Here is a 72089-nt window from a genome sequence, read left to right as displayed (position 1 = left end):
CTAGGCTTACTGATTGCACATAATGAACATACTTTAATAAAACGAGACACACTTTCAAGCATATGAGGCCAATAACAATACCTCTGTAGATGTGCCACCGTCTTACTTACACCGAAATGACCAACAATAAGAGAAGTATGAGCCTCTCTTATGATATTAACTCTTTCTCCCCGCGGATTACAAAACTTTCCAAGATGGTACAACAAGTTATCATGCAAATGATAATCTAATTCCTCTACTTGGTTACCTTGACTCAAGCTTGCATAAACATCTTGAAAGTCATTATCTGATGCATATTGCTCAATATAACTTTCATGTAAAACAAAATTATGCTTGAGTGAAGTAGTTGTACTAACAAGAGGCCTAGAAAGCATATCAACAACTTTATTGTAGATACCTTTCTTATACCTGATTACCAAGTGGAATTGTTGAAGAAAACCCATCCATCAGAAGTACCTTGATTGCTACAACTTTGAATGTGATTGCAGGTATTGCAGTGGTTGATGATCAATGTGAGTGACTATTTCCTTACCCATCAAGTAGTGTTTCCATTTTTTCACACTTTGCACCAATGCATACAATTCCTTGTCATATGTAGGATAGTTAATCACCACACCATTAAAAGTTTCTAAATTAAAACAGATAGGCTTACCATGTTGCATGAGGACTGCACCCATAGCGTAGTCACTAGCATTAGTCTGAATCTTAAACGATTGTCTCAAGTCTGGAAGTGAAAGTACTGGAGCTATACTGATCTTTACCTTCAATGCATCAAAGGTCTTTAAATGTTTGCCTCCCCACTTAAAAACCTTTTTTCACGTTTGTCAGCACATGTAAAGGAGTTGTTATAAGAGAAGAATTAGCAATGAATTTCCTCCAATATTGGGCTTCTCCCAAAAAAATTCTTATCTTTGTAACTGTCTTGGGCCTTGGCCAATTCACAATGACATCAACCTTGGAGGGATCTATTTTCAACTCACCTCCTCCAACAATATGACCCAAGTAAACTAGAGAAGTTTTTCCAAACTCGCACTTTGACATCTTAAGATACAATTGTTCTTTCTATAAGACATCAAGTACTTTTCTTACATTCATGACATGTTCATCACGATATTTACTGAAAATTAAGATGTCATCTAAGTAGACTATGACAAACTCATCAAGAAATGGCCTCAATACATCATTCATCACATGCATGAATGTAGCGGGAGCATTACATAAACCAAACAGCATAACTAGCCATTCAAACAAACCCTGTTTTGTTTTGAATGCTATCTTCCAAATGTCTCCTTCAGCTATTCAAATTTGATGGTAGCCACTTCTTAAGTACAACTTAGTAAAATACTTTGCATATTTCAATTGATCAAGTAAATCATCTATTCTGGGTAATGGGTAACGATTCTTTACCGTAATTTTGTTCAATGCACGAAAGTCCACACACATGCGCCATGTTCCATCCTTCTTTGGCACCAAGACAATAGGTGAACCACATGGTGAGGAAGATGGTTTGATGATCCCTTTGTTCAACAACTCTTGAATTTGATTCTTAATTTCTGCGCTTTCCATCACTGACATCCTGTACATGCCAATGTTAGGAAGAGGACAATCTTGCTGCAACTGTATCTCATGTTGGATTCCTCTCTTGGGAGGTAATCCCTTTGGTTCCTGAAACATCTCGTCATATTGGTTAACTACGTCAACCAATTCAGATTTCAAATTCGAATCACAACCTTTAAAAGCTTCATTATCAACATCATCCTTGGGTTTGATCATTAGAAGCACAAAATTCTTGCTCGAATTCACTAGTCTTTTCATCTTCCCTGCATTAACAAGCGAAAGATTTATTTTCTTGCTATGAGCTCTCACAATATATTCTACTCCACCTTTGAATAAATGATATTTGTTTTCATGTCTATGGAAGATAACTTTTCTGTCATAAAGGTATGGGCTGCCCAAAACTATGCCACAAATATCTAACGACACAACGTCAAGCTCCACTTCATCTATGAAATTTGCAGTAATGGAAAATTTCAGTTTACACTTTCTTGTAACCTGCAATTGCGCATTGTCACACACCCATCCAAGTGGATATGGTTTATGATGTGGAACGGTTTCCAAATTTAAACTTTTGACAATGTTTTCAGAGATAAGATTGGCTTGAGAGCCACTATCGAACAATGTATCAATCTTGTTGTGTTTTGATATCACCCTTATGTGAAAAAATTATATTCTCCTCTTTTTGTTTGGAGTTTCATTTTGTGAGTTTGAAGAACTAGTGCTAGCAATGGATTATTTTCCTTTTAACCCCATGGTTGTGATTTTAGTTTCATCACCCGAATCGGATCCCAAATCCTGTTGAGTGGTTGCAGTTGTCTTTTGTTTTCCCTTGTTGTTGTTTTTCTTTGGTCTCATTTCAGGATGAAGCTTCCAACAATGAGCTTCATCGTGACCCTCTCTGGAACAATGTTTGCATGTAATTTTCTCTCCTTCTTTTTTGATAGATGCATTTTTCTTTGCCTTCCCTTTGAAAGCGTTTTCCTTTCCTTTACTCTTAAATGACTTTTTACTACCTTCTTCTGGAGTGTTTTTCCCTCTTGCCTCAAGATGAGTGGCTTGCACACACACATCATATAGATTATTGGGATTAAACATTAAGATAGTATTCCTAAGTGTCAGACCAACAGTAACTCCTCGAATCAATTCATTTATATTCATTCAGGTTGGTCTTTATTATATACACGAGGGAGAGACTGTTCACTTCATCTCCCGGTGACTATTCATATTTCTTATTATTTATTTACATCAGTTACATTTATTCACCCAATCCCGATGATTAGGTGTCAACATTCCCCCCCTTAATCTGAAGGGATGTTGGTGAGTCCAAGCATCATTCTGAATCATTCAAGCTTTTCTCTTCCAAGCTCTTTGGTGAAGATGTTTGCAAGTTGCTCATTAGTGGAACAATGGCGGAGATGGATTGTTTTGGCCTCAACATGATGTTGAATTAGATGATATTTAGTATTGATGTGCTTCGTTCGATCATGGGACTTTGGGTTCTTGGCCAACTTTATTGCCGAGATATTGTCAGTCATGAGTGGAGTCGATTGTACTTGTTTTACCTGCAAATCTTCAAGAATTTTCCTGAGCCACACAATTTCTTTTGTTGTCTTAGCTGCTGCCACATATTCTGCTTCTGTTGGAATATGCTAGAACTGATTGTTTGCGTGATCTCCAGGAGACAGCTCCTGATCCAAGACTCATAGCATAACTTGAAGTAGATACCCCAGTTTCTTTGTCTCCATCGAAGTCTGAATCAGGGTATCCAATCAAGCTGAAGTCGTCCACCTGTGTATACTTGATTCCAAAGTCTTGAGTTCCCTTCAAGTACCTTAGAACTCTTTTTGCAGCGGACCAATGTCCCTCACAAGGCTTTTGCATAAACTTGGAGAGGATTCCAACAACAAACGAAATGTTTGGTCTGGTAGTAGTTAGGTAGTTGAGACTTCCTACAAGATGTCTATACTTTGTTGCATCCTCAAATTCTTTTCCTTCAATGGATGTGAGCTTTAAGTTTTGTTCCATTGGAGTAGTAAGAGGATTGCATTCTGTCATGCCAAACCTGTTCAACAAATCTCCAATGTACTTCTTTTGAGAAAGAAATATGGACTTCAGATGTTGAGTTACTTCAATACCAAGATAGTAATGAACATAGCCCAAATCAGTCATTTCAAAACCTTTCCTCAATTCCTTCTTTATGGATGCAATGTAGCTTTCATTGTTCCCTGTCATCAAAAGATCATCTACATATACCACAAGATATACAACTGTTTTTCCAACTTTCTTGACAAATAAAGTTGCATCATCAAGATCATAATGTTTGAAATTGAGTTTCAGAAGATGCTCAGTTAGTTTTTCATACCAGGCTTGCGATGCTTGTTTGAGGCCATACAAGGATTTCACAAGTTTGCATACTTTATGTTCATGTCCTTTCACAGTAAATCCTTCAGGCTGGGACACAAAAAAATTCTCTTTTAGATCTCCATTCAAGAAAGCAATTTTTACATCCATTTGATGGACTTTCCAACCGTTCTGAGCTGCTAGGGAAAAGAGTGTCTGGATGGTAGCCCATTTTGCTATGGGGGCAAAAGTCTCCTCGTAATCAACCCCTTCCTTCTGTGCAAAGCCTTTTGCCACAAGCCTAGCTTTGTGCTTGTCAAATGAGCCATCAGCTTTATACTTGTTCTTGTAGACCCACTTGCTGCCAATTGGTTTGGTTCCTAATGGAGGATCAACCAGCATCTAAGTGCCATTCTTTATCAGGGCATCACACTCCTTTTGCGTCGCTTCTTTCCATTCATCATGAGAAGCAACTTCTTTGAAGGAAGTTGGTTCGAAATCTGTAGATAAATTCAATTCACAATAATAAGAAACATCCATATCAACAGGTGAATCAGAGTCATCTACATCACCTCCATTTTGCCGGTTTCAATTTCTAGTTCTTGTCTTTCTAACCTCATCAGGATGAACACTTTCAAGTGTCTTTGTAAGCCACTTTGGGGGACCTTCCTCAAATGGTCCAGGCTGCTCCATTGATTGAGTTGGGACTGAATCAAGATTGAGTCTCCCAATTTTATCAATCACATCACTTAAAGTATCATCCGTTGTTGGAGTTTCATGTGGGGGAGAGAGTTCTTCAGAAGAAGATTCCACATGTTGATCTAGTATAGGAATCCCCCCTTCAAGATGTGGAATCTAATTATCAAATTCTTGAAATGATTTTGCATTTGTGAATCTATCCAAGCGATCAAGTTGCCACTCAACAACATTGTCAGTTTTGGATGATTCAAGAAAGATTACATCTCTAGATACAACAAACTTTTTATTGACTTCATCATAGAGACGGTATGCTTTGGAGGTGTTTGAATACCCCAGAAAGATACACTTACGACTTCTTGCACCAAGTTTGTTTCTATGTACCTTTGGTCTCAAGGCATAACAGGTGGAACTAAAGACCCTGAGATGCTTTACCGAAGGAACGTGCCCATACCACATTTCATAAGGAGTCTTGTTTTTGATAGAATTAGATGGACATCTATTCCTTATATATACAACACATAGAACTGCATCAGCCTAAAACATCAATTTTACATTTTTGAAAAACATCATGGAGCGCACCATATTTAAGATTGTCCTATTCATTCTTTCAGCTACACCATTATGTTGGGGATTATAAGGCACAATTGTTTGATGTTTGATCCCATGTTGGCGAAGATAGTTTTCAAATTCATTTGAAGTATATTCTTTTCCATTATCAATGCGAATAGAGCCAATATGAGATTGTGCATCATTTTCAATCCATGTATGAAAGTTATTGAATGTTTGAAAAGCATCCGATTCGTTCTTCAATAAATAAACCCAACACATTATGGTGTAGTCATCAATAAATGTCATCATATGTTTATTTCCATTTGTAGAAGGAACAGGCATTGGACCACATAAATCTGAATGAATGAGTTCAAGTTTTCTATGTGCTCTTGAATGTGAATCATGAAAAGACTGTTTGCTATGCTTTCTTAGAATACAAGCATCACATTGCTTAAGTTTCCTAGGAATTGTAGGCAAACCAATAACATCATTTTTCTTCAACAAGCGGAGGCTGTCATAGTTCAAATGTCCAAATCTAGCATGCCATAATAAACTTGATGGAAGTGTACCTTCTTCATAATGAGAGTTGTATGAGAAATGTTGTGCACGAGCAGAGGCACCTTGCAGCTTGAGAAGCCTTTCTTCTTCTATCCCCCTCATGACAAGTGAGTGGTCAGATGATTTTCTCACCTCAAGCTTGCCATCAAACATATGAATGGAGTGACCTTACTGGCGGATGTGGACCAAGGACAACAAGTTTCTCTTCAGCTGTGGGAGATATAGAACATGATGTAGAAGAAAGTTTGGAAGACCAGGCAATTTGAGCCTGATTGTGCCAAACCCTGATGGCTTGAGTTTTGATTGGTCTGGAAAGTATACTGCTCCATCAACATTATCAGTAAATTCATCAAAAAAATATTTTCTATGAGTCATGTGGCAAGTTGCTCCTGAATCAATCAACCAATCATTTTTCCAAGAAGCAAGTGAAGCATTAAATAAGTCTTCATTTACTCCAATATTACATTGTGCCACAACATAATGAGCGAATTAAGGTGATTTACCTTTGTATGTGTCATTAGTTTTACCTTTGGGTTGGTTTCTTTGCTGCTCAATTTTGTCCCAAGGTAACTTGCATGTAGAGGCATCATGTGATCCATTTCTTTTGCAGCTAATGCAGTGCAAATCTGACTTTTCTCCTTGAGAGTGTCTGCCCCCCTGCCTCTGAAATATCTTCCTCTCCCTCTTCGACCACCTCTTCCTCTAGAAGGATCTTGGGCAAGATTCTTTTCTTTATGAGCAAGGCACACAGCCTCTTCAAAAGATTCAGGGGTTGTCTTCTTTCCAGAAGCTTTCTCTCTTTCAGGAAATTTTTTCACATGAGAGTAAAAGGTAATATCTTTGAGATTTCCATTTGCTTGCAATGACTCAAGATAATTGGAGTAAGTAGGATAAAGTGCCTTGAGAAAAGCGATAAGAGGAATATCCAATTCAACCTTAGTGGCTTTGATATCATGCATTATAGATTTTACTTCGGATGCAAGAGAAAGAGGATCATTATTTTGTAATTCAAGAGTGAAGAGTTTAATCATGAGTTGAACAACTTCAAGTGCAGAATGTGAGTCATAGAGTTCTTTCAGCTTTTGTAAGGCTTTGAAAGCAGTTGAAAATGGCGAAATATGGTGACTCACCTCTTCACTTATAGATGCTGCAATTAATGCATAGGCTTTGCTGTTCTTATTTTCCCAAATGGTGAACTCTTTGTCTGAGGTAGGTTGTTCTGGCTCTTTGTCTCCGTCTCCAACACACACTCCTTTCCACAACTCATTGAAAATGAGGGTGTGTTTTATCATCCGGGACCACTCAGGATAGTTCTCCTTGCCAGTGAGAACTATTCCCACAATAGATATGATTGAATGCATTGTAAAATCTGTGTGCTGTAAAAAATACTTCTGCTGGGAAGAAATGCACTTCTGGTGGTAATTTTGCAAAAAAAATTACAATTCAAAGGGGCATTGGTATGACAGTACTATATTGAAACATAGTACTATAATGAAAAATGTAGAGTATTCAAACTAGGCCCACTGCACCAAGATTCATTCAGCTACAAGTCACAATCCAAGTCAATGACTAAGTGCCAAGCATCAAGCTCCAAACCATTACTCTGTTCTTTTTCTAATGAATCTTATAAAACTGAATAGAACATTCTTAAAAACACTTCAAGATAAGGAGTGCACAGTCGAAGCTTTACAGCCTTCTCAAACACGAGATGAACAAACGTTTTACCAAGTTAGATAACACAACCTTATGATTCCCGGGAATGAAATAAACCTAGAATGACTAATAAAATAAGGAAAAAAAACTTGAGAAAAATTGTTTCTTTCCAATATATTATCATGCTCAACGCTTCTTTTTTTTAGACACCAATGGTCTTTCCCTTGCGCCCAGTGGTCTTTGTGTGCTGTCCATGCACACGAAGCATCCAAAACCGGAGCAGGCTTCCGATATGCCTAACCTTCATGGTTTAGGGCAATCTCGGGCAATACCATGTGAGCCTTTGTGCCTTCGAAACCCATCATGCATTTGGAGGAGGGCTGTCGTATGGTCCGAGGAGCAGTGCAACGTGGTAGGATTTTAATGCAACGTATGGAGTGAGCAGAGTGGAAGTCTGCGGATATCTTATATTTCACAGTTACAATTCTGTTGTGGGTAACCCGGGAGTGGTATGGCCACATAGCGTATATAATAGGTAGTGACAGGCCTTTGTAATATGACAACGTGCAAGTCGTATGGAGTATGGGAGGTGCTGGACAGTGTGGGAGTGATGGTATGGGAGCATATACTTTCATAACAATGCATTCATAACAATAAGAAAAGGTGTATTAAACAGTGTGAGGGAGGTGTTATGAATGATACTAGTGTGAGGGAGGTGTTATGAAAACAACATTGAAACAATATGGCTCAGAGCCACAATGGCACCACAACAGTTGAGTCTTTTCCCGTAGTGGCGTTCCCTCATTAGCCTTCGATTTTGCTTCTGCAAGTTTTGGACTTAGTGGAGTTTTGATTTGGGAGTGCTACTATCCGAATCGGAGGTGTCAATATTAGATGCTGGAATAGGCACCACAGTACACTCAAAGGTGTCAGTTCTGCAATATGAGCAGAACATAGGTAGAATAGGAGTCACAGGGGAAGGAATGCTAAAAATAGAGTTGGCTCTGATACCATGTCAGACCAGGCAGTAACTCCTCGAATCAATTCATTTATATTCATTCAGGTTGGTCTTTATTATATACATGAGGGAGAGACTGTTCACTTCATCTCCCTGTGACTATTCATATTTCTTATTATTTATTTACATCAGTTACACTTATTCACCCAATCCTGATGATTAGGTGTCAACACTAAGGTAACTGTGGAAACCCCCTATGTATGCCAGTTCATGATGGCTTTCTACATATAAGCTAGAGGGTAGAATTGTCTTTTGATTGCAACAATGAAATCATTCCAATAAATTGGGATCTTACCATGTTTTTTAATCTCCTCTTGGGTCTTTGATTCCCACCATACTAGGGCTGCACTCTTCATTCTCAAGGAAGCTAACTGAATCTTAATGTCATCCTCTTGAAGGTTTTGAATCCTACAATAGACCTTCAACTGACGAATCCAATTATCAAGCTTCTCTACATTCACTTCACCATTATACATGGGCAGCTCAAATTCAACATCAAGTTTTAAAAAAGGTGATTTACCAGTTCCTTTTGAAGTATGATGATATGAGTAAGGGTTGTGTTAGTGGAAGAGGGTGAAGATGCTTGTGAAGAAGAATATGGTGTAGAGGGTGTACGTTTGTCTCCATTTCCATTACCTCCTTTTCCATTACCTCCTCCTGAAGAGCCTTCTCCTTTGGGAGGTTTGGAACTTTCCCCTTGCAACTTGGTATTCCTCTCTTCATAGAGGACCTTTACCATCTCTGTCAGATCAAATAAATCCTTTCTAAGATCTTCTCATCTTCTGCCATGTTTGTAGGTTCTCCTTCATGAGACATGATCTCTGGAGTCTCAACTGCAACTCGAGGCTGAATTGGTGTTGGAGATTGTGGAAACCTTGCTCTCCTTCCCCTTGACCCAACTTCAGGGCTTCCAACCAGCTTCCCTTCTCCTCTTTTGAGTTTTAACCTTGTAAGCATGACATAAACTTGCAAACAGTTAAATCCTTCTTTCACAAAGAAAACCTAGAGCTCTGATACCAAAATGATCTGATTTAGAATATTAGATTGTTGTGCTAAGATCCTCCTCAGATTAGAAACAAAATGCTTTCATTGTGCTTAAGGATTCATGAATTTTTTTCAAGTGAAATGATGAGTTTTTATGTTAATTTATGAGCAATTTAACATAAATAAAAGATTGAACAACAAAATAAACATGTACAAAACAACATCAAAAACACATTACAACAAGGACATGATAAAAGAGTTCACCCCTCCTGGGCTACGTCTCCTTGGTCCAACTTCCAATGGCTTGGGCTTCATTATTATGATCAAAAGTGTAAAAAGACGTGTTTACAATGCTCAAATGCTTCTGAAACCTGCTCCAATGAGTCCACAATATCAAGAAAATGGCTATCTAGCTTCTTTTTGCATCCAATTTGGTGGAAAACTTAAGAAGTTATGACCTCTCCTAGTTTTCCCACTGTTTGCTCCACAAATTGCTCAAAATCTAGCATGATCCTACAAATTAGATCCAAAAAGAGCTAACTGAGCGAAAATTTCACCGTGCGGCGGTCCATAATCTATCGATACCGACTGCCCCATCACAAATTGCAATCAGCAAGAACCGACAGGCTTATGGTTTGTGAATGCGGCGGGACGATGTGCGATTGCGATATAGCGGACCCAACAAAATGATTAACCGGAACTCATAAACTTATCGCATTCGGGATCCTTTCACAATTGGAAATTGGCGGAGTACCGATGGTCCTTTATATGCAAGACTCTATTTACTGCAGTGTGCGATTATCGCATCGCAACCCTTCCCTACTCGGGGGCTAATTATTTAATGCCTTTCCGCCTGTCTTGTTGCGATGTGCGATTGCGATTATCGCATCACACCCTGGCTTGTTCTGGGGCTAATTTTTAATGCTGACCCACCTGCGACATGCAATTTGCGAAATGCGGGGGCCAATGGTGACCTGCCACTTGGCGCTTCCCCATTCGCTGAAGAACCCTGCCACATCATCTTTTCTTACCATTTGTCCAAGTCAAACTTGAACTTTGACTTTCTTTAACCTCTTCAAACGAGCTCGGATTCGAGTGTCATTCACACTATTGGAATCAAGATGACGAGCTCTTTGATCAGAAGCTAAGTTTATAGAGATTCTGACAATTTGAGTTTTGAGCCTAATTTTGAGCACCTGATCATGCCCTCATTCATTCTACATAGGTAACATAGTTCTGGTCCCTGGAAAAGAAATGGGCAACTATCCCAACTTAAAAATTTATTATTTATAACTAACCATTTAGAAATTTTAAATTTAGTAGCGCTCTGAGCTTCCATAATGGTTTCCAACAACAACATTCATTTGGAGCCCCTTCAATAAACAGAACTTTCTATCCCAAGTTGGCTGAGTATTAATATAAATACACACACAAAGCATTGTGTATAAATAAAAATGGAGTATGATAATAGGTTAATGAATCAACATTTTGTCATTTGACAAAAATTATGAGAGCTTAAATCAAAGAAAATTGACAAGAATTTGACAAAAAACAATATTATTCAATGAAATCACATATATCAAATGAATAGATATAATCCAAGTGTAAGAGGGGTTTTTGAGGGCATTGAATCTATTTGTACAATCAAAATCTATAATTTGAATTTACATCATGGTGAATTTTAATAAAGATTGTTTCCCCTGGTTTAAGTGATGACAATTTAGGAAATTAACAATTTGTGGCTCATTGTCCTACTCCAACAAAAATGGGACATTAAAATTCACTACCATAAACCAATACATTATAAACATAAAGTTAGGAAGTGAAATCATTTAACTATCACAAAGGATATAACAAGTAACATAATCCATGTTTTAAAGGTCACATAACTATAAAAATGTAAAAACAAACATCTAAAATCTAAAGATTACTTAGCCATCATAAAGAAACACATTAGATGCAACAAGTTCCATTCTCATGTTGAGTGGCAACTTATATTTGTCAATGGGTTTAGACCTTAGCCTTTAAGGCTTGGCTCCTAAACAGGGGGCTAGGCTCTCGTCCACTGTTAACATTAGGCTTAGGCGACATTTCCACTTCTAAATGATAAGCTCAAAGGGAAGAAATTTATCATCATTTGGTCAATGAGGAGGAGATCAACACTCAATTGCGACATTCTCAACATTTACATATAATAAAATTAGCTATGTGTTAGGACAACCTTGGGTTTAGACCCTAGCCTTTAATGGTTGGCTCCTAATCAAGGGGCTAGGTTCTCGTCCACCATTAACATTAGGGTTAGGCGACATTTCCACTTCTAAATGACAAGCTCAAAGGGAGGAAAATTATCATCATTTGGTCAATGAGGAAGAAATCAACAATTAATTGCGGCATTCTCAAAATTTACATATAATAAAATTAGTTATGTGTTAGGACAACCTTCAAACCTACCAGACTAGACTAAGTAAGGAGGAGACTAGACATATAAGGACTTCTAATTCATGGTGTAGGGAGTACCATCCCAAAACTAAAACAAATGACACAAATGTACCAACTCTAACATCACCTTGCATATATTTGAATTCGAAAAAAAAAATAAAACATATTAAGACACAAATCTATTTTTATGCTGAATATTTAAAAAACAAACATTTATTCCTTCTTTCCTTATAAAATCACACATTTGCTGATTATCACACCACATGAAATTCAATGAGCCCAAAAAAAACACCGTAGTCTAACCAAAGTGCTTTTTTGCCCTGAAATCATGGAAATTCCGACCATATTTTGATAAAATCCGGTGGGAATTTTTCTAAATCTAACTTATAGCTGTCAAACTTCAATATTTTGGGTGTCCTAAAAGTTTTTGATGGTGCTGAATCTATTTCTACCATCAAAAACAAGATTCAAATACTGCTACTACTGCAAGATTTTTTGAAATTTTTTGTCCGAATTCCAACCACTTTTTGACCATCCAAACAATTCCTTTTGGCCATCCAAACAATTCCTCCACCTCGACTCCAAAAAAAACTCGATTCCAAACACTCCAGTAATGAGCCTCCACACATAGCGGTAGAGATTAACTTGGCAACATAGAATATAAGCCGAGTCCTCAGAAGTGCACCATTAGGGCAATTAAATTTGATTAAAAAAATTCGAATTATATAATCATATCTCATATATGCAAAACAACCCAACACCAATACGTTTGAAGAAAGGCAGCATAAATTTTCACATAAATTGTGCTTACTGCAAAACAACCTAACACCCATCTTTTTGAATATCAAGGGGCATAGATTGTGCTTTACCCTGCAAAAGTCTCACGGGATTTCATTTTCTGGGTTACTTGGAGTAGAGGGCTATTTATTCCAAAAGCCTCGTCGACTGTGTTGCTCATGCCCATGTCGGATTTGCTATAAATGAAGGGAACGCCTTTGAGTTGGAGAGAGGAAAGCATTTGCCGATTACGATTCTGAGAAGCCAATTTACGCGGTGAGTGTCTTGTTCGTTAATCCTCATCTCGCGAAACAGCTTCATTCCCCGATGCCACTTTGAAATTACGTGGATTTTCAGAATAGAATTTCATTTCTAATGAATGTGATCCTCATTGCATATACTGCACGAGGAGTTTCTACAGAGTCCATCAAACTCTGAAATATGCGAGTAAAAGTTTTCCTGAATTTAAAAATATTCAACAAAAGAAAAATCCTTCAAAATGGCCTGATCGGAAGCAATACCCTGCAATTTTTTTACGCTTTGAAAAAAAAACCCTAATTGAAATGAATTTGTCGAAGAAGATCCTAACTGAAAGCAACTCTTTGGAAATAAAAGTTAAAACCTTCTACGGCTGAAATATTTGAGGAGAACACCCAACTCAAACTATATAAATTTTTGTATGGCATCTGCATTTATGAAACATGGATGAAAAACGTATAAAATTAAACATTCTCTTCAGAATTTCCCTAATTGTAATTGTCTGTAGGGTTCAGTTGTCGGACACAACATAAGGCTATTGACAGCAATACTAAACACCATGAACTGCGAACACTGTTAAAACCCCATTGTATTGCACTAGTAATATTGCTTTTATGGAGAAGTTACTGCGGAAACACTGTAGCTATCAGCCAATTCTTTCAAAAGTATTGCGACCAAAGTATCGAAAATCAACAAAGCAGGAGAAATTTAGCATGAGTTCGACTTCTCAAAAGCTCGGCGAATAAAACAATTTAAAAACTACTCAATTTTCACCCAGCGACTATCGGTGAGGCATGAATAAAATTGCTGTCTGGCGACTATAGGTGAGGCATGAATAAAATAGCTGTCTGGCTTGGCTGTTACATTAAAATTGGATTATTGAAAAAGTACACTTTAGAACCCGTGCTTTAGTAAGGTAGAGTATGTATGAAGGGTGGAGGATGTAGGCCTTTGCAGGCTTTAGCAGTGAAATCTCTGCAGCTGGTCCCTTGTCCCACAAACACCTTTGTCCCACAAACAAGGGGTCTCATATTTAGTATCTGACTTTGGTCCTGACTTTAAATTAGATTATTACTATTATTATTAAAATCTAAAATAATATGACTTGGACTCGTAAAAACCTTGGCAAATAAAAACCACTTGGAAAGTTCTGTATGTCACTCCAAAAAATTTGCGGGGTCAAGCACTCTGGGTCTGAAAAACTCAGACAAGTCTGAGTAGGGTTTCTTGAATTTTTTCTGTCAGCAAGTGTTTGCACTAAGCCAGGTATGATACGAGTCTGAATCATGCATGGTGAATTCTGCTACCATGATTGCCAAACACTTTCTGAAACCAGACCTTTTGGGCAGACCCCCGTTTTGAATGTTGAGTGTAGTGATCAATTGTGGTGAATATTGCCTCTGAAAGAAAAGCTTATAAAAATTTAACATCAAAGATAAGTTGATAACGAGGAATGCCAAAACCATTGAAGTAATTAGCAATTTTGATTATCTTCTGATTCTGGAAGTGATCATTGCTTAAAAAAAATACTTGTTGCACTGTCTTTTCCCTTATTACACTGATTTATCATATACAGACCCCAGGGCAAGTAAATCAATAGATACAATTTCAAATCTATTAAAATTGACATTTTCCTCAAACTGGAAATCCTCGTTGAAACAATTACCGTTATTTAAGCAGGCTCGACTGTTAAGGAGAGGACCTTTAGGTACTCGACCCCAAGGACCTTTAGGTGCTCGACTGTTAAGGCCCCTTTAGGGGGCTCGACTGATAAGGAGAGGAGAGGGAGAGGATGCGTAAGCAGGCTCGACTGTTAAGGAGAGGACCTTTAGGTGCTCGACCATAAGGACCTTTAGGTGCTCGACTGTTAAGGATGCGTAAGCAGGCTCGACTGTTAAGGACCCTTTAGGGGGCTCGACTGATAAGGACCCTTTAGGGTGCTCGACCATAAGGGAGAGGAGAGGAGAGGACCTTTAGGTGCTCGACCATAAGCCCCCCACCCAATAAGTAAACCCAAGAGGGAGAGGAGAGGAGAGGAGAGGAACTTTAGTTGCTGTGCATCTCTTATGCTTCATGGACATTTGTTTTCAGATTTTCCATGACAAATTGAATCTTTTCGATGATTGAGTATGACTTGCAATGTGATTTGATATTTTACTTTTAGTCATAGTAAGCTGTGTTTTGGCAGTTTCATCCAGTAGAGATATACAACTATTTTAAATTGAACAATATGTGCAGGATTGCAGTTCTAAAATTATGATGTAAAGATCTGAAGCACTCAACGTTTTGGTGAAGCTAAATTTGGCAGACAACTAGCTTTGGTGGTATGGCTCAACCTAACAGTCATGTAAGTATGACTGATGTTGCAAAAATTGTTAGCAAAGTCTTTATGTAACAGTGAGGGATATCCTTCGTCATTCTCTTATTCAACTAGTGACATCTTGCTGTTTGATAGGGAGTAAATTTTATTGATAATGTTGCTCTAATAATTTCTTGTAAATGCTAATGTACATGTGCACAGGGCAATAGTGTAGATAATACATATCGAAGGAAATGGGATCGAGAAGAGTACCTTGAGCGTGCACGTGAGCGAGCTGTATGTGTGCATCAGTTATTGTGCTTTTGAAATATTTTCATAGTCTAGAGATGCAATTGCCTTTTATGTGAGACTTTTGCAAACTTGTGATTTGTTTATCATTGACGTGCGGGTGTGCAGGACGAAGAAGATGGAAGGTTGAAACCCAAAGGTCTGAAACTCCAGGCTATTACATGATTGTTACATTTCGTTTCTGTTACATTATCTTGTAAAAAGCACTTCAATTTAATGCATATCTCTATTTTCTGAATTTTTTTTAGGACTTGCATCATTGTCTATGAGACTCTATGACTTTAATAATAATGTCTCATATTTCTATATTCAATGCAATCATCTTTCAACATATAACCCCATAGAAATATTGTAATGTGCAGCCAAAGTTCCTCCCGTGCAAAGAAAACCCTTGAAGCATCGTGACTATGAAGTTGATCTGGAATCTCGCTTGGGGAAGACACAAGTAAGTTTTTAATTGCCTTTTCTTTATAAGCCCATGTTTTTCGATTGCTATTTGGAAATTTGCGCCTCACTGTCTCACCTAATTCAAGCTTTTTGAGAGCATTATTTTCATGGATCTTATTAATGCTATCTAGATATAGGGTAAATATATGTAGGAGCTCTTCTGGTGCTTTCTTGACTCTGAATATTCTTCCCTTTTCCAGCAAGCATTTATGACGATTGTATTTTTTTTTATTTAAAAGCTTTTGCCATGTGATTACTAGGTTCAACCATGGGTGAGTCTTGATTATAAGTTTCAACATTCTGAAAGTCATTATGATTCAAACTCCTATTGCTTTAATTAAGTTGAATATCGATTATAAAAACCTCAAAACAAAATTTGAATTATAATTTAAAGATTTTTCCTTGCACCAAAGTAATTGATGATGTTTTCCCCTTCTCCACAGGTTGTTACTCCGGTTGCCCCTCTGAGCCAGCAGGTATGCAGTTTATTTCATCAACATTTAAATGGGAAGAGACTATGTTTGGAAAGTGCCAATATTTTTAATTTGTGATTTTAAAGCTCCAGTTATTTTATTTTATTATTTCTGTTCTATTATTAAGCTTTTGACATATACTCTTTTTGTGTTGTCATAAATCATGAAGTTGAATAAAGAGAACAGAATTTATAATTGATTTAAAGAATATCATGACCTGTAAATTTCTAATTTTGGGACCCTCTTGAAACTGTCATAATTCTCTTTACTCCCTTGATCTCCAGTTCATGACTATAAGCATTATTCATGAGTGTTTTCTGAAACATTTAACGAGGATTAGATGTCAAGAACTGGGGTTTCTTCAAAGCGTTGAGTCGGTGATTTAGATGTTTTGGATCTTAATGAAAACCGATGCTGCTTAACCAGCTCATTGGTCTTCTGCTTTTGAGTTTGATAACCCAGCTTTTTCAATATTTAATATTTTAAACTTCACTCTTAATTGCTTCGCAGGCTGGATATTATTGCAGTGTTTGTGAGTGTGTAGTAAAGGATTCAGCAAATTATCTGGACCATATCAATGGCAAAAAGCGTATGATTTCTATCACTGAAAAGATTATTATTCTAGTGATCTTTGTAGAAACTCTAGCATGGTCCTGACTTTACCATCTTACAACAACGCATGATTCTTATGTTTTGTCTTTATATTTTAAATAGATCAAAGGGCATTGGGGATGTCAATGCGAGTGGAAAGGGCATCATTGGAACAGGTATATAGCATTATTTTCTTTCATGATAGTAATTGTTATTGTCAATGATGTTTGCTAAAATTCATTTTAGCTATAAATATTAGATACAAATAGTAAATAACGTTCTTATTTATTCAGAGGATCCATCCGTTTGTTGTTCCTTAGAATTCCTGTCTAAGTGTTCTTTAAGAATTTGTCTATAGTATTGTAATTTATTTTCTACCATGTATTGGGTTGTCAGTGTTCCTATCTACCTTTGTCACTTAGGAAGGCCACAAGCACGTGGTAATCATGGAGGACAATGTCATTTGTTAAGCCTTATACTCATAATTTGTTGGGAATGCCTTGGCAATCCATATACTATTCAGATGTATATTAGGTACCTTTTGATCACTTGGTTTATCAGTCAGTTGATGACATCCTTAGACAGGGGTTGGATACACTTATAGTGGTAAATTATCAAATAGGATAATGGAAATCTAGCTGAGTCCAATTCTCTTCAGTAAGCTGCAATTTTACATTTTGACTTTCTTGCAACCAAAACTAGCACCCGAGGTGGAAGAGGCCCAACCACCAACGTGCAAGCCCAAGTTGAACTTAGGAAGCTGCCTACTGTCACCACATCAACTCTTCCTCTCACTTTACGCTATCTCTTCTCTAGCACAAGAGAGGGGCTTACCTAAGGTAAGTTTAATGTGTGAAATGAAATGTTCAAGGTCCTAAATCAAGTCTAGTTTGAAATCAGGTTTGTGTTTTTAACGAGGTTTGTTTCAGATTTACAAACTAGATGCCAGTCTATTATAACATAGATATGAGTGAAGTGCTTAGGCTTGTTACATATCTGATTTGAAATGATGATATCATGAATGTACTTTTCAGGTTTGCTAAGAAATAAAGTTTTGAGCAAGTGTATCATCTGGAAATTAAATTTCAAATGCTCAGATGGAATCTGGAAATTCCAATTTCTGAATCAAATATGATGCAAGAATGCAGAAAATTACAACAGAACTCAAGAAGTTGAATTCCAGAATGCCTTATAAGTGAAAAGAGTCTAATTTAAGATCTAGAAATGCTGTTATCTAGACATTAATGCAATCTGTTTTTTGTTTTTTTTTTTTAATTCATTTTTCATTTTTGATTCCGTTAAATCTGATGCTGGAAAAGAAGAAAATAGAAAACAGAAAATACAAGTAAATTTCTTGAATGTAAATATGAAGTAGATGACTCTAGTTTAGATTTGGGGATGATGTATTTAAAGTCAAAATGATTATGGTTATTGAAATTTTCTGTAGTACTAGTAAACTAGTTGCTGGAAATTACAAGCAGTGTAAAATAGAAATAAAATCAAAATTCCAAAATGCTTAATAAAGTTTTGCCTAATTTAAGGTACGAAGTAAGGTTTGTAGGCCAAAGTGCAATGTCGAAAATAATTTTTTTAAAGTCAATAAAGTGCTGAAACTTCCCAAAAATCAAAATTATTCTAGTTTGAGGTCTTTAAATGATGATCTTAAACTAATTTGTCTTACTGGAAATGAAAATTTCTGAAAGAAATGATGCAGAAAATGGAAGATATTCAAAACAGAAAGTTAAAATCCAATTTCCAGAATAAATAAAGGGAAAAATGCTAGGATTTTTTATTTTTACTTTTTTATTTTTTAATTATACGTGGATGGATGGACGAGGAGTAGTTTTGTGCCTAGATTTTCCTTGGGTTGATGAAGTCATTTACAGTTCACAAGGAGGGCATGATGTCATCTAAGTTCAAGGATTAAAGGTTTGCCTAAATGTATGCTACAAAAAGCCTTATGGCTGAAAATTAAGAGTAGAATGTATGCAAGGAAATAACCATTAGAAGGCATCAATTTAATAACTAAGCCTAGGTATTGTGTGTCTAAATATTCCTAAGTCTAGTAATTATTATTTGAAGAAACTGGAGTAGAAAATGACAGGCCAGAAATGAATAATTTGATGCATTAAATAGTTGTCCATATTTACCTATGACTCTTCATTTTCCTCCTAAATTTTATTTTTACTATACCATAATCCCAAGGATTAGTGATGTAAAATTCCCCCCCTTTAATCTGAAGGAGTGTTTGTCAGTCCAAAAATCTTTATGAACTTTTCAAACTTTTCTCTTCCAAGTGCTTTGGTGAAAATTTTTGCAATTTGCTCACTTGTGGAACAATGTATCAGCTGAATGGCCTTGGCCTCTCCATGATGTTGAATAAAATGGTACTTTGTGTTGTTGTGCTTGGTTTGGTCATGGAATCCAGGATTCTTGGCCAACTTGGTTGCAAAAGTGTTTTCAATCAAAAGTGGAGTAGCATTTACCTGTTTCCTCGTCAGCCGAACAATCTCCTCTGCTTCTTTTGCAGCAACCACACATTCTGCATTTGTAGTGGAATTTGTTGGAATAGAGTGAGTGTATCTTGTAATGGACCCTATCGATTAATTTCCCAAGGGAGGACGAAGTAGCGTATCCAATCTCGTAGGCTATAGTCATTGATAAAGGGAGAAACCCATTATCCAATGTTTTGGGGCAACATCGGGTAAATTTTGGGGTCGCTGGGGGGGGCTACACTTCTAACCCCTTACATTAGATTAAGGAAGAAAAACCCCATGAGGAATCTATAAATGTTAAATTGTGCAACTAGGGCCAAATTCCACCTTGGTCAGGTCATTTGATGAAGATAATTATTGCATTGAATTCCTCTTTTCGAGAGGACCAAAATTGGCCTAAGGTTCACTCAAATCAAACAAGGAGAAGTATGTTTTTGAAGTGAAGCCCACACATGTGCAATTTGTCAAGGTCGGCCTCACCATTATGCAAGCTCATGAAGTCCAAAAGACATGTCTTTTGACCCACATTGATTCATATAAATAAGAGAGACCTCAAACCTCAGTTGGCATCATCACAACTCATCAAATCTTCTCTCTAATCATTTGATTGGGTCGTACAAGTTGCGGGCAGCCTATTTCTCTCACACTTGTGGATTTCAAGAGGCATCTTTAATTGCGCGTTGAATTTTTGTTTCAACCATATTTGACCAACATTGAATTCCGTGTTCCACGACTGCTCTAAGCATATTGATATTAGGTACCACTTTATCAAAGGTACAATGGGGAACGATAAGGCTCCAACACATTAGAACAAATGAACAAGTTGCGGATATCCTTACGAAGCCATTGGGGAAGGTCAAGTTCTTAGCCTTCTGAGAGAGACTCGGGAGTCATGGAAGGACCCTCCCATGAGGGTCCCACTTGAGTTGGACATTGAGCTCTAGGAGCTCCTGGGGGCCTAGAGTACTTCTTGGAGCTATGTGCGACCATAGGGTGAGTGGTTCACCTTCCCCTATAGGTACGCTGTGTACAGGGTGAGTGGTTCACCTTCCCTTGTGATACCCCATGATGATATATGTGAGCATAGGGTGAGTGGTTCACCTTCCCCTATGGCTGATGATATATGCATATGATGAGTGGTTCACCTTCTCCTATGGCATATGAGTAGGATGAGTGGTTCACCTTCTTCTGCGGATGCCCCAACATACATCCTACCCTTGTAGTCTGGGACTCTTGGGAAGTACCTCTCATTTGGCTAATGAGTTGGGAAAAGTGGTTAGGGACCATAACACTACAGATGGACGCATCGTCTACTGCCATACTCCATATGTCTAGGATGCATGATGTTCAACAACTTGATCATTCAAGATCTAGTTTGATTGGGGTTCTACCCCTAGTTATGGGGACTGACTTTTGTGAGTGGTTCACCTTCCCCTATAGGTACGTTGTGTACAGGGTGAGTGGTTCACCTTCCCTTGTGATACCCCATGATGATATATGTGAGCATAGGGTGAGTGGTTCACCTTCCCATATGACTGATAATATATGCATAGGATGAGTGGTTCACCTTCTCCAATGGCATATGAGCATGATGAGTGGTTCACCCTCTCGTGCGGATGCCTCAACATACAATCTACCCTTGTAGTCTGGGACTCTTGGGAAATACCTCTCATTTGGCTAATGAGTTGGCTAATGAGTTGGGAAAAGTGGTTAGGGACCATAACACTACAGATGGATGCATCATCTACTGCCGTACTCCATATGTCTAGGATGCATGATGTTCAACAACTTGATCATTCAAGATCAAGTATGATTGGGGTTCTACCCCTGGTTATGGGGACTAACTTTTGTTAGTGGAGAGTGGCAAGGTCTTGTGACTCACTCTCGAGTGATCCTTCTTATTATCTATATCAATCTTTAGCAGAGATGAGACAGGATGCAAAGATAGTACATGATGACAGGATGGCATGATGATCGATAGTCAGATATTGGCAAATGGAATTCTCCCTAGTTGAGAGGGAGTGTTAAATTGTGCAGATAGGGCCAAATTCCACTTTGGTCAGCTTATTTGATGAAAATAATTATTGCATTGAATTCCTCTTTTCGAGAGGACCAAAATTGACCTAAGGTTCACTGAAATCGGACAAGGAGAAATATGTTTTTGAAGTGAAGCCCACACATGCAATTTGTCAAGGTCGACCTTACCATCATGTTGGCTCATGAAGCCCAAGATACATGTCTTTTGACCCTCATTGATTCATATAAATAAGTGAGAACTCAAACCTCATTTGGCATCATCACAACTTATCAAATCATCTCTCTAATCATCTTATTGGGTCGTGCAAGTTGCGGGCACAACCTATTTCTCTCACACATGTGGATTTCAGGAGGCATCTTTGATTGGGCGTTGACTTTTTGTTTCAACCAGATTTGACCAACGTTGACCGAGGCTCTTTTGACCAGATTTGACTGCAATTTTTGGATTTTGGAGGACACTTTCTGTTTGACCAAGCTGCATTTATTGGCACAAAAACTGAGGACCTCTGGGCTTTGACTTGCATTGACCGCATGGATGACTTCGATTTGACCAAGTTTGACAGTTGTTTTACTGATTGTTTTGGGCTGAATTTGACGAGGAGGAATGGCTGAATTTGACCAAGGTTGACCGAGCTCCTAAGGGTCTGTTTTGCTGCTGCGTTGACCATTGGTTAGGGCTGTTTCGCTGTTGTTGACTAGAAGCAGAAATTGCAGATTTGACAGGGTTGTTTGTTTGGTATTTTGATAGTGGTATTGGATCATCTTATTGTCAAGTCAACTTTGACTTTGACTTCATCATTGTACATTATTGGATTCTCTCTCTGTTGAACAATTGATAATAGATAAGTAGAAGGATTACAGGTTCCCCCTTGTGGGGTTTTCCCCTAACATTAGCCAAATATTGGTGTTCTCTTGTCTTCTGCATTTTACTATTTATGTTCTATCTTTAGTTGCTATCAATGTGATTAATGGTTAATGTGATTGCTATTGGAAATAGAGTGGAAATTATCATTGGGTTAATATAAAGACATTGAAGTAATTGTTGCAAGCATAGAACATACCATTGTTATCTAAAATTAACAATAAATAGAGGAGAGATAGAATCATTTGATCATGATTGATTTGGATTGGAACATCTCTATTTCTTTTGAGCTGCAGCTTTGAGGGTTTTAAAATCCCTTTTTCCTTTTTCTAGTTTCAGTGGAGGTGATCCCACCCTAGCTAGCCACCTTGTTTTCTTTGTTTTGTTACAGTGTATTCTCTTGGAGCAACTTGGGTTTGTTTTGGCTAGCAAGGAAGGAGATTTCTAGGGTTATTTTCGTTAACAAACGCTAGTTCAAGAACAATGGCAGTGTTTTGTGAGAAGCGTTGCTGGCACAAGTTTCTGGGTAGCAAGATCTTCTCTGTCTATAGTGCACTCGAGCCATAACTATAGGTTAAGAAAAGTAAGGCTGCATAGGTCCTCTTTGAGCCAAGCAGCAAGGCAGCGAGGCATTTGAGGGTTCTATCCGTAGGCTGCAGACCGTCGACAGGGTCGTAGGGCCAAGGTCTGGAAATTGTAGTAGTGAATTATTTGTTGCCATCAATCAACCACCATCTGGAGTAGCGGAGGCCTATCCTTAGTTCACGCAAGACATGAAGAATCAATGCAACACATGAAGAATCAATGGTGACTTGTTTAAGTTTGAATTGGACCAATAAGACACCAGAGCAACTCTCTAAGGAAGTTGTTACACTTACACAACAACTAAACCAACAACCTTGAGATTGGAAGTTGTTGAGAAATCTAGGGGCAACTTAATTAGGTGATTTCTCTTACTTTTATATGTTCTTTTACTTAACTTGATGTACTTGTTATTAGTTCTTCTTTCACTTGATTATTATTGTGTTCTTATCATCAAACAACTACCAAACTATGAAGATCAATGAGACATGAGGACACAAAATGTAGGTTGCTAGCTATGGCCAAAACCTTTCCTCTTGAGAGGAAAACCCATAAGAATTCTTCTCTTCTTATAGAACCTTCAAATGATGAACTTCAAGACCTAAGACTCTTGATAAAGACCCCTCCAAGACCAAGTCAACCTCTCCTTTGATGAGCTTCTCTTCCACAAAGTCAATGCCAATCAAACTTGCTTCAATACTTCAGATTTCAACCTCTGCTTCATATTGCTTTAGGACTACAATTTTTGGCCCTTCCTGCAATCTCTGATTTTTCGCACATGTGGATCGAATAGTCGCTGAAATGATCTTCTCTCTCCTTCGCTTGATATGCTTCTTCATCCTTGACAACTCGGCTACCAAAGTAGACCTTCTAAGTACTAAAATTTAGCTTCTTGACAATTATGAAATTTGGTCTTGCTGCAACTGTAGGAAGCCCTAGTTTCCTCACACGTGTGGGAAGATTAAGCCCAAAACAGTCCTTAAAATCTGAGATTCTTCTTACTTTAGGTCTCCTTTTCTTTGCCACAGTTATGGCTACCTTGAATCTCCTTCAATCACTGCATTGCTTGTTTGGTTCATTCGAAGAATCCTTAGCCCTTTTTCCATAGCTGCAAATTCCATTTCATTATTGGTGCCTTCCCCTAGAGCTTTACTGTAAATGTGAAGTATTTCTCCTAAATGATTCCGGATGATTCCTCCAATGCCTACCGGGCCAGGATTGCCTCTCGAGGCACCGTCAAAGTTTAGCTTTAGAAACCCTTCTGGCGGACGTTTCCAGCCCTTTGGCTCAATGTTTAAGTTTTGCTGCTGCGCAGTGGATCCCAGGTTTTGTTCGTTGAGGAGGTTGAAGGCGTTCAGAATTCTCTGGTCCTCGGCCAAAGGTTGGTTGTCAGGATCTGCTTTGCATTTTACCAAGATTAATTGACGAATGTTTTGGGTTAAGGTACTTTGCAAGTGCTCTATATTTCTGTGCTCACTTTGAAAGATTCTTCTATTTCTTTCTTTCCATATGGTCCAAGTTATGAAGCCGGGCAGGACTTTCCATATGTTGTTGATTCTTACGTTGTTAGAGTACTTGCTTGGCCAATTCATAATGGTATTTTGAATGGATTCCCTATCTCTGTTTGTTTGTTGCAATATAGTTTCCATCCCTTGCCATAGGTGATCAACCCATTCACAGGTGTTGAATAGATGGTTCATGGTTTCTTCTGCTTGATTGCACATAGGGCATATGGAGGGGCCTTCGAAACCTTTTTTGCGCAGGTTCTCCCAGGTGAGAGTTTTTCGCCTCATTAGGAGCCAGAGAAAGGTTTTTATTTTAGGCCAAAACATGGGATCCCAAACCTTGTTGCTCCATTGTATCACCTCCACCTGCTCCGAGTGTTCTAGCTGTTCTCTGGCCTCTTTGAGAGTGAAGTTACCACTCCCTTTCATACCCCATCTCAGTATGTCGCTTTCTGTGGTCTTTCTGATTTTTCGATTGTTTATGTAGTTTAGAAGGTCCTTTGTATTATTGTTTCCCTCAATTGGGTTCTCAGTGTTCTGGAGTGTCCATTCTCTCCATTCCTGGTCGCAGCTGTTAGGATTCCAGTAGTGGTGGACGGTGAATTTTCCCCTGTTCTGGCATTCTCTTTTAAAATCTTCGAGCTCTGGTTTTTCCAGCTTTGGGAGCTGCTGCCAAGCATCTTCCCAGAAGAGGGCCGTTTCCCCATTGCGGATCTCCCAGAAGCTATGGTCCTGAACTAAGTTGCGGTTTCTTCTAGCTAAATTCCATATTGGAGAACCCTCCGGCATTTCCAGTATCCTGATTAAGTCCTGTTCGTTGTAGTTAGGAGTGTATTTCTCCTTCCAGTGTCTGGCCCAGGGTAGATTGGTTTCCTTCAGCCAGCGCCACCACAACTTGGCTCCGCATGTCATATTGATGGTGTGGGGATCAATTAAATTTAAGCCACCTGCTGCTTTCGAAGTGCATAATTTGTTCCAGGCCACTAGTGCCCATTTCTTTTTCTCAGCATTGCCACTCCACAGAAAAGATCTTTGAATAGCTCTAATTTTCTGAAGGATTCCGCTAGGAGCCGGCATGATGGATAGCATATATTGCGGAATGGCCTGCAGTATTGCTTTAGTGAGGACTAGTCATCCAGCAAAGTTAAGAGCCCTGTGAGTCCAATGCTTGCATTTTTTCTCCAGTTTCGCTAAGATTTTTTCCCAGTGAATTTTTTGCCAAGGCTTAGTTGTGAGAGGGGCTCCCAGATACTTAGATGGTAGAGTGCCTTTTCGAAAGCCAAGAATGCTGGATAGATGGTTCTGGATGGCAAGATGAGTATTAAAGAAGAAGATAGTCGATTTAGCATGATTAATCTCCATACCTGAAGCTTTGCTAAAGAGGTTTAGAATGCTTTTGAAGGCCTTAGCCTCTTTCACAGTTGGAGAGCCATGCAGCATTGTGTCATCTACAAACTGCTGGTGCGTAGTTGCAGGTATGGAGGGGAAAGGGTGTAAGCCTTTGATTTTCCCTTCCTCTCTTGCTTTGTGAATGAGCCTGCTGAGCCCTTCCATAAGGATCACAAAAAGGAAAGGGGAGAGAGGGTCTCCTTGCCTAATGCCTCGGGAGGGGGAGAAAGGTGCAGAGGGGGAGCCATTGACCAGAATGGAAAAATTGGTAGATTTAATCAGAGCAAGGATCCATTTGGTCCATTGCTTGTCAAAGCCAAAAGCATTCAGAGTGGCCTCCAGATAATTCCAGTTGACTTTGTCGAAGGCTTTGGAGAGATCTAGCTGCATCAGCATGCCTGGTAGTTTCCTTGTCTGCAGGGTATGAACCATTTCCTGTGCTAAAAGGATGTTGTCTAAGATTTGCCTGCCCTCCACATAGCCTGACTGCTCTTCTGAGATTAAGTCAGGAAGAATAGGCTTAAGTTTGTTGGCTATAACTTTCGATATGATTTTATATATCACATTGCAGAGAGCTATGGGTCGAAACTTTTCCCGGGAGTTGGCTTCTTCTTCCTTAGGAATTAGTTTAAGGAAAGTGGAGTTCAGGGATTTGAGAATGGAGCCGGAGCGTCTGGAGTCTTCGACAACTTCCCATACCTCTGTTTTAATAGTTGGCCAGCATGCTTTGTAGAAGTTTATTGTAAAACCATCAGGCCCCAGTGCCTTATCATTTGGCATACTCTTGACAGCGTCTTCCACCTCCTCCATCGAAACCTTTCTTAGCAGAGCAGAGTTTTGCTCAGAAGTTATGATGTGGGGTATAGCTTGGGTTAGTTCCTCTATGGCCTCTGATCTTTCTTCCTGCGTTTCCTGAGCTATATGCTTGAAGTGCCTGGTGAGCAGGGTTGATATGTCCTTGTGATTTTGAAGAGTTTCCCCTGCTTCATTGTTGAGCCTAAGAATTTTGTTTGCCCCCCTGTAGTCCAGCGTCGATCTATAAAAAAACTTGGTATTTTGTTCTCCCTCCTTCAGCCATTGGATCCTTGATTTTTGTTTCCACAGTGTCTCTTCCTGTTGGCAACAAAGTTGCCATTGTTGCATCAATACCTTCTCCTGTTCTCTTGAGTCTTCATTGTAGTTCCCTGAAGCCCATTCTTTATGAATTAGATTTAACTTGCCTTCTATGATGTTCTTTTCCTAGAAGATGTTTCCAAACTTGGCTGCATTCCAATCTTTAATTCTGTTTTTGATGTGTTTTAGTTTGCTTTGGAGCTTGAACATTTTGGTTCCTCTTAGATCCAATGGTTCACACCACCATTCCTTCAGCAAGTTTGCAAAGTCGGGGTGAGTTAACCAGAACTTTTCAAATCTGAAGGGCTTGTTTCTAGGGGTCCCTAGGAAGGCCGCTTCCAAAGCTATTGGCCAGTGATCTGATCCTCCACTGGGAAGAATGTCAGAGTCCACTGTTATTCCTTTGAGTAAGATACTTTTCGAGATCAGAAATCTATCCAGACGGGAGGCAATCCGATTGTCTCCTCCTCTCCTGTTGTTCCAAGTGTAGGAACCATTTTTGGGAAGGATGTCTACTAGTTTGGCAGCTTCTATGAATTCAACAAAGAGTTTTGTATCTTTGTTAAGCCTCCTGAGTCCTCCTTTCTTCTCCAGTAGAGAGGTTATCATGTTAAAGTCCCCCCCATGATGATCTTAGAGGTTGGGTATATTAGCTTTAAATTCATGAGAGAATTAAGAAAAGAAAATTTGTCTTCTAATCTTTGCGGTCCATAAACATTTATGCATAGGTAAGTTTCAGAGTTACCTGTCATTTGAACTTCTGTGGCGATGAACGATCGTGCAGCTTCCATTTAGATGATGTCTATTACTAGGGTGTCCCAAAGTGTAGCTATGCCGCCTTCCCATCCTTGACTGGCTACGTCTATATATTTTATAGGTTTGCCTAGCCTTTTGCTGATGTTCTCCATTTGGTTAATGGCACATTTGGTTTCCTGTATGAACATAATATCTGGCTTTTCTTGTTGGAACTTTCTCTTGAGCAGTCTTTGTTTGGCTTGGCTATTGAGCCCTCTTGCATTCCATGAAATGATTTTCATTTATAACTAGATATTTATTGGTAGGACGGAAAGGCATGTAGAGCCTTCATTTTACCTGAGTTTATCATTAGAATCCCCAAGTCATGCAGCATCTCCCCACTTGTTCTTCTCCCTCTTCTTTTTCTTTGCTTCCGACCTGTTGGGTTAAGAGAGATGCTCTTTGACTGATTACCTGTTCCTTTTGCAATTCCTAATCTCCTGTTTTGCCTATCTAGTTCCGCTTTTTGTCTTGCGATGAAGAGATCACTGATCTTCCTTATTTCTTCTTCCGGAATATTTTCTAGCCCTTGAGTCCTCCAATTTTTTTCCATATCTGGGAGGTTCACCCCTTCCTTTTCTAGAACTGCATTGAGCTCCATTTCCTCACTACCCCCATCGCTGGTTAGCATATCAGTGTCTTCATCGTGTTCGTCTTCGAACTCTTGCATTTGGACTTCTGTTCTGATTATATTTTCCTCCCCGTCCTTTGTTTTGTGTTCGAGCTTGTCTTTTGGTTTTCAATAAGTTTTGTTTCCCTATTTGTACCTTCTGAATCTGTATCGGTTTCCAGAATGGAACTTTCTCTTGAGCAGTCTTTGTTTGGCTTGGCTATTGAGCCCTCTTGCATTCCATGAAATGATTTTCATTTATAACTAGATACTTATTGGTAGGACGGAAAGGCATGTAGAGCCTTCATTTTACCTGAGTTTATCATTAGAATCCCCAAGTCATGCAGCACCTCCCCACTTGTTCTTCTCCCTCTTCTTTTTCTTTGCTTCCGACTTGTTGGGTTAAGAGAGATGCTCTTTGACTGATTACCTGTTCCTTTTGCAATTCCTAATCTCCTGTTTTGCCTATCTAGTTCCGCTTTTTGTCTTGCGATGAAGAGATCACTGATCTTCCTTATTTCTTCTTCCGGAATATTTTCTAGCCCTTGAGTCCTCCAATTTTTTTCCATATCTGGGAGGTTCACCCCTTCCTTTTCTAGAACTGCATTGAGCTCCATTTCCTCACTATCCCCATCGCTGGTTAGCATATCAGTGTCTTCATCGTGTTCGTCTTCGAACTCTTGCATTTGGACTTCTGTTCTGATTATATTTTCCTCCCCGTCCTTTGTTGTGTGTTCGAGCTTGTCTTTTGGTTTTTCAATAAGTTTTGTTTCCCTATTTGTACCTTCTGAATCTGTATCGGTTTCCAGAATGCTGAAGGTGTTGTTGGTGATGCCTGGGCCTGCCTCTGCTCTGTATATTCTTTCCTGTTAGCTCTCTGTCTTGTTTTTGGCTTTGTGAAGGCCTCTTTACTCTTTGCTGCTTGCTCTTGTTTGTGCTCTTCCCCTGTTCTGTTTAGAGGGCATTCTCTGACAAGGTGTCCGTGCTCATGACACCTTCTGCAACGGAAGGGGATTTGTTCGTAATCGATGGCTTGATAGTAATCCTCATCTCTGAATTCCAACCACAGGCCTTCATGCAGGGCTCCTGAGACGTCCATCTCCACACAAATTCTTGCGCAGGAAGTGTATCTTCGTTGCATCGTTGCTTCTGAAGCTTTGATGAAGGTTCCGAGACGGTCTCCTATTTGCTTAAGCGTCGCTAGTCCCCAGTAGTCTATAGGAAGGGAGAATAGGCGGATCCACACAGGAACCTGTGTGAATGTCTCTTTTTCAGGCACAAAGTTTGCCTTCCAGGGTCTCATGTAGAGTCCAGCTGAGGCAAAGAAGTAAGGTCCTCCATCGAAGACTCTATCCTTGTCTTCTAAGTTCGTAAAGACAACAGTAAAGAAACCTTTTGCCCCAAGGTGTAGTTTAACATCACCTTTTGGCTTCCAGTGTTGCTTGATCCATTGGCAGAGTGCTCGTTCTGTTGGCCACAGTCCCATGAACTTGCATATTATTGCATGTTCCATCATGTGGTCTCTATAAGCTTGAATGTCCGGATCTGAGAAGACCACTCGGAGGGTTTCGTTTTTTTTTTTCGGTTTGCATGCTCCTTGGGTTGCCTTGTTGGAGCTGGGGTTTGAAGCCTTTGCTTTCTCCTCTTCCTCTTGAGGGTGCTGCTCTGCTCCATGTTCTTCTTCGCCTTCTGTTTGGGTTATTATTGGTACTGTGTCTCTTTGGCCTGCATCTATTCTTTTGTCGTTATTCTCCTGTCCATTGTTTGCTTTACCTGTCATCTTTGGGTTGTTTCTTGTCTCTTTCTGCAGCTGCTGTGTCCTTTCTCTACTGCTTCCGCTGTTATCCTTACGCTCTCCATAACCAGTGATTTTAAATCCTTCCTGTGCTTTCTGTTTCTGCATTACTGCTTGCTTAAAGGATGGGGTCCCAGTGGACCCCCCGTTTACCATTTGTCGGGTCAGTCCTCGACCTCTGTGAAGTAAATCTACTAATCTGTCTCTATGTGCCTCCAGAACTATTGCTGAACCTGCAAGTTGCAACACCAAACCCTAGGTCTCGGAGCTTTCAGCCGTCCGCGTCTTCGAAAACTCTTTTGTATAAAACTTATCTTCCATGAGGTCATATTATGTTGATTTCATCTTGTCAATATGTAGAAGCGTTCAAGGCATGTTGTCTACATGCCTTAACGTATATTTCTAAAGGAAGATTTTTCTTCATCGTGCTCATGAGATAGAGCATTCTACCCATTTTATCTGCAACCATATGATGACATGACTTTATTTATTTATTACCAAATATATACATACCTCTTCCTTCATGTGGCCATCTTGACTTCCTTTAGTTTTCTTTCTTTGCTTGATGATGAAAATACTTCAACCTGACATGCTGCACATCTTTGTCATCATATCATCATCCTTCTTAACTGTGGATTCCACACCAGGTGGAATGTGACGCTTCTTCTAAGTAGAGGTGAATCTTTTAACAAAGATTCTAATGGAGGATCTTGATGATCCTCATTCTGCAAATGCTTCTCTCTAATGATGATGATATATAATGATTTCTTTTTCTTTTCCCATCTTGCTAGATGACTTTCTCCAATTATTCACCATGTTACTTCAGTGATCCTTCTATGCTTCCAATGAAGATGCCACGAGCTACTTCCTTTCTATCATGGTGATTGCTTCTACTTCGGCTATCTATCCATGCCTCTATGATGATGTCATCTCAATCTCTGCTACGATGCATCCTATCATGCTTGTGATGCTTTCCATCATGACTGCTATCTTCGACAAACTGAAAAGAACCAAGTATATAATGTTATTTCAGTCATAGTAAAGGTCTTTCACCTCTTCCTTCTTTATCTTTTCTTTTTAGGTTCTTCTACTTCTTCGGTGACATGGGCTTCATTTCTTTCCTTTCTCTTCTTGTTGTCCTTCTTGAGTTTAGGACAATTCCCCTTGAAGTGCCCATATTCATTACACTCATAGCATTGGATTTTAGACATGTCGATTTTCTTTTGAAACTTCTTTCGAGGCTCAAACTTTCCACCTTTCTTCCTTGCCATTGCTGCATATGCTTGTGTTTGTGCATTTGATCCAACATCGTTTTTTGCCTTCAATATGGATTCTTCAATCTTCCCCCATTCATCTGGTAATGGATTGAGTACTAGGGTGGTCATTTCTAGATCAAACATTTATTCTCCAAGTTCTTGAAGTTGGTCTTTAATTTGAGATGCCTTCATGAAAGATGAAGCTATCCCTTCTTCCCTTGAGACTTTCATCTTGTGTAGTTCGATTCTTAAAGACACGATTTTTCTTGCAGTGCTCACAGAAAACAACTCCACCAATTTGTCATAGATTTCTTTAGATGTCTTCAACTTTGCCACATAAGGAATGAGAGAATCCTTGATTGACTCTATGAGGATTCTTTGAGCCCTTATTTCTCCTTTCATGTACTTTGATAGAGCTTGAGATTGTTCTTGTGATGGTTTGGCGATTGAGCCCTTAACATATTCAATAACTTCATTCTCCACGAGAATTAAATCAATTCTCTGCTTCCATGCAAGGTAGTTTGAGGTCCCAACCAATTTATTGTTCTGTTGCAAAATGAAGTCATTTGGTTTGTAGATTGAGACATAAAGTTTAAAGTACTTACTTGTCAAATGAATATACCTCCTTTGATGGTGATATCTTCAACTTGATGTCTTTGATGATGATGACGATTAGTTCCTTGATGAACTTCTTTCTTCAAGTATGTTTGAGTTGTGATCCTTCTTCAATGTGAGGGAGATAATTTTGACTCCTTTGGACATGATGATGAAGTGCTCTTTCTTGCTTTCTTTGGTTGATGATTGTAGAATGTGTAGGCATTCCCAAGAATGCTTCAGGTGTAGAGTCCTTCTTTGAATGGAGGTAGGGTCCTTTTGGCCTTCTCCTTCTTCCAAGAGTTATGATGATGTGATGGATGGTTCTCCTTGATGCTTGACGCTTCTTAGTGTGCTCGGCCCTTATGTGTCCTTCAATTCAAGCTGCCTCTTCTTGTTGTTGTTGTCACCTTAGCTCTGAAACCATGTTAGAAATCTAGGGGTGGCTTAATTAGGTGATTTCTCTTACTTTGATAAATATTTGTGATGTTCTTTTACTTAACTTGATGGTACTTGTTATTAGCTTCTTCTTTCACTTGATTATTATTTGTGTTCTTATCATCAAACAACTACCAAACTATGAAGGTCAATGAGACGCGAGGACACAAAATGTACGCTGCTAGCCAGGTCCAAAACCTCTCCTCTTGAGAGGAAAACCCACAAGAATTCTTCTCTTCTTATAGAATCTACAATTGATGAATTCCAAGACCTAAGACTCTTGACAAATACCCCTCCAAGACCAAGTCAACCTCTCCTTTGATGAGCCCCTCTTCCATAAAGTCAATGCCAGTCAAACTTGCTTCAATACTTCAGATTTCTACCTCTGCTTCATATTTCGGTCACTGCTTCAGGACTACAATTTTTGGCCCTTCCTGCAATCTCTGATTTTTTGCACGTGTGGGTAGAATAGTGGCTGAAATGATCTTCTCTCTCCTTCGCTTGATATGCTTCTTCTTCCTTGAGAATTCGGCTACCAAGGTAGACCTAGATACCAAAATTTGGCTTGACAATTCTGAAATTCGGTCTTGCTGCAACTGTAGGAAACCCTAGTTTCCTTGCACGTGTGAGAAGATTCAGCGAAAACAGTCCTTAAAATCTCAGATTCTTCTTGCTTTAGATCTCCTTTTCTTCGCTGGAATTTCGGTTTCTTTTCCTTGTCTTCTTGTGATCGAACTTGTGTGTAGGTGTGTTTTCCAAATGATGTCGATGGCACTCTTATATATAGGTCGAACAACCCTTTCATGAGGCCGACTTTTCACTTTATAGGCTGACTTGTCCTTAGCTTAGGTTGACTTGTCTTGGAGGGACTTTGACACATTTTAAGAGTTACAATAATTCTTTTGACATGATACAATATGCCCAATAGGGTCTTTACATATGACAATGACTTCTTTGACTCCTAGACTATGACAAAGCCCTGGAAGCACTCAATGGGTGCTTGACCTATAAAGAAAATGATCTTGAGCATGAAACCCATGTTACAAAATAATAATAATAAAATTTATTTTTCTCTTTACATAAATACATGAAATCATGATTACATTATGATTAAACATTATGAAGACCAAAGCTAGTTACATGCTTCAACAGAAGCAACATAGTAGCATCAAGGATCCTGCAAGGTTTATAAGGATAAATAATGTAGTAATATCAATAGATGAATACAAATGGTTATTGTTAGAACAATCTGTACATTCGATTATTGAATTAATTAGGGCTGTCCTCATTGTTGCAACAACACTAGTGTAAACTTGAAATTTTTATATATCATTGAGCAATGTTCATGGTTTATATCAGTCTACCCTCTTATTTTATTGTTGAAGTTAAAGGTTATTGTGAAATCTGGTTAACTGTTTCAAAACCCGAAGGGCAAAATCCCCTTGGGACATTACAGTGGTATTAGAGCTGCCTGGCTCTCCTACCAGCTTGGAGGGTTATGAGAAAATGTGGCAGCAAGCTTTAGATTTCCCCTTGGGGAAGGAGAATGTTGAGTTTTGGCAAAAAATTGAAGATCGTGTCAAGGGCAATATAGAAAGGGAAAAATAGATTGAAGCATGGATAAAGGCACACCCAAATGATTGGTCATGGCCATACCATCCTAAAAAGAATAAAGGATCTCAATCTCTTGAATTGAGTGGTATAGGTAACTCAAAAGCTTCGCCTTACAATAGTGTTCGGGCTCAAAATAAGTCTGGAAATGATGAGAAGTCTGAACAATGTTTATCCAATGAACAAAATCGAGCTAGTGATACTGAGTTCTAGTGTTTAGTTGATGAATCCCAGGGAAATAAAGGTATGGTGTGGACACCAATGTGTGTTGTGAGTCCAAATGTTATGAGCATTGATAAGTAGAAATTGGATCAAATTGGTGTTGAAGTACAACCTTCTGGAGTCAGTAATGAGGTGGTGTTACAAAACCCTATAGAAAATAGAAGAGCTGAAATGGAGCGATATGTCCCAAAACTTGTTGCCTAAGAGCAAGCACAAATTCATTAGAATTACCACCAACATGTAGCTTCATCAGTATCAACTCAAGGTCAAATTGATCAATCATTTAGTCAACAGGGGACAACTAAAAATGCAGGTGTTGCTGAAATATGGTGACGACACTCATCTGTCAGCAAAAATAAAGGCCATTTAGTAGGAAACAAACATGCAAAACAAATTGTTTCTTGGCGTCAGAGAAATTCAAGTGAAGTCAATGAAAGTCATAAAGCTTCTCATGTTTAGGAGAGCGTTGAGGTTCATAGAATGCCTCGTTGTAAGTAATTGAGGTCACAATTTCCAAAATTATACTGGCTTATGTTGAAACTTGGGATTTTAAGTTAGAAAGGAAGGGTGATGACATGAATGTTCTTCAGCCAAATATTTTTTAACAACTCTCACCTATTGATAAGCATGTTGATTCTACTATTTCTCTTGGTTTTCATATTGATACTGCTTTTAAACATCAATTAATCCATAATGAAGTGTTGGCTAAACATGATTCTTTGACAATGAGTGTTGCTACATTAGATGGCCCTAGCAGTGAATATGGTTGGAATCTACCCATTGCTTTATCACAATGAATTTCTGGCTCTGTTGAAGACATTTATACTGGAAGTGAAATTGGTAGACAAGAAAAAAGCAATGTAAGCCAAGTTTCATAGATGCATTTTCAAGCACCGACTGACAAACGTCTTACCTTAATTCCGGAAATTGATGCATCCTGTAAAGCAGAACAGGGGATAGCTCTTGTAAAGCTCCAAAGGAGTCTCGGCCATGTGCACAGATAACTAAATTTTCAACAATGAATTGCACTCCAATCATCATTGTACTTGGGCCCAATACTCCAGCATTTCACAGTCCCGTTTACTCCAACAAGGTTACTATGCATAGCCTCAAATACATGCTGTCCAAACCATCTTGTAGAACAGACTTATTCCACACATCACCTAGCAATCATCATCATAGAAAACGCAGCCCAAAAGATCAACTCACACCTCCTTTGACCGATCTCTGCTCAAGTCCATAGGAGTCTTTGATGCAGTGCACAGATAATTGAAATTTCAGCCTAGTTACAGACCTCTGCGGCCACCTCAATCCTTGTAACACTGTGGTAACCCTTCTTTCCAGCCCTATTACACCTGCACAACACCTTGATAAGGATCGACCCTTATCCTGGCTCCTCAACAGATCCCTGTTCATCAAAGACAAGGGTCACGACACTCCTTTTTTGCACAGAATACAACTTGGCTAGATCTCAAAGATACCCTAACCCACATGCACAGAATCATGCCCTAAACCACACGTCCAACAACATCTACTCGCCCTGATCCAAAATATAGAAAAGAGATTCAAGCTCGTCCTACTTCACTCTCCAGCTCGACTCCTTTAGAAGTCTGCGGCTCCTTGGCTTGTCCTCACTTAGACTGATTTCTCATGGATGATAAAATGAGCTTCATTTCGCTTCTACTTGTAGTATATTTTGGTGGAGTCATTTCTCACCAAAAACCACATCTTCTAGCCCAAGCCGACTTGAGCCTACATGTCAAAACCCACTAATCAGAAGAAACAAAATTTTATCATTTGGTTTTCCGCCACGTCATTGAAGCCCTAGGTGCCTCTTACCCCTTCAAGGGTGCCCCTCATGCTTTCAATGATTAAACTATTATTTTTCACCTTGGTCTTGCGCCCACAACTTTTGGTACAAAGCCCACTGCTTGGGTACATTGCCCACAAAACCACTTTTTTGTGGTTCAACTCCTTATAAACCCAGTACCCTAGGGGTTATCGGAGTACCTCCCAAGCTACACATTTCAACACTCCCTCTTAGCGAGGGAGTTACTTCCACTACTTGGAAGTAACTCGTCATCATCAGTGACACTAGCCTAATCTTTGGCGTTCACCACTGCAACATACCCTGTAGAATGAACCACACTATTCTCGGTAGTGTCCTTCTGTTGATCTCGTCAGAACCTGAAGATTCAAACTTCCATATGGAAGTTGACAATCCCTCGTAGTCTCCCTCTGAAGCTAGACTCCCTCTAAGTCTACACAACCTCCACTGGCTCACTTTGCTTTCCCTTTTGGAAAGTTCTGCTACTGAACTTGTGTCCTTCCAAGGTCAGTTTGAGCTACGGTCGAACACTGGGTCTAATCACTCTAGACCACCACAACTCAACTCAACAAGCGATCTCATCCTCTTGGGTCAAATACCTCACGTGCACATGACTCCAATCTCGGATGTGCAACTTCACAACCCAATGAAGATACTAGCTTGCCATCATCTCGTCCTTCACACGAAGCTAACTCGTTCATGCCAAAGCACCCCTTGAGCAGTCCCAACAATCTTTGACAAGTCATCAAAAGTCCATGATCTGTAACCTGCCACACAACAAACTGTTGTTCACCAGGTTCTCCACCAATCCACCAAAACTCCCAGCCTATCTCGTCACCTAACCAGTCAAGACCACATTTCCATGTTCTCAGTTGAACCTTTTGCTCCATGTTTTAGGCAATTTCACAACTCCCTCTTAAGCTACTTCGTTGTGCACACTTTGATTCAACCGTCCCTTCAAAGTAGCTTTGATTCCATGTTGATTTTTCATCGACACTTCAGAATCAGGTTTATGTCCAAAACATGATCACAAACACAATAAAATGCCACAACACTAAGCACTTTGCACAACGGAAAATGTACAACGGTGAATCAATGTAGTATGCAGTAATGTTTTAACCCAAAACTTGTTATATTACACCTTTAATACAAAAAATAGGGCTCCCGAACCAGGGATCATGGCCCTTACAATTAGCCCTAATACAAGGAAAACTAGTGCTTGATGTCAACAACTTATGACTATCAAACTGCCGTTGAACAATATACACTTGACTTGCTGAAGGGGCGTTCAACTTAGCGCTTTCGGTCCATGTACCTTGAACACTTGGTAGGTCCTTTGCCATCTCTTCTACTACTCACAAATACTTCTGCAACTTAAGAATTCTTGCATCTTTAGCTGACCAAAACAACTTCTATCAATCTTTTCTCTGCTCCTAGAAGGATTGAACATAGTCTACCCTTAGCCCAATGAATCCCTTCTTGAACTCACTGAAGTTAGGGCATACAAACTGCCCTCTATCACCCTCTTGCTCCTCCAAGAATGCTTGCTTTTAGGGTCTTCAAAGTCTGCCCTCTATTATTCCTCTAGTTACCCTTAGATGATTGAACTTAGGGCTTCAAAGAGCAACCCTCACAATAGTAGTTTGCCACACCAAACTCAGTACTTAGGGTTTTACAAATCTACCTCCTAACAATTCCTTAGTTGCTCCAATGATCACTGTACATGAGGTCTTCTTGACTGCCTTCTAACAATGAATTAGCACTCCAATCATCATTGTACTTAGGCACAAATACTCCAGCACTTCATAGTCCCTTTTACTCCAACAAGGTCACCATGCGTAGCCTCAAATACATGATGCCTAAACCTTCTTGTATGACAAACTTATACCACACATCACCTAACAATCATCATCATAGAAAACGCAACACATAACATTAGCTCCACGCCTCCTTTAACTGACCTTTGCTTAGTTCCAAAGGAGTCTTGGCCCTGTGCACAAATAACTAAAATTTCAGCCTAGTTACAGACCTCTGCGGCCACCTCAGACCCGTAACATTGCAGTAACCCTTCTTTCCAACCCTATTACACTTGAGCAACACCTTCATATGGATTGACCCTTATCCCTGCTCCTCTATAGATCTCTGTTCATAAAAGACAAGGGTCTTGACCCACAACTCGGCCATATCTCAGAGATTACCCTAACCCACGTGCACAAAATCATGCCCTAAACCACATGTCCGGTAGCTCCTACTCTGCCTGATCCAAGATATAGAAAGGAGACTCAAGCTCATCCTTCTTCACTGTCCAACTCAGCTCCTTTAGAAGTTTGCGGTTCCTTGGCTTGTCCTCACTTAGAATGATTGCTCCTAGATGATCAAATGAGCTTCATTTTGCTTCTACTCATAGTATTTTTTGGTGTAGTCATTTCTCGCCAAGGACACATCTTCTAGCCCAAGTCCGTTGAGAAATCTAGGGCATGAATAGTTAAACGATTTCTCTGCTTGATAATTGCCTGTGATTTACTTTTACTTCTTAACTTATAGTCTTTTCTTTGTTATATTATTATTGTGTTCTTTTCATCAAGACAATTATCAACATGCATAATAAAAGACAAGTGACACGGTATGTAGGCTTGTCAGCCAGGGCCAAAACCTCTCACCTCTTGAGAGGAAAACCCGATCAAAACTCTTCTTCTAGATCTTCAATTGATGAGTACCAAGACCATGACATAGATCCTTGACTCTAGTCTCCTTCTAAAAACCTTGTCACTAACCTTGATGTTCTGCCTCTTCCCTGTCTCGACTTTCTTCTTTATCTCGAACTGCTCTCCTCGGCTCCTTCAAGAGAAACTCGGTCTCTATTCTTCACACTGCTCCTTCTTGGCTTCCTCTAGAGAATCTCGGTCTCTAGGCTTTCACTAGTCTTCTCTAGAGAAACTCGGTCTCTAGATCTCTATCTCGGTCACCTAGAAGAATCCTTCCTTTGCTGCCCCAGAAGAAACCCCTTCTTTGCTTGCCCAGAAGTAACCTCTTCTTCACTTGCCCAGAAGAAATCTCTCCTTCGCTTGCCCAAAAGAAACCTTTCCTCTTTCTCTATGCCCAAAAGAATCTCTTTTGCTATGCTCAGAAGAATCTCTTTCGCTGCCCTAGAAGAGACCCTTTTGCTCACTTCTTCGCACTTCTTCACTGAATGTATGTTGAGTTGCTTGTCGAATTGCTTGCTTGCTTGCCTTCTAGCATGTTCTTCCATTGTTGTAGGCTGACTTGAAGAGGATAAGTGACAAGGTCTTGGAGGATACTTTACATAGACAAATTTGACCTTTTACAAAGTGTAACATGACTTCATTACATGACAATGACTCTATAATTTTATGACTAGATGACAAATAATTCCTAAAGACTCCCAATGGGAGTCTTGACTCAAAAATAAAATCTCTTGCTCATGAAATCCATGAAGCAAGCAATACAATAAATTTATTTTTCTTCTTTACATCACATTACATAAATTCATAATTACATGTCATTATGAAGACCAAACCTAGTTACACTTTTCAACAAAGCCAACTTGAGCCTACATGTCAAAACCCATTAATCATAAGACAAAAAATTCTTTCATTTGATTTTCCGTCACATCATTGGAGCCCTAGGTGCCCCTTAGCCCTTCAAGGGTGCCCATCACGCTTTCAATTATTAAACTATTATTTTTCACCTTGGTCTTGCGCTCACAACTTTGGGTACAAAGGCCATTGTTTGGGTACATTGCTCACAAAACCACTTTTTTGTGGGTCAAATCCTCACAAACGCAGTACCCCAGGGGTTGTGGGAGTACCTCCCAAGCTACACATTTCAAAATCTGCAAGGTTGAGTCCTATGAGGCTGCTGAGGAAAGGGAGGTCAATATTGGGTTTCCGGTGGCAGTTGAGGAGAGCACTTGCAATGTGAAAAACATTGTAGCAATTAGTTAGATTATGGTTGATTGTCATGTGGTTGTTGATCAGAGTATCTATAAGATGGATGCTATTGTTGATGCATGCACCAACATTAGGAAGTCTAAAGGTCAGGAGGATGCATCAGAGGAATGTTCTGTAGGTATAGTCTCGGAAGTTGCCAGTGATATCGACTATGATTGTGATGTTTATGAGGAAGATGATGAACCTGTTTCTTATACCGAAGAGATGATGGATGGGTAGAGAAGCTTTCTTCTTGTGCTGGCAAGTGCCACTCCCTATTCTCATGCATTGATGAATATGGAACAAACATTTGGTGAAAGCAGGTTAAAGATTGATTACAAGTACCACAAGGAAAATCAGATTGTAGAAACAGATATTCCTGAAGCTCATGGCAATCCTATAAAGGGAGTGATGTAGCCGCTACAACACCCCCCAAAATAGATATTAGTAAGGTAACAGCTTGTTTCACTCTTTTATGGTGGGTACCATATCTTATCTTTTCCTCTCGGCCATGGGTCCTTCTTCTCCTCTAGGGTATGCGTTGATGGGAACTTTCTCCTCTTGGCCAGTGGTGATGTGGGCTATCTCAATAAAGAAATGAATCACTAACTCCTCGCTTGGCTGATGGCAAAAGGTGAAAGCAAAAGGTTCCAGGGTGTGGTTACAGGTGAAAGTTGCTTCCATCCTCTGTTTCAAGGTTCTAGGCTAAAGGTTACAGGCTGATGGCTTATTCCTTGCACTCGGAAGCGCAAGACCCTCCGGACCTTCCTTTCCTTCTGTTGAACTTGGTGAGTCTGGTGATGAAGGCTTCTGGTGAGGCTAAAGGTGAAAAGTGAAAGGGGCTAAGTCCCTTGGTTACAGGCTTTTAACTAAAGGCTAAAGGTTCGGTGAAAGGTTCGGTCTCCCCAAAATTCTAGCTTGTATACCTAAATTTTGGGTCCCCCTTTTACTTTTCAAGGTTTTAATGAGTGTTCCTATGCCCCCAATTGGTCAAAATCCTTAAATTACCTTGCTATTGTCATAGCTGCGGTTGTGTATGTTCTCATGAAGCACATTGCACATGACTACTCCCCTTTCTTCATCCTCATTCTCATTTCAGGGCCGTGATGCTCATGCTCTGTCAAAGCAAATGGGAAATAAGGCAATACATGATAGATTCAACTGTTTCAAAGAATGGAACCAATCCTCGAATACTTGGGCTTGTTGAGTTGTCTAGACCAAAAGGCATATAAAACTCTTACCAAGGAGTGGGGTCACCATATTCAAGAAAAGGGCTATGATCATTTATAAAGCATTGCCAACGACATTGATGTGAAGCAAACTAGATGTAACTGCAACAATTACGCATTTGAAAACTCCTGATCCGAAGGGCAACATAAGCAAGGTAGACATTGTTATAGCTTCTTTAGGAGAGACAATATGATCAGAGAAGACTGGATCAAATTAGGTGCTACTGTTATTGGGATTGGTGCAAATGAAAGTAATGACCTACGGCAGAAATCCGAGCTACAGATTTGTAGGTGAAGTTGCTTTAAAAAAGAAGAAAACTAAGGAGGTTATGCAGTTAAAAACTCACTCGTCATTATTTCAAGATCGAAAGCATTCAACAATTGACATTTTCTCATGCTCCCTCAAGGGATACTTGCATGATGTGTTCAGATTGTTTTGTCATATAAGATGCTATGTCAAACAAAGGCAGGACTCTTTTCAGCATCTCTTAGTATTGAAGTAACTCTCTTTGAATTACTGGAGAAGTTAAAATGGCCAGGGAAGCCTGCCTCTGCTCGTCTAAGAAGATTTTACACTCATCAGAAGATGCACAAAACTTTATGATCTCACATGGACACAAATTTGAATGAAAGTTTGCAGCCTATAGAATGTGCTTCCTGGGGATGTTGCTGGGGATGTTTGCTGTGTGGTGACATTGCCATAAACCCCAGAGACCATCTAAGGCTAGTGTATGAAGCAAAGCTGCTTAGCTTTATCGTGGAGCAGACTGGGGGCAGTGGATCTGATGGTAAACGTCAAATACTTGAAACTCAACCTACCAAACTTCATCAGAGTTTACCTCTCTTTCTTGGGAGCAGTAAATATATTTCAGAACTAGAGGGATATGGTGACAACCAGTAGGCCCTGGTTATGAAGTATGATATCAAGTTTCAGCTGAGTATTTGATTAAGATTATGGGATTGCTAGGCCAGGTTTGGTTTTGAGAACAAATTGAGAGTTCTCAAAAGCTGTTAACATTGCAGTTAAGTTATTTGTCAAAGTTAAAAATGTATAAAAGGTGTTATAACAGAAGGTGAAATTTGGGATTTGTGTTGTGTATATCAAATTCCCAAACACACAGGCATATCTGCTGCTTTATTGAGAATGGTGTGTAGATATTTGTAGGATTGAAGGAACAACAACCCTTAGAATTTGGCATTTTGTACATTTGCAGCAAGGAATGAATTTGGTTGGGAGGCGTCTCACCCATGTAGTTGTTTTAAGTTCAGGGCCAGCAGCCATACAAATATGATTCAATGAACCCAATTTTCCTCAGCAAGATGGAATTTTAGGCTTTACACTGAATCAAATTGTTGTCCTTTGAAGTGCTTGAATCGATGCTGGCAAGATAATGTTTATATTGATGCAATAGCAGGCAAATTCCTTCATTTAACACTGCAACTATTTTCAAGGCATTTAACATGGTTATCAACAAGACTTACTCGTAAAAGGCATACAGAATGACAAACAAGCAACTCCCAATCGGCCATTCACCATATGTCTCTAGCATACCTCAACCTTTGAAGACATTCCTTGAGAGAAAGCGTGCCATATATTTGACAGAAAAGACAAGGAATGAAATTCTCTTGTTCACAACAGGAAGAATCAATGCACGATATAATGAGTGTAACAGACTACATGATGCAATTCTACATTTTGACTTCATAATCCGAAAACAGTTCATATTGCATGCCAACATGGAAGCCACTTCCTTACTGCCAGTTAATTTCCCAAGGAGGTCATTTTCCGATGTGAAAGATTACAAAAGAGAAGGGGAATATTCTTCTAAAGAGGCTCCCAGGTTCAGGATTATGGCAAAAGAGGGAACACATTCTTCTTAAAAGGTGTAAATGGAAACCTGACATCTGCTCTCACTATCATGTTGCTGGGACACCCTATGTTTTACTGATAGCCATTGGAGGATATCTTGTAGTCTTTTTAAAATATTACTTATAATTAAATATGGGGTTATTTTACAATGAGAAGAAGGCCTACAGTAGTCGCTAGTCAGGCAATCAACTGTCATGACTCGTAGCCTTTAGAGATACCCGGTTGAATTAATACTGAAAATGCCACCAGTATGCTATAATAAGATAACTACAGTACTATAAATTAATGTTGCTCTCTGCATAATTATATTAACTATAATTGTTATGAAAAGCCATGTTCGTTAGGCTATGATGTGAAGGGAACCAAGCAACGACATGTATAATAAATAATGATGTAGACAAAAACAGACATATCTAAAATTGAGTTTGTTCATAAATTTAGTCGCAAATTGTCTGACTTTATGTGCCACCTCCAATCTTCACTATGTGATCCCCTTCTATTTTTGTCTGTGCCAATGTGGGAACGGTTGTGGATCAATTCATTACTGAGAAACAGGACTTTAGGGAACAGAACCACTCACAACGGCTTGTGTGTTCTAGTCGTGACCAGGCTTAGGTGGCATTAGAAGTCTACTAGGTTCATTACCTCCTTTTATGCTGATTTATATGGATGTGGTTAATTCTTACACATGTTGCATTGCCTTGGTTTATCACCTGTCCATCTTTCCATTCTTGTTGATCAAACATCTTTAATATAAAAATAAATGGTTGCTTGCTTCCATCTTTTATCTTTGATTTGACTTTGGATAGGTTCAATAACGTTTTTCATTTCATATGGGCATCTGTTATTTTTTAGGTACAACAGCGATTTGAAACATTGAAAAAAAGGAAGGTTGCCAGCAGCTTTACTGAACAAGGTGAGTGTTTACTAAACTTGTGAACTTCATGTCTTGGAAGTATGATCATTTGTTATATTGTTTATGTTCAGAATATGTTCAAATAGTTATGCTTTATGTTTGCACGGAGTTTTTGAATTTAGCTAAGATAGAAGTAAAAGACTATTACAGGAAACATGTTTTGACTCGGGTTATGTACAATGAAATAGCTTGGCCCAAATTTCATGAAGTCCGACTGTTGATAATGCTGAGACAAACTCAAATTAATAGAAATACCGATAATGAAAATTTCATTAAGTCAAAGTAACAGGCCTTCTTGTAGACTGTCAGGCCGTTTGTGGTAACCTGGTCTTACATATAGAAAAATTGTGGCCCTGTTAGGATAACGCCTGTTTTGCTTGAGGTTTTCTCTAAAAATTTTCGACATAATTCTTATAATCTATACGTGATTTCAAAACATCTTCATTTAGGCGTGATTGGTGCTTTCTATATGTACATGTCCCACATGTTAAGAGTGATCATCTGGTTACTTTATTTCTATTATCTTTATCCTCCTGAACTGATTTATTTGCTTTTATTTTCTAGATTTGGATAATAAGATACTCAAACAGCAACAAGAGGAGGAAGAAAGAAAACGGCAACGTAGGGAGAAGAAAAAAGAAAGAAGGGTATCCTCAGAACTATCAGTTATTGTATTATGCTAGAGAGTTGGAAAGGGTCATTTTTCCTGATCTGTGCTGAGCAATACCATGCTTAAATATGTTTTATTGTGTAAATACATTGACATATTGCCTTTGCAATCATGTTTTTGGCACAGAAAGAAAAGGCCGTGGAGGAAGATCTCGAGGACTGTGATCAGGAGGTAGCTGCTATGATGGGTTTTGCTGGATTTGGATCTACCAAAAAGTAGACCACAATCTTTTAATGACACCAACATGATACTCCTGACAAAGTTGAGATGAGTGCACACATATATGATTGTCTAAAGTGCACATATTCCTCTTCAATAACTGACGTGTAGTTCGTTGAAAAATTCATCTGTGACCTGCCTTGAATGGGTTCATTGAAAAATTCTTATCTTGACTGTATTGATACATTATATGAATGGCACTTTTCATTCTGCTTTCTGGTGTTGGAAGAAATTGTATATCCAGTTTAATGTCATATAGAGTTCACATTCTTGTGCAATTCCTTGCCAAAAAAAAATGTTCCATTCCAGATTCCTTGACATTAGGAGTAAGTTTTCACACGTCTTTATTATTACATTACAGAAAGTTGCACTGTGAAGAAGAAATCAAATGGACAATAATGGTCCAAGTTAATTTGGGAATGCGTGTGGTATCATCCTTTAATTTAATTATGGGATTTTGGACCTAGGTGATAATAAGGTCTATGGTTAAGAACATTGCATATTTTATTTTAGTGTTATGCTTCGTGATAGACAACTTTTATGGCTTTATCTGGATTCTAGGTATGATCCTTTTTAGTTGGTTGAGAAAGTTCTAATACACTCTGAAATTTCTTGGTTGAGAGATTTTACTGTCTACCTCTCAACCTTATTTATGCTACTTCCCGGGTAGTGAGTGCTCCACTCATTGTTTTTATGTGCTCTGTAACATGTTGCATCATCTTACTGAAGGCATTTGAAATGTAGTTGCTCCCCACCTTTGTGAAATGATGCATCAAGATCATGTCTCGTTAGGCGATGATCCTATTCATTTGTTTCAGTCTTATTGTTTGGAATCCGTTTTTAATTTCCTTAATGTATTTTTAAAATATCTATTGTTGCCTTTTTACCTCTTTGAAAAATTAGGTGCACCTTCCATCCATCCTTGAAACACGGCCCTTTGTCCTGCCATCCCTAAAACTTCGTGCAGAATAGGCACATACCTTTTAGGTAACATTATAGTCACTTTTTGCTCTTTGGATTAATTAAGCCCCAAACGTAATTTAGTCCAACATTGCATCTTTATGGCTATCACCATCTTGGTGAACTTCCTAGTAATCACCCTAGAATGCTTCTCAACCTTAAAACTTGTCTTTTTCTGTTGAAAGATTTATTAGGTCTACTTTGATGTGTTCTTTTGTACCATCTCATGGGAGTGTTCTTCTTTTCCTTCATCACCTTGGAGTAATATAAAAGATGAGGGTGCTTCCAAAAATACTCTATGCCCACCTTCAAAACCTCTATTATGGGAAGCGTGGGAATAAATGCACAGTTCGCCACAGGAAACTCTGCTCCAACCAAAAACTTTGTTTCTGCCCGTTGTTTCTCAGCATCATTGAGTAGGCTTATAAGTCCATTCATGTTGGAAGCCAAAGATCCCTGATCATTCAACATTTCCTCCATGGCATGCATGGTTTGAAGTTTGTTGTGATACTTTTCCACCAAATCAGGATTTCCCACTAGACGAGTAATGACAACTGCCCTTTAAATTTGCTAAAAAATGAAGAGCATGATGACTTGGACAATAATTTGGTGTAAATATTTTAAATTCCCATGAATTGATCTTCTATAGCCACTCTTGGACCATGCTATAATGTTAATTTTAGGCAACAATGGTATGTTCTATGCTTTAGAGCAATTTTACTTCAATTTCTTTATGGGCCCAATATCAATTTCAGTTTAGCAATTACATAAACATGTAAGTAAAACGCTGATAGAACATAAACAAAAACAGTAGAAGACAGACCAAGACAAGAGGACACAAGATGTGACACCAGCCAGGGACAAGCCCCAATGTGGGGAAACCCTTGATCAAATCTTCTTTTAGTCTTCAATAGTTCAGCAGAGAGAGATAGTACAATTTACAAATTTTGATAATTTATAACAGCAGCAAAAGAGCCCTAACCAGAAAAGTCAACAGGGCAGAATACATCCTCAATTTATCTCGGTCAAACCCAGTCAACTTCGCTCTCCAATAGCAAGTCTAATCATCCCAAAACAATATGAAAAAGTCCTTTCAAAATTGGTTGACAAAAGTCAACTCTGTGGCCAGCCCTAATACAGTGAATGTTGGTCAAATAGGAGGTCAGATTGCCTCAGTTCTTGTGCCCAAATCTGTGTCTTGCTAAGACAGAATTCCTCCACCCAAAATTGCACCAAAACAGGTCAACTCTTTGTCAACATAGCCCAAAAACAACCTCTGAAATTTTCGGTCAAATCTAGTCAACGCTGAAACAAAAAAACCCTTCCTTTCCTTCGCACTTGTGGAGAGCAGCTTCTGATTTTTTTTGTACCCAATCAAAGTAGGAGAGAGAAGATGAGTGAGTGAAGTGTGTCCAAATGAGGAGGCATCATGTATTTATAGGCAAACGTTGAGGATGAATAGACGTGACTGTTGGACTTCTAAGCCTACATGAGTTTGCTCGCCGACCTTGACAATTTGTCCATAATCAAAATAAATTCATAACTTCATTTGTACATGTTAGAATCAGATGATCTTTAGATCAATCCTACACCTCTCCGAGAGAGGAATCTAATAAAAATATCAGTTGTCATAAATAAGATGATCCATGTGGAGTTTGGCTTTAGTTGTCAATTTTAACACTCCCTCTCAACTAGGGAGAACTCCACCTACTAATCCATCTGCCAATTTGTACCATCTCTGCCATCTATGCACTGCTCTACTGAACTATGAAGAAGAAGTGATCGAGAATGAATAATACCATTCTCTACTGACTTGAAGTCAGTCCCAATAAAAAAAGAGTGTCTCATACCACTCTTACTGTCCTGAAGTCAGTTCCCATTGATCCCATATCAATATCAGACATCCTAGCATAGGGAGTACGGTACTACAAGATGCGTCCATCAGTAGTACTATGGTCCCTTTCCTCATTGTTCAGATGAGAGGTATTTCCCATGAGTCCCAGACTGCATGGGTAGGATGTCTCGGCAGGAGAAGGATGAACCACTCGTCTTGCTCACATGTCGCCAAGGGGTATAACAGGGGAAGGATGAACCACTCACCCTGTACACAACAAACCACTATGGGAAGGTTGAACCACTCACCCTATGGTTGCTCACCGCTCCAAGAAGTACCGCAAGCCCCTCAGAGCTCTCAGAGCTCAATGTCCATCTCATACAAGACCCTCATAAGAGGGTCTCTCCACGACTCCAAGTCGTTCTTGGAAGGCCAAGAATTTGACCTTCCCCAGGGGCTTTGTTAGAATATCGACGACTTGCTCATTAGTCCAAATGTGATGGAGCCTTATTGCTCATCGTTGTACCATATCTCGGATAAAGTGGTACCTGATATCTATATGCTTGGAGCGATCATGAAACACGAGATTCTCTGATAATTGGATACCACTCTGGCTGTCGTAGAAGATCACAGTGGTATCCAACACATGTCCAAACAACTCACTGAAGATTTTCCTCAACCAGATAGCTTCACAGGACGCCATACTAGCAGCTATGTATTCAGCCTCGGCGGTGCTCAAGGCAACCGATTTCTGCTTCCTGCTCATCTAGGATATCGACGCAGAACCCAAAGAAAAACAACATCCAGAAGTGCTCTTGCGATCCACCGCGCTGCCAACCCAATCAACATCAAAATAACCATGTAGCCTCACATTTCCGGTAGTGTATCTCAGTCCATGAGTGATTGTGCCCCAAAGATATCTCAAAAGATTCTTGGTGGCAATCTAATATATATGTGTTAGGTCCCTATAATACTAGTGATTACCCCATTACTTTTGTCATTGTATCCCTTATTGTCATCGTTGTGACCATATTGTCCCCATATTGTTATTATTGTGCACCCCAGAAGCCCACTATTGTTATTTATGTGGCCTTATATTATTATGGTTAGGTTGGCTTGTGGATTATATTGTGACGCCTTAGACTCCTATATATAGAAAGGAGGTTTTGTCATTTGAATCATCAAAGAATTATTCATTTGTGTAATGTAAAGGAGGTTGCCCCCTCGAAGAGGCTTATTTTGAAGGCGTTAATCTCTCTTTTTTATCTTTTTGTGAGCTAGTTTCATAACATTTGGTATCAGAGCTTTGGATTCTAGGGTTTCGCTACTCCAAATAGGTCACCGTGGAATTTCGCTATAACTTTTTTTTTTGCGACATTTCAGAAGTGAAAAAAACCCATTTGAGAAGAAATTGGGATAAACCTTGGGTCCGAATTTCAGATCTTGTCTCCCTATATTTTCGGATATATAATACAAGGAAGTTAGGTTTTTTGCAGGCTCCTGAATTACATCCCAGACAGTTGACCTTGGGAAAATCGTCATAACTTTCTCTCTGAGCATCAGATTGCAATTTCGTAAGAAGTTATAGAAAGAGGACGACCTGTAGTTTTCGGTGTATCTGTTTCAGGTCCTAAGGTCAAAACAGTGATACCTGGCACTTCGTACAAGTCTGCTTTTGTGAAAAGGTATATAATCAGGTCATCTTGGGAGATTGTGCATAACGTTTTCTTCAAGAATCCAATTTTGATCAAACTGGTGGCATTGGAAAGAGGACATAGAGAGTTATCGCAGGTCCGAATTTTAGAACTAGAAGATCAGAAATTACAGAGATACATCAGATTCAATATCGAGCACCTATAAAGTGAAAAAAAGTGTGTATTTTTTTTAAAATATTTGCATAAGCTTGGTTTGAAAAAATAGTTTGAAGGAATTCAAAGGGCATAGTGAAGCATTATTATCGATAATTGATGCCTCGAAGAAAGAAAATGGAAACACCTAGTAAACAACCTGAAAACTCTAGCATGATTCATGAAGAAGAGGAAATGCTACATGATATATCAAAATTACGAGACCAAGTGTAACAAATATCACTCTCACAAAAGCTAACAAAAGCTAAGATAAATGGCATGGAATCCAAGATAAATGGTGTGGAAGCTAAGATGAATGGCCTGGAAACTAAGATGGATAGCATGGGAGCTAAGATGGACGGCATCGAAGCTAAGATGGATGGTATGAAAACATTGCTACTAGAAAGGCTTCCTAATGGAAAAATGGTAGGAGAGGAAACTCATAATGAGAACAAAAGGAATGTTAATCATGACTTGAAGAATGACAACATGGAAGATTTGAAGAAAGACATTGAAGGATTGAAGGAAGGTTTGACAAAGTTGCTACAAGAAAGGCTTCTTAATGGTGAAAATGTTGTAGAAAAAACTCATGATGAGAACAAAAGAAATGTTAATCATGATTTCATAGACTCTAACATTGGAACAAAAACCCACCATGTTCCAAAGATCGATATGAGGAAGTTTGATGGCAAGGATCCCGTAACATGGATACTACAAATGGAACAATTTTTCGATCTCCATAATGTGCAAAACACACAAAGGTACACATTGCAGCTTTATATTTGGAACCAAACCAGTTTGTATGGTATCAATGGCTTTTCTCTCGTAAACAAATTGTGACTCAGGCAATTTTTACGGAAGAAATGACAACACATTATGAGGATGAAAAACAACATTTTGTTTAGCCAATTGATAAACCTCAAACAAAAGGGTTCAATGAGGGAGCACATTGAGGACTTCCAAAAATTGAATATAAGGGTAAAAGATATTCCAGAGGAGCATATGATTGATATGTTCATAGGGACTTTAAAAGATAACATCCAACATGAGGTTCGCCTTTTGGAACCTGACTCATTGGAGAAGGCATTTAGGTTGGCAAGAAAAATAGAAAACAAAATTATGGCAATAAGGAAGCCTACCACTCACAACTATAAGGATGGAAGCGTTGTTTCCCCCAACCATCCACAACCTACAAGGTTGACACCCCAACAATTGGAAGAAAAAAAAAGCAAAAGGGCTTTGTTATAATTGTGATAGCAAATACACTAAAGGTTATAAGTGTGCTGAGAAGAAATTATTTTACATAGATTGTGAAGAGGAGGAAGAAAAAGAACAAGAAACACCAAAAAAAGAGGATATACACCAGGTACAAACCCTAGAGAAAGAAGAAATGAATCCAACCATATCTTGTAATGCATTGGCCGGAATTACCACTCCTCAAACTATTAAGATAGAAGGACATATCAAGAAGAAAATTGTCATAGTGTTGATTGATTCGGAAAATACCCATAATTTTATTCATTGTAAGATAGCCAAGGAATTGAATTGCTTCTTATATCCAGCACCAGAGTGTCAAGTGATGGTTGCAAGTGGAGGAACCATAAATTGCTTTGGAAAGTGCCATAATATCAAGTTATCCATGGGAGAATATGTATTGAATAGCCCAATGCTTTACATTCCAATGGGTGGTGCTGATGTTGTACTAGGAGTCCAATGGCTACAATCCTTGGGTACAATAGCTTTTAATTTTCAAGAACTTTTCATGAAATTTTCTTCAGAAGGAAAGGAAGTTGAATTAAGAGGTATCGCAGGGAAACCAAGAAAGATAATCCACGCTAATGGAATGACAAAGCTTCTAAGGAAAGAACAACGGGGCGTAATTGCACACTTGTGTTCGCTAGAGGTTCCCACATCAAAATCATCTATTTCTCCAGATCTCCAAAAAGTATTAGACAATCTTTCCAAGGTATTTGAGACTCCCAAAGGTCTCCCACCTATTCGTGATCATGATCATGCTATTCATTTGATTCCAGGAAGTGTTCCTCCGAACATCAGGCCTTACAGATATCCCTATGCCCAAAAAAGTGAAATTGAACGTATGGTTGCAGAAATGCTAGAGGCTGGTATAATTCAACTTAGTCAAAGTTCTTTCTCTGCTCCAGTAGTATTGGTGCACAAGAAGGATGGATCATGGTGCATGTGTCCGGATTATAGGGAGCTCAACAAGCTTACTATTAAAGATAAATGTTATATTCATGCCATTGATGAATTATTGGATGAATTGCATGGATCGATTTACTTCACCAAGTTGGATCTTCGTTCAGGATATCATCAAATCAGAATGAAGACTGAAGACATTTCGAAAACAACATTTAGAACTCATGAGGGTCATTGTGAATTTTTGGTCATGCCTTTTGGCCTTACCAATGCACCTTCTACATTTCAAGGTTTGATGAATTCCATTTTCAAACCCTTTCTTAGAAAATTTGTGTTAGTATTTTTTGATGATATACTAACCTATAACAAGTCTTGGAAGGATCATGTTCAACACGTTGACAAGGTGCTCAACCTATTGAAGGAGAAACAATTATATGCAAAAAGTTCCAAATGTTTCTTTGAAGTACAAGAGGTGGAATATCTAGGTCATATTGTATCTCATGAAGGTGTTAAGGTAGACCCCAAGAAAATTAAAGCCATTAAGGAATGGAAAATCCCCACATCCATAAAGCATCTGCAAGGATTTCTCGAGTTGACAAGGTATTACCGCAAGTTTGTTAAGAATTATGGGAGAATAGCAGCACCTCTAACAATATTATTGAAGAAAGATTCATTTTTATGGACTCCAGAAGCAACAAAGGCCTTTAAACATCTTAGAGAGGCAATGTGCCAAGCAACGGTCTTAGCTACGCTGGACTTCACAAAAACCTTTATTGTGGAATGTGATGCCTCAGGAAATGGAATTGGTGTTGTTTTAATGCAAGAAGAAAGACCCATTGCTTTCGAAAGTCATCAAATCAAAGGAAAGTATTTACACAAAGCTATTTATGAGAAGGAAATGTTGGCAATACTACATGCACTTAAGAAATGGCGACCATACCTAATGGGAAGAAACTTCAAGGTAAAAATGGATCATGATAGTCTTAAATACTTTTTAGAACAAAGATTATCTTCAGAAGAGCAACAAAAATGGGTCACAAAGATGTTGGGTTATGACTTTGAAATCATCTACAAAAAGGGAAGCAAAATGTTGTGGCAGATGCACTCTCAAGAAAGGATGAGGATGTGGAAGCATTGCTTTGTGCCATATCTATTATCCAACCAGATTGGATAAACGAGGCAAGGGATGAATGGAAGAATGACGAAGAAGTGGGGGCACTCATTCAAAAGCTACAACAAGATCCTAGTGCATCTGATACATTTAGCTGGAAAAATGATTCATTATGGTACAAAGATCGCTTATACCTATGTAAGAATTCCCAACTCAAACAAAATATTCTTATGGAATTGCACGCCTCTCCCTTAGGAGGGCACTCAGGATTTTTAAAGACTTACCACAGGGTTAAGAAGGAATTTTTTTGGGATGGCCTTAAATCTGATATTCAAAAGTTTGTGGTGGAATGTTTGGTTTGCCAACAAAATAAAGTTGAAACAATTAAGACCCCGGGTCTACTACAACCTTTATCCATTCCAAGTCAACGTTGGGAGGAGGTTTCAATGGATTTTATCACAGGTTTACCCAAATCCGAAGGGAAGAGTGTCATCATGGTGGTAGTTGATAGACTTACCAAGTATGCACACTTTTATGCATTATCTCATCCATTTAAAGTGAGTACAACTCTACTGCATTTATGGAAACAATTTAAAAGCTACATGGAAACCCAAAGATTATTGTAAGCGACAGAGATCCCATCTTCACTGGAAATTTTTGGACATAATTATTTTCTTGTCTTGGTACACAGTTAGCTCATAGTTCATCTTATTATCCTCAATCTGATGGGCAAACTGAGATAGTAAACAAATGTTTGGAAAGATATCTTCGTTGCTTTGTATATGATAAACAGACACATTGGGTCAAATGGTTGCTCCTCGCTGAATGGTGGTATAACATTTCTTTCCATACTTCAACAAAAATGACCCCATTTATGGCACTTTATGGATATCACCCACCATCCATCACATCATATTTAAGAGAAAATTCTAAGGTTCAAGCAGTGGGAAATCACATCGAGAATCAACAACAAGTTCTCCAACTCTTAAAGGATAACCTCACCTTGGCACAGAATAGAATGAAACAACAGGCAGATCAACATCGCAATGAAAGAAGTTTTGATGTAGTTGATTGGGTATTCCTACGGCTACAACCATATAAACAAATGTCCCTCAAGCAAGCTAAGAAGGATAATAAATTATCACCAAAGTATTATGGTCCATACAAGGTGTTGCAAAAGATAGGTACAATGTCATACAAATTGGAGCTTCCTACAGCTTCCCGAGTGCACCCAATTTTCCATGTTTCATGCTTAAAGAAGGTTATAGGTGACAAGCTCTCAGTTCAAACAATATTGCCAGAACTTGATGAGGAAGGAAAGATCATATTGGAACCTGAAGCAGTCAAAGAAACAAGAACTCGACAGCTACGAAATCGATCAATTTCAGAGTATCTCATCAAGTGGAAGAACTTGCCCGTTGAAGATTCCACATGGGAGGATGAGAATTTTTTACAGAAGCATCCAAAACTACTCAAGTGTTGAGGACAACACTTTTTTGAAGGAGGGGCATGTTAGGTCCCTATAATACTAGTGATTACCCCATTACTTTTTTCATTGTATCCCTTATTGTCATTGTTGTGACCCTATTGTCCCCATATTGTTATTATTGTGCACCCCAGAAGCCCACTATTGTTATTTATGTGGCCTTATATTATTATGGTTAGGTCGGCTTGGGTTATATTGTGACCCCTTAGACTCCTATATATAGAAATGAGGTTTTGTCATTTGAATCATCAAAGAATTATTCATTTGTGTAATGTAAAGGAGGTTGCCCCCTCGAAGAGACTTATTTTGAAGGCGTTAATCTCTCTTTTCTATCTTTTTGTGAGCTGGTTTCATAACAATATGATGAGGCTCAACCATGTATTGGCTCAATGTGTTAACTGCAAGACGTATGTCTAGACGAGAGTTCACCAAGAACATCAGTGTTCCTATGAGTTGACGATACTCATAAGCATTTTCCAATTCAGGTCCAACATCACTACCACATAACTTCTTAAAGTTAAGCTCCATCGGAGTAGTCACAGGCTTGCAGTCCACCATCCCAAATCTTTCCAATATCTTCACAACATATTTTTCTTAAGAGAGGAAAATTTCACCTGGCTTTTGCTAGAACTCTAACCCTAGGAAATAGTGCATTGGTCCTAGGTCGTTCATCGCAAATTCAGAAGCCAACTCCCTCTTACATTTGTGAATGAGAGGGTATGCCCCTGCCAGAAAGAGGTCATCCACATAAAGTATCAAAATGAGAGGTTTATCATTTTCAACCTTAAAGTAAAGGTTTGGATTGACTTCACTTCTGGTGAATCTCAGCTTTCTCAGATAGCTATCGATCCTCTCATACCAAGCCCAGGGTGTTTGCTTCAATCTATAGAGAGCTTTCGTCAACCTGCATACATGATATTCCCGATCATGAACTTCAAACCCCTCGGGTTGTTCCACATAGATTTCCTCTTTGATTGAACCATGCAAGAAGGCGGTTTTGACGTCCATCTAATGTAGGTTCCATCCTTGTGAGGCAAAAAAGGCTATAATCGAATGGATGGTGGTGTATCGGGCAACAGGTGCAAATATCTTATCGTAATCTACATTTTCCTTTTGAGAGAAGCCTCGAGCAACAAAACGAGCCTTGAACTTTTCTGCACTTCCATCAACTCCATGCTTGATTTTATAGAACCACTTAGAAGTGACAATCGATTTGTCCTGGGGTCTAGGGACCACATCCTAGATATCATTCTTCATAATTGACTCGTATTCTTCATTCATAACATCCTTCTATACTTGTTACTTCATGGCTTCTTCGAATGATGAAGGCTCATTTTGAATGATAGTGCTCATGGCAGTCAAATATCCTTGGTACCTGTTCGGCTTCTTGCTTTCACAGAAAGTCCCCCTTGGTGCAATGTGCTTCTTCGCATTTTCGAGTCTCCCTAAGCCACAAGGGTCTCCTCTTGGAGGAGGAAGACTCATGAGGGAGTGGATCAATAGGATCCATAGGTTCATCAACATCAGACATCGTTTTGTCCTCTTTTTCACCTTGATTTCCTGTGTCAGCTTCTTTGTCCTTAGGATATGAAGGTTTTTGATCTTCCCGAGGACCATATTTTCGTCGAAGGTGACATCATGACTTATCTCAACTTCCTTTTGACTAGCCACATAAATTCTATATCCTTTATAATTTTCACTATAGCTCACAAAGATTCATTTCTTCCCAGATGCACCCAATTTGCTTCTTTTCTCTTTTGGCACATGAAAATATACAGGGCTTCCAAAAATTCTAAAATGAGAGACATCAGGTTTCTTACCAGTGAACATTTCTTCGGGAGTCTTGGAGTCCAATGCTTGATGAGGGCATCGATTTTGAACATACACGACGATATTTGCAGTTTCACCTCATAGAAACTTCGGAAGGCCTTGATCATGAAGCATGGCACAGATAATTTCTACAATAGAGCGATTCTTCCTTTTAGGCACACCATTCTGCTAAGGAGTGTATGGCATTGTAGTCTCCCTCTTAATGCTAACTTCTCTGCTAGAATCTTGGAATTCATTGGATTCATACTCGGTCCCATTATCAGTCCTCAACATCTTGATTTTCTCTCTAGATTGGTTTTCGATCAAGGCTTTGAAATGTCGGAACCAGGTGAACACTTCATTCTTCTTCTTCAAGAAGTAGATCCAGGTCTTGCGATAATAATCATCCACAAAGGTGAGATAATATAAGTATCCTCCCAAGGAGTTTACGGGCATCATACGAGATATGTCGGAGTGGATCAATTGCGATATGTCTGTGGTCTTGCTATTACTTGAGAGGAATGGTTCCCTTGTAAGTTTTCCTTCAGCACATCCCGGACATACACCTTCATGCTCTACTTTGAACTCCGGCATACCTGTCACCCTTTGTCTCACATTGGGTAGGGCCTTATAATGAAGATGGGCGAACCTCCGATGCCATAGCTCAGATTGTAGAGATGTGTCGCAAGACATGGCTCCCAATGGACTTCCTCCAACTTGATACAAACTGTCAACCCTGAACCCAAGAGTAAAAGCATCCTTGAAATTTTTTTTCCAAACATGTACCTTTCCATCGATAAAGCCACCTTGAATCCTTTATCTTCCATTGCTGAAATAAACACCAGGTTCTTCTTGAGATCATATACATATAGTACTTCTTGTGAATGAATAGTGTTACTTTGATTCAATTGAGGGGTAACATTCCCTACTCCCTTCATGGGATAGGTGGCATCGTCTCCAAGGATGATCTCCAAGTTTGTCTCCTTTTCTATTAGATTAGAGAGGGCTTCCTTGTATCTGGTGAAGTGCCTTGAGGCACCACTATCAATCAGCCAATTTCCCAAAGTGTACGGAGGAGAGGCAATGGAGAGCGCTGATATAGGATAGTACTCTTTTTGCTTATTGTTAACAACATTGGATTCATCATACCCGAAGTTCCTTGATTTCTTGGAGATTTGACCATTTACTTTCTGTCTCGCATTCCTTTTTCCTTTGCCATTGGACCTGCCATTCCTTTGATTGTCGTTTGTTGTTGTTGAAGTTTCCCTTGGAGTTGTTATGATAGTCATCATTTCGAGGTGTATCCCTTTTATTAGGACACTCCCTTGCATAGTGGCCAAACTTATTGCAAACAAAGCACTTGCCCTTCCTTCCTCCCTTAGATCCAGGCTTTCCATGGAAATGACCTTTAGACCCTGCATTATTCCTCCTTTTGGCATGAGCGGAGAATGCAGTGGGGTTGCTTCTATTAGAAGGCATTTCCTGCTCCACCATTCTTGTTTATTCTTGAATGCATCTCGACATCAATTCTTCAAACCTTGTAATTCGATCATTGTTGAGTATAGTGGTTCTAAATACATACCACTCCGGTGGGAGTCCTCCAAGGGCGGTGAGAGTAAGTTTCCTGTCATGAATGACTTCTCCAATCAAGAGTAGATCATTCTTGATCTCAGTAATCCTCAAGAAATAGGATTGAATGTCCTCGTCCTTGCCCTTCTTAATATCCTTCATCTTATTCTTGAGAAAGAGAATTTGATTAGCATTACTAACCTTGAACATGCCGACCAACCTATTGTATATCTTCTTGGAGGTCTTCAATTTGGAGATATAGGCCACTAGATGCTTGTCAATGGAATCCCTAATAATCTTCTTCGCTTTGACTTCAGCCTTATTGTACTTGGTCTTCGCAATAGTTGGTCCATTTGAAGGAGGCTCATGGATTTTACCCTGCACATAATCCATTACTTCCTTCTCTTCCAAGGTCAAATCAAGATACATCTTCCATCCATGATAGCCAGATTTATCATGGTGCTTGTCTTCAGCTGGGAAGTAGGATGAGGAACCGATTGAGTCTTTTGTTCTTGTCCAACTGTCTTTGGTGGTTGCTCTTTCACTCTTGCTTGGGCTTTGTCTTCACCTCAGCTCTGATAGCATGTTAATTTTAGGCAACAATGGTATATTCTATGCTTTAGAGCAATTTTACTTCAATTTCTTTATGAGCCCAATATCAATTTCAGTTTAGCAATCACATAAACATGTAAGTAAAACGCTGATAGAACATAAACATAAATAGTAGAAGACAAGCCAAGACAAGAGGGCACAAGATGTGGCACCAGCCAAAGACAAGTCCCAATGTGGGGAAACCCTTGATAAAATCTTCTTTTAGTTTTCAATAGTTCAGCAGAGAGAGATAGTACAATTCACAAATTCTGATAATTTATAACAGCAGCAAAAGAGCCCTAATCAGAAAAGTCAACGCTAGTCAACATGGCATAATACTTCTTCAATTTAGTTCGGTCAAATCCAGTCAACTTCAGCCTCCAATAGCAAGTCTAATCAGCCCAAAATAGTCTGAAAAAGTCTTGTCAAAATTGGTCAACAAAAGTCAACCCTGTGGCCAACCCTAGTATAGTCAACGCTGGTCAAACAAGAGGTTAGATTCCCTCGGTTCTTGTGCCCAGATTTGCGGCCTGCTAAGACAAAATTCCTCCACCCAAAATCGCACCAAAATAGGTCAACGCTTGGTCAACATAGCCCAAAAACAACATCTAAAATTTTTGGTCAAATCTAGTCAATGCTAAAACAAAAAACCCCTTCCTTCCCTTTGCATGTGTGGAGAGCAACTTCTGATTTTTTTCTTTTGTACCCAATCAAAGTAGGAGAGAGAAGATGAGTGAGTGAAGTGTGTCCAAATGAGGAGGAGACATCATGTATTTATAGGAAAACGTTGAGGATGAATAGACGTGACTGTTGGGCTTCTGAGCCTACATGAGTTCGCTGGCCGACTTTGACAATTTGTTCATAATTAAAATAAATTTATAACCTCATTTGTACATGTCATAATATCGCAATCAGAGATATTCGTCTCAAGTGATGAAGCCTCGCCCTTTTGAAACTCCCGATTGTGATTTGTGATTTATCGCTGATCACCGATCGGTAAAATCCAAAGACACGCTTGAGATAATCATGCAATATATGATCGATGAGACGGGTATTTATGATATTTATTCATCATGATTGGCGGCTCGAACGGCTATTAATTTCACAATTAAGAGTAAATCCTTCAAAGATTTCACTCGTGGTGGTTCTTGATTGCGTCCAACTTATCATATGTTAACTGCCTTAATTCTGTTCATTTTCATATTGGCTTTCAGCGGCAATATCCCTGTGTTACGGTTTGTAATTGTCTGTGCAGAGTTTCTTTGAACTCATGAATCCGGAGAAGATGGGGAAGAAATCTAAGAAGGCCAAGGCAACCCTTGTATAGCTAAAGAACCAGAACCAAGCAGGAAGGGACTAATATCAGATACAACATGTCTTGGTCTGGGAAATGTGAGCTGGGAAAGCATCTACAATTTGATAGAGGCAGAGGAGCCCGAAGAATTGGAAGAGGAAGCCACAGCCGATTCCACCAGCAAGTCAGAAGGAACTCTCAAAGAACTGGCCTGTTCATACCTTCACAGGATAGCAGCGCGGGCCAAAATTTTGCCATACACTGATGTGGTTAGATGGGTTGTCGAGAAAATCCCAACTTCAGACAGAACATTTTCCACGGCTGATGGAAGAATATTCGGGTCATTTAAACCTGAAGATCTCAGGCAAATGTACCATCTACCTCCACCCGAGAAGCGCTACAACAAGGCATTCCTGGAAGCGTTTGCAAAAGAAAATGACTTGGAGTCGGACCCGATCAGACACTGGAGGCATTTCCCAGAGAAACATAAGCACGAGTCATCGGGTAAGTATTCTGTTGACTCATTAGCTTCTCCTTATTGCTATGCAGGCGATATGATGTGTAGATTGTGGGGACAACATGATTATGCAAAATTTACTATAGATATAGTCCCGTTAATGGAAGCTGCAATTAATGGTTATGTTATGGATTGGGCAAATATTCTATTTGATAGAATAGCCACTGAGATACTAGAATACAGAAGGAAAGCATATACAACTTCCCAGATCATTCCTCCTTTTTACTACAGTGCATATATTCTTGATATTATTTGTTTTAATTCTGAATACCCCGTACTCAGATGGAAGTGGACTCCCAAAGATCCTAATCCTATTCATATCTATCACAAACAGTTGTGGAAGGCCCACTATAAGAATCACTTGTATAGAATTTGCAATGGTTTTGTCTTACCTGTATATTATTCTATCTTCAATAAGCCTGCCCCTAGGATATCTCAAGAAGCAGCAATTGACCTAACAACAGTGGGTAGCTGGTTCGGAGAGGAGAAATTCACTTATGTAAGGCTTTTTGGCAGTCTTACCAAACCCCATGTTCTTCCTCTATATGTTCCTGACAAACTGTTAGCCCGAGAGTTGGCATATCAGATAACAATTGAAGGAACGTCAAAAACCCTGAGGGATTCCAAGAAACATATGTGGCCTACATTCCCCCTACAGTGTGGCATTTTTACCTTACATGATTATAAACATGCAGAAAAAGAGGCAGAGAAGATTCAGATGCTAAATCTTGCCACCATTTTGAATAGGAAATTTGACCCAAGGAAGGTTGCCTATAACGTTACCTCTCAAGCTAAACTTACTAGATTTGATCATGAAGTCGATGACTTTGATGATTTGTTTGCTTCAACTGAAATATTTTATCGGGTTAAAGGATTGGCTCGTATCAAATATGGAGAAGAGGGGTTAGAAAAATTCTATAGGCTCAGAGCCCAAAGGTTGCAAACTCTGCCTTTAGATCTATTAGCTACAACCCCAACAGTTCAACCATAGAGTCAAAGTGAACAGAAAGTTGTCGATAATACTCCTATAGTGGAAAAGGTTCCCGAAAAGGAAAAGTTGCCAGAACAGGAGCAGAGACAAGAAACAAGTAGCGGGCCCCTTGATTCAAGCATTTATGTTGATCTTAAACTAATCAAGGAATGGCAACAATTTGATTCCAACATTAGTAATATTGAGAACATTCAAGGATTCAGCACACCTGAGGTGAGCACTAGTCAGAAATTAGTGATCAACACAATTCCGACTGAAGGAACAAGCGGCACACCCATGATTCATAAGGATGTAGAAATAATCCTTGAAAACCCCTCCGATGAAATTGTTTTACACATAGAAGAGATACCACCTTTAGATGTCTTCTACAGCCCTAAGCATAGGGTTGTAATCAAAAGACAAAGGAAAAAGAGGAAAATGGATCACTCTCCTCTTTTGACTTTACAAATAGAGATAACGAATGTGGTATGGAGAGAGGAAGTTAATCCTTTGGAATACTTCACCAAACTTTTTCAGTATGCTGGAGCATACACAGCGGCCACAATGGATAAAGCATCGGAGGTCAGTAATTTGCTAAAAGAAAAAGACCAAGCAATCAGTTTGCTAGAAGCACAGGCACAGGAGAAACAACAGAAGATAGAACAGTTGGAACAACAATTAGCAGTCCAAAAGCAGCTAAATGATCAGTTGAATGAGCAATTGCTCAAAGAAAAGCAGAGGATTGATGATCAAGCAATTCATAAGCAACAGGAGTTATCCCAAGCATTGAGTAAGTTGCAGTTATTAAATGAACAGCTGAATAAATCGAAGGAAGAACAAATCGCTCAACTAACAGTTCAGATAGAAAGATTCAAGGAATATCCCCAAGTGGGAGAATTCAGATCGGAGGCTCTACAAATTACCAGGGCATTGTCTAGTCAGTTGAGCCTATTATGTCATAATATCTCACTGGTTCTTCCTCTGTGTGAAATTTCATCATCCATGGTTGACAAATCAGTAGATGCGAGACTGGACTTAGAAAAAGCAGATGAAAGATTAACAAATTTTCTCTCCTGGCAAGAATCTAAAGAGGGAAAAGTTGCTAATCTACCACAAATTCTAGAATCGCATAAAGAAATTCTATTTACTGAATGGAAATCTCAGCTAATGAAGGCTGAAAGAGCAACATCAAGATGCAGATCGACAACAAACAACCTGGTTGAATTAATTAATAACAGTCTTTATTTATCAAATTTAATAACAAAGTGTTTTACAGGGAAACTTCCACCAGTAAAAGCATTAGAACAGACGTGGAAACGGGAAACAATGTAAACTTTGAAACGTGAACTGATACTGTTACCCGTTTTGTAGAGATAGCAAAAAAGTGACCCGATTTTGAAAAGGGGTGATGCAGAATACACATGTTTTGTAGAGACAGCAAAAAAGTGACTCGATTTTGAAAAGGGGTGATGCAGAACACACATGTTTTTTTTAGAGCATAGTTTTTGGCACTTTAATTTTTTTTATGTACATTGTGTTTTAGAATGATAGTGATTTTCATGCTGATTTTAAAAAGTGGTTATTCTGCATCAGACCCTTTTTTTAAAAGACCTATTTTTTGACTTTAACTTTTCTAATGTATGTAATGTAAATAATTATTTTGTAAATTTAATAATTTTGGAAGTGGTCTTTTTCTTCATATTTTCTTGTTTTTATTTTTATTTTTATTTTTTTTGGTAGTGAGGTTTTTATTGATTTGCATATTTAAAAAAGAAGGTCAATATTTTGCATTTTCCATATTTTACATATGTATACATCGTTAATTAAATTTTCAATCCAAATGAAATAATTGTCTCTAAAAAAACAAATATAAAATTATATATAAAAAAAGACAAAAATAAAAAATAAAAAAGTGTTAAAAAAAAATTTATCTTATAAACCATAAAACACTTTGGAAAAAAAAAAACAAAATTACATATATATATATATATATATATATATATATATATATAATTAAGTCGATAAAAATTGAGAAATTAAAAAAAAAAAAAAAAAAAAACATTAGCAAAAAATAAGAATAAAATTTTAAAAACAAACTAGTTAAAAAAAAAATAGAAAATTAACCAAAAAATAAATTAAAAAAAATATTAAAAAAATTATCTCACAAAAAAAAACATTAGCAAAACTGAAAAAAAAAAAAAAAAAAAAAAAAGAAGAAGAAGAAGAAGAAAATTAACGAAAAAAAATTGAAAAAATAGTAAAATTAATATTAAAAAAACAAAAATAAATTCAAATTATAAAAAAAAAAAAAACAAAACAAAAGAATACGTAATTTTTATTAAAAAAAATTGTAATTATTTTTTATTAAACATACATATTTTATTTAAAATATATATATATATATATTAATTTTTTTTTTTTTTTTAAACAACCTTTTTTATTATTTAAAAAAAAAATTATAATTTTTTTAAAACAATTTTTATTTTTATTTTTATTTTTTCCCTAAAAATACAAATTATTAAATCTACGTTTTATATTTAAAAAAATAAATAAATAAATAAAACCTAAATTTAAAAAAAAAAAATTACATTTCTTTTTTTATTTAAAAAAAAAAAATTAATAAAATTAATTTTCTTTTTTAAACAATTCTTTTTTTATTAAAAAAAAATTATAACCTTTTTTTTAAACATTTTTTTTGTTTTTTATTTAAAAATATAAATAATAAAAAAAATGATTTAAAAAAAAAAAATTATATATATTTTTTATTTAAATATTAAAAAATTATTATAAAAAAATTTAAAAAATTTAAAAATTTAAAAATTAACATTTTTTTTAAATTATTAAAAAAAAAAAAATTATGAGCCCCGGCCGCACCACCACGGGCGGCCGGTGGGCGGCCCGTCGATTCCCGCAATCGACGGGCCGCCCACCGGCCGCCCGTGGTGGCGCGGCGGTGGGCGGAGGGCCTACACCCTGTAGTATATTTCCTATCATTATAATTCCAATTGATTTGTGTTCAGAATGATACAATATATGAAACGTTATAGTATATCAACCGAAGTACACTGTACCATTCACTTATCAACATATGGTTTGCATTCATTACACCATAAGTAATTTCTATGTAACGCACTGTGATCGTAACGTTTATATTGTGAAAGCTTGCGCAATAATAACATTTGTATGATCTTCATATTGTATTGCTCTCTGTCATTCACGCCCTTGTCAACGGTGCACGACAGTGAATGTTTAGCTTTAGATTTCTGGTCCACTGTAATTCTGCCACTGCCATAATATTATATTTACTACCCAACATTAATGCAACCACAGATTAATAAATAATGCATACATTACATCGTCTATTTATCACGACTTCTAGCATGACCTGCCTCTCTGTGTGTCTGACATCTCTGTCTGACTAGCTAGTATGAACATTGCAACACCTTCAATCTCAATCTCTGCAACATTATTTCTCAAACCTGGTGTATTTTTACATCGTCCCAAACGAACCGAGCTCCATTTCTTACGCACATACCACATTTCTCGTCTCAATATAGGATCTTCACCACCTTGCTTTCGACCACCCTCACAACCACCTTGCTTATGATTTTTAAATTTTTTTTTAATAATTTTTTAATATTTAAATAAAAATATATATAATTTTTTTTTTTAAATCATTTTTTTTTAATTTATATTTTTAAATAAAAAACAACAAAAATGTTTAAAAAAAAAGTTATAATTTTTTTTTTAATTAAAAAAGAATTATTTAAAAAAGAAAATTAATTTTATTAATTTTTTTTTAAATAAAAAAAGAAATGTAATTTTTTTTTTTAAATCTAGGTTTTATTTATTTATTTATTTTTTTGATGATGATGATCGTTAACGTCCGCTGAGACCAAATAATGATCTATCGGACCTAAAAAGACAAATTATTTATTTTGATTTAAGATTTTATTCCTATGCTCAAAAAGCTTGGAGAGAAGCCTCCCGAGCTCACTATAATTTTGGCATTGTAAAAGGCTAGGAAGGTCAGTATTGTAACAAAGGTTGTGAAATTGAGATCTAATGTGGTTGTATGCAGGGCACTCTAAGAGGAAGTGGTTTTCATCCTTGATGCTCCTATTCTCACAAATATGGCAGATCCTTTCCATCCATGGCGTTTTAGGAACTACCCAGCGGCCAGTTTCACTATGGAGCTCATGAGAATTCGTTCTAATCTTTGCTATATTAATTTTCTTTTTTGAGCTAGTTAGAATAGAGAGATACTTTTGATCTTCAAGGGTGGGGTTGATGACCTTCTTATAATAACTTAATTTTCTTTTAGACGCTAAATCTTTCTCACACCACAATTTTTCTTTGAACTTAGAAGTAACAATATCTTTAATGTTATTTATGTTTTGCAAAGCATCATTCTCATTGATCTCCCAATAGTTTAACCAGGCCCTTATGTCCTTATGCCATCCTCGGTTAAGCCTTAGGTGATTTTGGCTGGAATTTAAAGCTAGCTTAAGAAGTCTATGATTGTCTATGTTATTGAGCTTGTGCTTGTACATCAGAAACCTGAGCATAGCTAGGCTCTCAATAGAAGAAAGACCTGCTTCTATAAGGAGAATAGGATAGGGTGTATTACTTTTAATTTTCAGGTTATAAGTTATAAAACGCTTCTGGATTTGCTCAATCTTCCTCCATGATTCTCTGGAGATGCTGCAGCCCCAAACTTCACAGCCATATAAGATAACAGGAGTGACTAAAGTTTCAAAGAGGAACTTCTTTTTATCCCACATTACGAGGTTTGCCGTTTTACAATTATTTTCAAGACCAAAATAAGCTTTCCATCCCCCATTGATCCTTTTCTCAATGCTATGGTTCCAGTTGAGCTTGTGATGGATATCAATTCCTAAGTACTTGTAAGAATACACTTCCTCCAAGTTATTATTGTCATACGTAAAATTAGCGCAAGTGTCCTTCTTAGATTTGATAATCATAACTTTTGTTTTGTCTGTGTTAACAGTCATACCCATGGTAGAGCAGAAATCTTTAAGAAGCTTGAGTTGCTTATCAAGATCAGAAGGGCACCTTGCCAGAAGAACAATATCGTCAGCATAGAGAAGAAGGATAATGACTATCCCAGCTAAGATTGTGCCACCACATCCTGCTTCTTCTAAATAACCTTCGAGCTTATCGATGTAAATGCCAAATAGAGTAGGGGAGAGGGGGCAACCTTGTTTAACTCCGATGTTACACTTAATATCTTTTGACCACCCCTCATTGTTCTTTAACTTGGCAATTACATTCTCGTATAGCCTTATAGCAGCAACTCTTAACTCAAGAGGAACCTTAGGCTCTTCTAACCTATTCCAAAGGTTGTATCTAGGAACCGTATCGAAAGCCTTTCTAAAGTCTACAAAGCAGCAGAATAAATTGGATTTATCATTACGACATTCCTCCGCAATGATCCTTAGCGTAACAAGGTGGTCTGTTGTTGAGTGATGCCTTCTGAAACCTGCTTGGCCTTTAGCCCTCTTACCTTCACTTTCAAGCCATATGCTTAACTTTTTTTCCAGAATACTACCATATAATTTGGCTAAGAGAGGGCTGATCATAATTGTTCGATAATTAGAGGGGTTATTTGTATCTCCACTTTTAAAAATAGGGATAATGAGGCTCTCAGTCCAAGGTTTAGGGAACCCTTGCTTAACAGCTTGATTGAAAAGCTTGTGGATGTGGGGGATGAGGACAGGGCCTCCAATTTTTAAGATTTCTGCCTGGTAACCTTCAATGTCCTTAGCTTTCCCATTCGCGAGGCGATTAACCCCAAACTTAATGTCTTCTAAAGAGAAGACTTCTTTCGTTGTGAGCAGGGTTTCCAAATTATCCGTGACATTAGGAGATTCATAAAGCTTTTTAAGATAAGAATTCCAATCGTGAAGAGCAATTTTATTATTATCCTTAGTCTTCCTAGTCAGAATCTGCCTCCAAAATTTCTTAGGAGCTACCTTAGAGAGGTGTAAGAGATTCTCCTGTCTTTGACGAATGTACTGCCTCTTTTTCATTTTAATTAGGGCTTTGTATATTCTTATCTTGTCCATTTTAAGAGAATCATCAACAGCTTCCTTAATTGCTCTCCTCGCATGTTTACAATCTTTGTCATACCAAGGATTGGTTTTCCTATTTCTTTTATTATTTGAGACTTCAATTGAGAACTTTTTAATAGAATATGAGAGGGTTGTAGTAAAATTATGATATAGGTCTTCTATGTTATCTATACTAGATAAAGGAGGCAAATTAGTTTTTAATTTATTTAGAAAGAGGTCCTTTTTATTTTTATCAAATATTAAATTCTTTTGGTTGTAAGTATTATTTTCTATGGGAACTCTATGCATGACAAAATTGAGGGTTATAAGTAAAGGCCTATGATCGGAGTCAGGCTCGTGGTCGTTTAAGATGTCAAAGTTTATCATTTCGTTGTATAATGGAAGATCGGAAATAACGTAGTCTACCACGCTGCTACCAAGTCCATGGATGCAGGTCATCTTGCTGGAATTGGGCCACTTTTTTAGACCGTTGCAAATTATGAGATCCTGAGCACTACAGAGCTTGACAAGCTCCGACCCAAATAAATTTTCCCCGAGGTCTTTAGAGCTCCTTTTGTACCTACTAGCCAGGGTAGGGTCTTCGTCTAACCAAAGAGGATTAGGGTTGGAACGATTGCTTAAAATAATAGCTTGGTTGCTTGAAGTTCGGGCATTGAAGTCACCTATTAAAAGGATATTACCATCATTCCTTAGGCTAGAAATATCGTTCTCTAAACTATTGTAAGGGTTAGTTTTATCTAGATTCTTCTTCTTATAGAAGTTAGAATTAATGGGGGGGAAATAACATATTGCTATGTAGGACTTTTTATTATTAATGTCTCTGATCTCTATCCAACTAAATTGGTTGTAAGGGTCGTTTTTATAAAGCCTAACATAGGGGGAGATGTTCTTCTTAATGTAACAAGCTATTCCCCCAATGCCTCTACGGGAGGATCGCTTGTTCCATGTAGACCATAGCGTAAAGCCATCTATGTTAGGGACCTTAGATTCTTCGTGCTCCCAAGTTTCAACAAGCAAAATAATATCAACATCATTTGAAATCCAACTTAGCTTGGGGCCTTTGTTCCATGGGAAGCCCCGACAGTTCCAAGAAAGGATCCGGAGCATGTTTAATTGCTATTGATTACTATTTTTTTGGTTTTTGTCCCGAATAAAGGCTTTTCTATTTCTGATTATTGCCCATTTTCCTTCCCTTCTAGCTTCTTTTACCTTTTGAACCTCCTTTCTTAATTCTGCTTGATCTTCTGGAATGAGATCTTCATTTATGAATATTCCCGTTCCTTTTAGACTTGAGGTTTTACTAAGTATGTTGTGCTTATGATCAGTAGAGCTCACCTTTATGCGGATTAATCTTCCTTTATTCTCGGTTAATTTCCCCAACCTTGTTGCTTCTGTGAGACACACTGTTTCAATTTGTAATCTATTATGTAATTCTGTCTGGACTAAGGCTAAAGTATCATCATCTTCTTCCTCTTTTAAACCGAAGATTATAAGGTTTAAGGTCCTTTTGTTACGTTCGTGGTCTAATTCTATTAATTTTTTCATTTCGTCTTTAATTGGTTTAATATCTAACTTATCTACCACACTATTTAGGGTGAGGTGGCTATTAACTTTTTCTTCTAATTCTTTAATCATGTCTTTCATTTTAAGACCCTCTAAGGTATCAGCGTCTCCTTGCTGGGATGGTTGGTTAGTATCTTGGTTTTGTTTTTCTATAACATGCAATCTAGTCTCCATTGCCTCCATTTTATTCTCCAGTAGTTCTATTTTGTTTTCTATTTGTTTCTGGATAGTGTTTTCAAGAGATGCAAATTTGTTTTCGAGCACGGCTTCTAACTCTTTTTGTAACTTGGCTTCTCTTTCTTCTCTGCGTTTCTCTAAAGAAAAACGTAGATTTAATCATTTGTATTTTTAGGGAAAAAATAAAAATAAAAATAAAAATTGTTTTAAAAAAATTATAATTTTTTTTTTTAAATAATAAAAAATGTTGTTTAAAAAAAAATAAAAATTTAATATATATATATATATATATATAAATAAAATATGTATGTTTAATAAAAAATAATTACATTTTTTTTTAATAAAAATTACGTATTTTTTGTTTTTTTTTTTTTATAATTTGAATTTATTTTTGTTTTTTTTTTTTTAATATTAATTTTAGTAGTTTTTCAATTTTTTCGTTGATTTTTTTTATTTTTTATTTATTTTTTTTTTTTTTTTCCAGTTTTGCTAATGTTTTTTTTAAATTTCTCTATTTTTACTTACTTAGTTTATATATATATATATATATATATTTTTTAATTTTGTTTTTTTGTTTTCCAAATTTTTTTATGGTCTGTGAGATAATATTTTTTAGCATTTTTTATTTTTTTATTTTTATCTTTTATATATATTTTTATATTTGTTTTTTAAGTAATCAACATTTTAATTTTAATTTTAGTAATTTTTATCTTTTTTTTGTTAATTTTCTATTTTTGTAGATCTAGTTGGTTTTTAATTTTAATTTTTAGTTTTTCCTTAATTTTTTTTTTTAATTTTTCTATTTTCACCTACTTAATTTTTTTTTTAAATGTTTTTTTTTTCTTTTCCATTTTTTTTTGGGCAATTTTTTTTTTTTATGTTTTACAAGATAAATCTTTTTCTTTTTTCTCTCCATTTTTTTAATTTTTTTTTTACTATTTAATTGTTTATAGTTTTTTTTTTTTTTTTTAGTTTTTTAATTCTTATCATTAATTTTGTTTTTTTTACATTTTTATGATTGACCTCTTTCTTTTTTTCTTTTTCTTTTTTTTTTTCTTTTTTTTTTTTTAATCTATGTTTTGTTATTTTTTTAAAACTTTTTTTTTGTGTTTTTTCATTGTTTTAATTAATTTATTTATTTTTATTTTTATTTTTAATGTTTTTCGGGTTCACGATAAAATATTTTACACCATTATTTCTAAATGTTGAAATTTTACTGTTGGAAAAAAAAAAAAAATGTTCTCCCAGCATCAACACTTTTCGTTTTGAGGGTGTTTTTTGGATATTTTTTGCTCAAAAAATTTGTTTTCACCGCCATTTTTAAAACATGTTGAAAATTTACCCAAGAAAAAAAAAGGTGTTATTCCAGCATCAACACTTTTCATTTTTAGCACTGTTTTTTATGCTTTTTCGAGGTTTTTTGGCCAGAGTTCCCGTTTCATAGTTTACATTGTTGGGAGCTGGAGTAAAGGGAAAGATTGATCGCAAGTATTCAAAGTTTAACGTGGAAAACCTTTTGGTTTTTCTTTTCAAACCATATAGTCAACGGATAGCGATGAAATGCCTCACCGATGCAATTGGCCATATGATTCCCGAACTTAATGATGCCACATACACTGCTCAGTTACACTCACGCATGAGTCATCCACCAAAACTTTAGCCGATGCTCGCCATTTGTCAGCTCCAATCACAAGATGATCAGCCAATACAGTGAACCGTTTTTGACAGACCGTAGCCTGACTATTTCAAGAAGATTTTCACATTTTTGTGATTTGGTTATACCAGCGCATAGCATATTTATTTCATAGTTTGTTAGTTTAAGTAGTATTTATAGACCCTTTCATGTTTTTAGAAAGGGTCCTCAAATTTTTGTATTAAGACTTGGATTGGAAGTTGCACTATTGTGCTTCCAATATATTTATTTTTATAAAAACTGGACCTGAATTCTGAGTTTTGATGAAGAATGCTTTTTTGTAATATGCACTATTGCTTCTTGCGAAAGTATTCCCAAGTTAAAAAGCAAGATCTGAATGCAATTCATATCGGAGGAGACTCAAATGCATACGGTACTACTATCTGTGTTTTTGCTTCATGCTTTTATGTGAATCAACATTTATTTATTTTGCTATTATTGATATATGTATATGCTCTTACAACAATTTTTTAACTTATCACTATTGAATGTTTAAGAGTTGTTATATTTCATATATATGTGTGTCAGTAATATATAAAGATTAGTGTGATAACGTTTTAATTATTACTTTGTTCAACTACTTGAACAAAGTAATTATCATATGAATGAATATTTTTATTTATGAGTAGAGTCATCTATATGCCTACTTGTCAATAAGAACCATAAAAAATTGCACTAAGAGAAAGACTTCCCGGGATAGATTAGTTACTTTTATATTGTTGCATTTTAGAATAGATCATCCATCATTCCCATTAGATATTTAAAAATCGATCACTTATCCATCCCACTTATAAATCATTGGGAAACTGGTCCCATTATATCTAGTCAGAGCCACCACACCAAACGGAAAAGGAGCTGCTTTAAGGTCCGGACCGGGTGGTTTTCCCCGATGTTGATGTAGCGATTTTCGAGGCATCAACATTTTTAGCGCTAGAAGGAGGGCATGAACTGTGAATGGCAAGCAAATCCAAATCTATAATCCATTCTGAGAGTAAATCTCCCTCCACCTCACCTCCGACTTCTCCCTCGCATGCTAAATCTCCATTTTCTAAGTGAGAAGTTGAGAAAACAACAACCACTGCTGAACCCCAAAACATCTCAGATAAATCAACTCTAGAATCTCCTGAAGTACAGTCTCTAATTCATAAACTTCAAGGATTCTCAATATCACCACAAAAATCTGAGTTATCTCAAGGCAGTGTGACTTCACAATTCATTCCTTCTCATCCCCTCACCAAACTTCAGAGTGAAAAGCTTGGTATTGAACCTACTGAATTACCTTTGCCTAAAAGAAAAAGAGCAAGGAAGACAACTGAAGGGTCTGATAGTGAAACTTTCTCATCATCATCATCCATTTCATCTTCTCCATTGCAAAGTCAACCATCCACTCCCCCACTCCAGATTGTCATTCAACAGGGTACTGGAACTTCAACATCTGCTTCTCAACCATCTGGAACTTCAATATCTGCTCCTTCCCAA

General features: G+C 37.9%; 1 protein-coding gene across 1 annotated transcript; it reads left to right on the top strand.

Annotated features, from left to right (window-relative positions):
• The first annotated feature begins 12566 nt into the window (after nt 1-12566).
• On the top strand, nt 12567-45147 carry LOC149230839 (uncharacterized). The gene is made up of 11 exons (XM_089376148.1): nt 12567-12850; nt 15071-15179; nt 15354-15428; nt 15549-15579; nt 15803-15885; nt 16331-16363; nt 16871-16949; nt 17075-17127; nt 43988-44048; nt 44613-44695; nt 44845-45147. The coding sequence occupies exons 2-11, from the start codon at nt 15159-15161 to the stop codon at nt 44935-44937; spliced, it is 612 nt and encodes a 203-aa protein (XP_089232274.1). The 5' UTR covers nt 12567-12850; nt 15071-15158; the 3' UTR covers nt 44938-45147.
• The last annotated feature ends 26942 nt before the right edge of the window (nt 45148-72089 follow it).

Source organism: Pinus tabuliformis, chromosome J (assembly GCF_031772625.1).
Source record: "Pinus tabuliformis cultivar Carrire ecotype Pingquan chromosome J, CPIR1, whole genome shotgun sequence".
Taxonomy (NCBI): Eukaryota; Viridiplantae; Streptophyta; class Pinopsida; order Pinales; family Pinaceae; genus Pinus; species Pinus tabuliformis.
This window is presented reverse-complemented; position numbering and strand designations above follow the sequence as displayed.

Excerpts from the sequence above, each read along its gene's own strand:
- LOC149230839 (XM_089376148.1), top strand. The coding sequence starts at position 15,159 with ATGGCTCAACCTAACAGTCAT. Across the intron at positions 15,180-15,353 it reads TGGCTCAACCTAACAGTCAT|GGCAATAGTGTAGATAATAC; the intron begins GTAAGTATGACT and ends ACATGTGCACAG. Across the intron at positions 16,950-17,074 it reads CCATATCAATGGCAAAAAGC|ATCAAAGGGCATTGGGGATG; the intron begins GTATGATTTCTA and ends TATTTTAAATAG.